The sequence below is a fragment of the Salvelinus alpinus genome, chromosome 27, assembly GCF_045679555.1.
Source record: "Salvelinus alpinus chromosome 27, SLU_Salpinus.1, whole genome shotgun sequence".
Taxonomy (NCBI): Eukaryota; Metazoa; Chordata; class Actinopteri; order Salmoniformes; family Salmonidae; genus Salvelinus; species Salvelinus alpinus.
This window is the reverse complement of record NC_092112.1, coordinates 30363794-30424407: the sequence shown is the minus strand read 5'-3', so window position 1 is coordinate 30424407 and position 60614 is coordinate 30363794. Positions and strand designations below refer to the sequence as shown.

Sequence of the window (60614 nt, the reverse complement as noted above, 5' to 3'; positions counted from 1 at the left end):
TGTGTGTGTGTGTGTGTGTGAGAGTTGGACAGTGGATAGATCATTTGTACATTTCACAACATGACTGTGCAATGCAGATTGGATAATAAGCTTCCCAACTAGCACAGTGGATCTGGGCCGATTCCGGGTGAGTCGGGGCACTCGGCTGAGAGTCAGACCCGGCCGATGTCATGTGGCATTAGGCAGTATTACTTATGGCTAGGATGCGGGGATTGAGCTCGGCCGATTCCGGTGTGAGTTATCTGGCCCAAATGTATTACTTGGGGCTCGGACCGATTCCCGTGAGAGTTATCTGGCCCAAAAGTATTACTTGGATCTCAGGCTGATTGGGGCTACTCTCTGGCAAATGATTACATGGGCTGCTTTATATAGTTAACACTTCGTTATTTCAATTTTTCCATATTTTCTCATTGTCTCTGTGATCAAAAAATACAATAAACATTTAAATTAAATTCTTTAAGAGTCTTGTTTAAGTTGTATTTTAGTATTTTGATACTTTGTGCATTGATAAGCATTAAAAACTTTGTGGATGGAGCCTCCCGAGTGGTGCAGCAGTCTAAGACACTACATGTTGCTACATACAGTATGCTAGTTCGATACTCGTGCCGGCTGCGCCTGGGAGACCCATGAGTCGACGCACAATTGGCCCAGCGCCGTCCAAGTTAGGGGATGGTTTGGCCGGCCGGGATGTCCTTGTCCCATCGCGCTGTAGTGACTCCTGTGGCGGGCCAGGCGCATGCACGCTGACACGGTCACCAGTTGTACGGTGTTTCCTCTGACATAATTTTGTTGTTGTTGGTGGATGGGTATAATTTGTATGCATAATTCTGGGGCCGATTCTGGGCAGTCATTCATTTTGATTCCAGGCCAAGTCCAACGCCCGATTCCGGCCCGATTCAATCAGTTCCGGCCCCCTGGAAGAGGGCCGCTTCTGGGCCGATTCCTCATTGCTTGCTGGGTTGCTTACTAACTATGGCTATTGGCTAGTTCACATCACTCATCTTTGGCAGGTGACCTGAGGGCAAATGTATGTAGTTAGCTAGCATACCTCCATGTGGAAGCAAGGGGCACTGACTGATTTGCATCGCCTGATTGATTCACAATCGATAAATCGAGTAACGTTATCAGTCGTAAAAACTGAAACATTTAGACTTATAGCTAACAAACCTAGCGAACTGGGTTTTTATGGCATAACAAAAATGTTTATACTTACACACTTGCTACAACAGGTTTTTGTAGGTAGTGTCCAGTGTTCTCATTCCCATGTTGACTCGCGCCTATCAGCTAACTCCCGGTTCGATTCCGCACGCTCGTGACAAATATGGTTAAATTACGATGGATTGAATACAGAGCCACAGTCACATAATTTACAAATTATAGTTACCGATTACGCCTTCTTTCAAGTCCCATTTGCTGCCGACAGCAACTTTGATTAGGCCCTTATCTATGGATTTCACATGATTGGGCAGGATATAAACCCACCCACTGCGGAGCCAGGCCCAGCCAATCAGAATTAGATATCCCCATAAAAGGGCTTTATTACAGACAGAAGTGTGAAGATCCTGGGCTGGTGTGGTTACACGTGGTCTGCGGTTGTGAGACCAGTTGGATGTACTGCCAAATTCTCTAAAATGATGTTGGTGGCAGAGAAATTAACATGAAATTATCTGGAAACAGCTCTGTTTGACATTCCTGCAATCAGCATGCCAATTGCACACTGCCTCAAATCTTGAGACATCTGTGGCATTGTGTTGTGTGACAAAACAGCACATTTTAGTGGCCTTTTATTGCCCCCAGCACAAGCTGCACCTGTGTAATGATCATGCAGTTTAACCAGCTTCTTGATATGTCACACCTGTCTGGTGGATGGATTATCTTGGCAAAGGAGAAATGCTCACTAACAGGGATGTAAACAAAATTGTGCACATGGAAAATTTCTAGGATCTTTTATGTCAGCTCATGAAACCAACACCTCACATTTTTGTTCAGTAATATATTGCCTCGCTGCATGGCTGTGACACACATTTCTGCCACAGGTGGCACCCAAAGTACTGAAGTGAATAGAACCAGAGCTTGTTCAGACGGCGCATCACTTATCTTTAATTTAACACCTGCAGTTGTTAGTACAATACGGTTTGTTTACTGTGTAAGACAATGGCAAAATGAGAACGGAAAATTTGTAGAATTATGTAAATATTTTTTATTTCGCCTGTTAATATAGCTAACACTGCTGGTAGTTAAAAATAGCAGCACAATACAGTACTTCTAAAAAAAGGTATAATGCAGTTTTCTAATCTTGAAACAATAGTTTCTCCATTAATACAAATGTACACAAATGGTGAATTGAAGTGTGTTCCCTTTCATTTGACTAACAACAGTTGGTTCATTAAACACAACTCATCTCAAGAAGCAGTGTCTAATGCCAGACAAAACAAATGATGGCACGCTTGTCAACTTTCACAAGGTTGGGTTATGGGAATATGCCTATGATTAGATTGAGCAGTTCATTTCAGTCAATATGAAAGTGCATGCACTATGCCTGTTTCTGTTACAGGAATCACGGACGCAAGCAGAATCTTTGATCTGAAAGACATTGGTTGTCTTTGTAAAATTTTCTAAGCCATCAAATAGGGAAACCCAATTGTTAACAATCAATTTGTTAGGAATCATCAAAAAAATTAAGGGCAGCTTCATTATTCAAAAGTAAAACAGATTAATCTATTCAAAACCTTAAACAGAAGCGCACTGCAAATCTCAACAGGAGAAGAATAAACAAAATACAATCATACAGCAGAGGGGCACAAAGGGAGTAAATAAAACGACAAATGCACCCATTTCCATCTGGACTGTACATCCACAAACAATGCAGCGGTAACACATCACGGACAACTATAACCCGACAACCACCGTATTTCAAATTCATCCTGCGTTAACATATCACAATACATGATATAAAATGCAGACTACATTAACACCACATGCTACGGTTAAATATGCATTGTAAAGAAGAGGTCTGATAACAGTTAAGTTATAATAAGGAGTTGTATGAAATAATAAATCCATACACTAGGCACAATCTGTATCGAGGAACTACCGATAATAGGAGTTTAAAAAAGTCTAAGTAAACATGTCAGAAAACAAAAAAGTTATAAATCTTATTAAAATAATAAGACACATTAAAAGTTGGCTAAGATGATCTCATAGTTACAGTTGAAACACAGACTACACATCCCAGGACCAATGCAGAATGCATTTCTATCTGAACGTTCTGTAACGTTGCACCCTCCTGAACGGACCACTGATCTGAAGTCAGGTGATCAAACCGAACTAGAGGATGCTCCTGGGTCGCTTGGCAGCTTCAGGGTGGGTCTCGATGATACTGGGTCTCTGCAGTGCCCATTGGTCAACGTTGTGTTTCTGGCCCTCAGGCTCCTCTGTCTCTGATCCGCTGCTGGAGCTGCCACTGCTGCTACTGCTGGAATGGTCACTGCCAGTGAAGTCATAGCAGTCCTTCTCCTTCCCTCTCCCCTTCCCCCTCCTCTTCCCCTCTGCTGCCTCAGGGTTGACCTGCAGGGCCGGCTCGGGCACCGCTGGTGGGGGTCCCATCTGCATGTCCTGCCAGGGCTCTAGGATGGGGGTGAAGACATGGAGGGTCTGCTGCTGGAGCTGGTCAGTGGGGTCATTCACAGTGCTGTGCACCTTGGGCTTGGTCTTCAGGACCTTATCAAAGTTCTTGGATTTTGAGGTCACCACAAACCAGTCCTAAGAAAACACAGGACAAAGGAAATTAGTATAGTATGCCACCAAAAAGCACTATAACATGAATTTTTGCAGTACTTTATTCATATGGCAAAACAGTATACATTAATATAATACAGTAGGTCATCATGGTGGTTAAAAGTCTAAAACAAATACATTTCTGACCTGGGAGTGGACAGAGTTGATGTGGTACTTCACCCCACTCTCTGAGTTGAACTCTTTCTTACAGATCAGGCATTTGTATTTCCCTGCTTCAAAGTCCCCCTGCATAATGAGAAAAAAGATTTGGTTGAATTAGATGCTTAATAATGGATTCAATTCCTGTGCATACATCAGATTTTTATGCTGAAGAATTGACTCAGTTTCAGCTGAAATAACTTTCCCTGTCTTCTGGATACGTTGCAGTACTTGGAAGTGAAAGACAGCAGAGCAGTGAGAGTAAATCTATTCCATACCCTTCCACAGAGCCCAAGGTGAGCCTTCAGTCCAGACACACTGGTGTAGACCGAGCCGCAGCCCTGAGGGAAACCAGAAAGTTTCCTAGTCACATTATAACACAAGTATAGTACAGTGAGCAACATCTCAACTATACGCAACATGGGATAAAAGATCATTTTAAAAACGATGGGTCGTACCACGTTTGGGCACTGCACTTTTTTTTGCAGCTTCACTTCGTTTTTCCACTTCCGAAGGACCTCCTGACTGAAGGCAGGCAGCCCTGGGCGGGCATATCTCAGCTGTGGAACCCAACAGAAAAATAATGGTTAATCTGGAGGTCAATGTATACACAGGAATAGATACAGTACATGAGCACAGATGTAGGACCATCTTAGTGTTGAAGTGTCCTCACCTTGTTATCGTCTGGGACAAGGTCTCCGATGACCTTCCTCTTGGGCCACTCCTTGGCCAGCTCGTCGTTAGCAATCTCCTGTAGGTGGAAAAAGGCCACCTGGGCTGACATGCGTTTGACCCGGCCGCTGGGTGTCCTCTCAAGGTTGGGCTCTCTCTGGGCCTTCACCTCCTCCTCCTCTGCATTCTGAGGCACCTGTGGGGGAGAGGGAGACAGCTGTCTATCATCGCCCATTCAAGAGAAGCTCAAATAATTTAGAGGAGGAGAAATTAGCTATAAAAAAGAGACCAAGGAATGGGGTGCTCTGGGAAATTGAGTGGGTGGATATACAGAGAAATATTTGTGACATTGAAGTTGCCAGAATGTAACTGCTACTGATTGTGAGCACAATGGCATGTTGTGCGATGGAATGTCACCCAGTGAATTGTAACCTTGAAAGACTGTCTTATTAGTTAGTGGACAAGTGTATAGTGTAAAACAGGACTCCCCAACGGGTAGCTCCCAGGACGAATTTGGCGCACGGGTGGTTTTATTTGACCCCACCAAGTTCTGGATTGTTGGACATAAAAACACAGTAAAAACACAAGGAAATCAGCTTCAATTGATTATAATTTTGGAAATCTGTTCCCAAGTATTCCCACGCAAAATAGAGAGATGTGATCATATACAAATGTAAGCAAGGTATAAAATGTTTGTTTTCTTCAAATATTATATCTGTTTCTGATTATTGTGGTCAATTTGCGGTCTATAAATTATTTGTCATTTTGTTTCCCCCCCACCCCTGAACCTTGTTGAAGATCCCTGCTGTAAAGGCAGTGCAATATAGCGAACTCACTGGTGCGTGCTCCGACTTGAGGTGGTACTCCAGGCCTGCCTTGGACTTGTAGACCTTGCCACAGTGTTGGCAGTTGAGAAGCAGCTTCTCCAGCTCAGACTCCTCTTTCCCACATTTCTTCATGTGGTACAGGTAACCCATGATGCTGGTGAAACTACCAGTGCAGCCCTGTAATGTAACACAGTCCTTTAGAGTGAAACACATCTATAGTTCCCATGTACCAACGATGTAGACTATGAAATCCCAGACCTACAGCACCAGTCAAAAGTTTGGACACACCTACTCATTCCAGGGTTCTTCTTTATTTTTTACTATTTTCTACTTTGTAGAATAAAAGTGAAGACATCAAAACTATGAAATAACACATATGGAATCATGTGGCAACCAAAAAAGTGTTAAAGAAATGAAAATATATTTTGTATATTAGATTCTTCAAAGTAGCCACACTTTGCTTTGATGACAGCTTTGCACACACTTGGCATTCTCTCAACCAGCTTCATGAGGAAGTCACCTGGAATGCATTTCAATTAAAACAGGTGTGCCTTGTTAAAAAGTTAACTTAATGCGTGTGCGCCAATCAGTTGTGTTGTGACAAGGTAGGGGTTGTATACAGAAGATAACCCTATTTTGGTAAAAGACCAAGTCCATATTATGGCAAGATCAGCTCAAATAAGCAAAGAGAAACGACAATCTATCATTACTTTAAGAAATAAAGGTCAGTCAATGTGGAAAAGTGCAGTCGCAAAAACCATCAAGAACTATGATGAGACTGGCTCTCACGAGGCCCGCCACAGGAAAGGAAGACCCAGAGTTATCTCTGACGCAGAGGATAAGTTCAGTAGAGTTACCAGCCTCAGAAATTGCAGTCCAAATAAATGCTTCACAGAGTTCAAGTAACAGACACATCTCAACGTCAACTGTTCAGAGGATACTGCGTGAATCAGGCCTTCATGGTCGAATTGCTGCGTAGAAACCACCACTAAAGGACACCAATAAGAAGAAGACTTGCTTGGTCCAAGAAACATGAGCAATGGACATTAGACTGGTGGTCTGACGAGTACAAATTTTTGATTTTTGGTTGAAACCGGCGTGTCTTTGTGAGACGCAGAGTAGGTGAACGGATGATCTCAGCATGTGTGGTTCCCACCGTGAAGCATGGCGGAGGAGGTGTGATGGTGCTTTGCTGATGACACTATCTGTGATTTATTTAGAATTCAAGGCACACTTAACCAGCATGGCTACCACAGCCTTCTGCAGCGATAGGCCATCCCATCTGGTTTGCGCTTAGTGGGACTATCATTTGTTTTTCAACAGGGAAATGACCAAACACACCTCCAGGCTGTGTAATGGCTATTTGACCAATAAGGAGAGTGATGGAGTGCTGCATCAGATGACCTGGCCTCCACAATCACCCGACCTCAACCAAATTGAGATGGTTCGGGATGAGTTGGACCGTAGAGTGAAGGAAAAGTAGCCAACAAGTGCTCAGCATATGTGGGAACTCCTTCAAGATTGTTGGAAAAGCATTCCAGGTGAAGCTGGTTGAGAGAATGCCAAGAGAGTGCAAAGCTGTCATCGAGGCAAAGGGTGGCTACTTTGATGAATCTAAAATAGAAAATATATTTGTTTAACATTTTTTTGGTTACAAAATGATTCCATATGTGTTATTACATAGTTTTGATGTCTTCACTATTATTCTACAATGTAGAAAATAGTAAAGACAAAGAAAAAACCTTGAATGAGTAGGTGTGTCCAAACCTTTGACTGGTACTGTATGTCAGAACATTGTTAATGTGAGAGGCTGCTCAGACTGCTTTGGGAGACAACCAACAATGGTTAATGTGACATCTGTACTGGAATTTCAGATACAGACGCCATCAAGGAATCATACCTCTTTCGAGCATTTTAATTTGCCCATCCTTTTCAGCACCTTCCTCAATTTTTCCTTCATGGACTGGTCATCCAGGCCATTTATGTCATCTGGTGAGGGCTGGAAAAACAAGACAGTTAACACCAATGTCAACATGAAACACACCAAAACCAGCATCAGATGGGAGAATGGCCTTACCAGGTTATTGTGGTCTGCCATGATGTGGTACTTCATTCCCGTGGAAGACTTCAGTTGTTTCCCGCATTGCTGACACGTGAAGGGATGCTACAAGGAACACATTAGTATTTTTTGAGATTCAGTTGAACCAAGTGCAACATGGGAGGCTGTTATTGTGAGTACGGCACAGACACACACCAATCGGCAGCTCTCCATATGTTTCTTCAGTCCATCCACAGTCTTCCTGCTCACACTTTTACACTTGGGGCACGTGACTCGCCCTTTGCCCAGGATCATCAGCTGCCACCTCTCTTCTTGACTTCCTGTTCCACACAGGAAGTGGAGTGTTTTTGTTATTGTACAAGTGGAATAAGGAACAATACCTACCATTACAATGCAATTACCAAAGTATTACGTAACATTGTTAATACAACATGGTTACTAAAGTAATTACAGTGTTATTACACAGGTTTAGGATGAACTAATGTAAAGTGTTGCCAGGGATTGAATCTATGGTGATATTTGATTTGCTAATCCTTTGTCCTCTCACCTGGGGGGTAGACTGGGGGTTCCTTCTTGGTTGTGAAGGTGAAGACTTTAGATTTCTCTTCCTCGGTAGGCTCTGCTGGGTGACTGTTCTGGATAGCTACACCTCCAACAGAGTGACTTCTATGAACATGTTCACCTACAACAGAGTAACTGCTCTGGACAAGTTCACCTCCAATAGGGTAACTACTCTGGAGATGTCCACATCCAATAGAATGATTGCACTGGACATGCCCACCTCCAAGCAAGTGACCGCTTTGGACATGGCTATGGGCATGTCCACCTCCTACCAAGTGACTGCTGTCAAAATGGCTATGGGCATGTCCACCTCCTACCAAGTGACCGCTGTCGACATGGCTATGGGCATGTCTACCTCCTACCAAGTGACTGCTGTCGACATGGCTATGGGCATGTCTACCTCCTACCAAGTGACCACTGTCGACATGGCTATGGGCATGTCTACCTCCTACCAAGTGACCACTGTCGACATGGCTATGGGCATGTCTACCTCCTACCAAGTGACCACTGTCGACATGGCTATGGGCATGTCTACCTCCTACCAAGTGACCGCTGTCGACATGGCTATGGGCATGTCCACCTCCAACCAATTGACCGCTGTCGACATGGCTATGGGCATGTCCACCTCCAACCGAGTGACCGCTGTCGACATGGCTATGGGCATGTCCACCTCCAACCGAGTGACTGCTGTAGACATTGCTATGCCCAACTCCCACTGAGTGACCACTATGGACATGGCTATGAACATGCCCACCTCCAACAGGAACTGGAACTGCATCAAAGGAAACATTCAACATGAACTATAACTTGAATACCTGTTTATAAGAGAAAGGGTCAGAGGACAAGAAAGTGATGGTTGCAACATAACTACCTGACTGTCTCACTTCTTGAGGGAAATTTGTAACAGAAGGTGTGCTGTTGTTGTCCATCTCCACTCTCCGCATTTTCTTAATCGCAAAATCGGAGGGCAGGTGTGGTTCTTGACCCCGGCCCTGGGCCCTGCTTGTGTCTGGGGCCTGGTTGGGCCAGCAGTCCTTAGCCACCAGCCTGTGAGGCAGTCTGGCAGAGGGTGGTGGAGGAGGAGGCAGCTCACCGTTGGCTACAGCCAGGCTGGAAGACACCACGGAGCAGCAGGACGTCTCGCTGGTTGAATCCTCCACACCAGAACCCAGAGAGACATTCTGCAGATCCTCATACCTAGACAGTGACACACAGCACCAAACTCACATGACAACAACTACTCTGGTCAGCTTTTGCACAGAGAAAATTGTGCACAAGCACAGACTATTTCCCAGATCAAATGCCTCTATCACCTATACACTTTGAACTTGTGGAGATCTGAGAATATTGGACAGGTAGGAGTCAGTGATGGGAAGGAAAACATACAGCAATGGGCAATTAAAATAAAGGAAACTCACAGTGGGCCCATTGACCTTTTTCTGCCATATGATCTTTTCATCTTTTGGGTTGCCTGGGCATGGGGGTCATCATTCTATAATATTCAAGTACAGAACTGTAAAGAAGAGATCCAGTGTCCTACAGGACCTTAGAAGGTTTATTGTGAACACTGCACTAAGGACCATCATATGTTGATGTAGAAGTGCTTAATGCTAAATCATTTCTAGATCCTCATGATGGTTATTTTAGTTTTCATGTTGAGTACTGGAATAGTGCACCCATACTTGTAAGAACTCTCATAATGGCCAAGTAGAACTGAAAGAAAAGACTGTTACTGTGTATATATTCTTACCTTAGGTGGAACAACAATCATGCTCATCACACTCATATCTGGCATCTTCTGGATAGCTGTTGGATTATGGTCACATTTTCATTAGTTCATCTCTTTCCTTACAAAACACTAATGAAGGAGCATTTCCAAGACATTCTGCATGGAATACAGAAATGGAGACCAAACATGCAATAATAATGATGATGATTCAAGACATTTGCAACTGGCCAGAGATACATGTGGACATAATGTAATTTATCAATACTCTAACGTTTGCTCAGTAAACTGACAAGTTGTCAATCATCTAGTGACAGTTTAGTGACATTTACCTGGTAGTGGAACACCACTTTTTTGTTTAGGCTGTGAAGCCTTCCTCTTCCTTGGCACATATGATGGTGACATGCTTCCTTGTGTGTGATGATGAAGTTGATGATGATCCATGATTGCAGTTGACCTGGCCGATCAGTACTGCAACACATAACACAACACCAGGCCTGAATTCTTCTATGACATAGTCCATCAATAGACATCATCACTATCACATAATTGATAAAAGGGCTTTCATATTATTTCGTCTGGGGAACATGTATTCTGTTAGTAATTTGATGTCCACATTAAGAAGAATCACGTGGCATACCAAACCTTATATGAACACAGGATTAGCCCGCGTGTGAATACAAAGGTAGGCCTAATATGAACTCATTGGTTCTGTTTTGTTCAGTGCAGCAGTGTACCTTACTCGAGCAGTGTTACTAAAGCCACAGCCACCATCATTTTCCACGAATAGCCACACAAAAAAGGGGAACGCTTGCTTTGCAGTGACGTTGCAGCAAATCTACACTCTGGATGCTGATATAATGTAAACTTTCTAACCGTGCACTACACGCGCTCAAACAACTTGGCTATAATTTAATTGTTTGATATATTTAAACGTTACATTGTGAAACGTCTACCCGTACCGCACACTCCTTAGCAAGGTTAGCTGCCATTCCTTCCTGTTTTAGTCCCCCTCTGTCATTTCCCCCCGACAACGATCCGCCTAACCACTCGTTGGATTCGGTTATTTGAATAGAAAGACCATCAAATGGTTATGCTGAAATTTTTAACAGGATATCTAATTAAAAATAATGCTACGACAAACCCTATAGTATCAATTGTCCATATTGCATACCCACTTTGGGATTACTTCATTCCCGAAACGCCCTCTTAGTGGAGACAACAAATGAGATTCCCATCTCATTCACTACGACTGTAAAAGGGGCGGTTACTTACAGCCATCCAGTACGAACAGGTTTTGTTGAGCAGAACGCAAAACAGAATCCAGATCAGTTATGTCTTCATATTACCTTACGATGGCTCCGCCTCCTAGTAGTATTCTACCTGATGCAGACATAGCAGCTGGATGTAGGCAAAAAAAATATGAAAACTAAAATGAGTTTTTTGGTCTTAATTTAAGGTTAGGGTTAGGCATAAGGTTAGCAGTGTGGTCAAGGTTAGGTTTAAAGTTATGGTTAGGTTTAAAATAACATTTTAAGAAGATAAATTATAGAAATAGGCGGGGTTTATGACTTTCTGGCTTTGGTAACTATTGACGACCTTATAGGTGAGACTGGTGCAGACAGACTTCTGGTGCCTACTGTGCTTTATATTGTGTAAAATGGATTGTCTTGTATATATTAGGGATTGTTGTATATATTAGATAGATGGGTGGGAGACTCTGTGTAGCTTATCTCAGAGGGGTCAGTCATAGTCAGAATGAAAGTGAAAAAAGAATTGAAACAGCTACACTGTTGCAACACTGATGTTGTATGAAACAGTAAGATAATATATGTATTTTATTGTCTGTTACATGACTAACACATATTTTTTTCCCTGTTCACTCCCCTTACAGATCCCAAAGGTAATTATTTTAATAGTGCCTAATAATGCCTATCACTGTTTTAAATAATGTTTAAGTAATGTTGAAGGCCATGTTTTAGGTTGGGCTTATAGCTGTCTGGGCATTGATCTAAACCAAAACATTGCTACTTTTAGTTTTAGGGTCTATACTTGACTTTTCTCTTTTTATCCATTATAAAACAGAGGTGCCAAGGTTGATGAAGTACTACACCATCACCACTGGCAAGACTATGGGTTCTCATATCCAGTTTATGAGACAACTTGGAGGAGGCTTCACTGAAGTGATGTCACCAGAGCAGAGTGATGTCATCATGGCTTTCTGACCCATTGTCTCGCATGCTGGTACTGATATTTTGGCATCACTGCAGCAGATTCCAGGTAGCCAACCCTCAAAGTGTCCTATATTACTGTCTCTTCTATCTGTTCTATCTCCATACCAGAGTTGATATAGATAGAACATCAGTGAGCGCGAGAGTGGGGGGACCTGGGGAGTTCTGAGGTACCGAAAGAAAACAACCTTTATAACAAAGCATTGCATGCATGTCATCACATTTGCGTAGTGGCATAGAGCAGTAGAACAGAGGCACTTACAGAAGTTGCACACATAGAGACCATTTTAGTAGCCTTGCATCCGGGAAAAATGTGGCCTTTTATAAATGCATTTCATGCAATTCTACTTCATTTTACATGACTGGAGATTTTGGCAGAATATTTTTTAATACCGCACAAATTATCGAAATGGCAGGCTACTTTGACACTGACAAACTGATAATCTGAGACCAATAAAAATGACCTTGTCTTGAATCCATCAATAGCCTAGGTTTATGTGTGTGGAGACTCATAATATAGGCTACAATATGAGGATGAAATTATAGTCCTAAAAATCCTTACTCACCTAATGATGCACAGCTTACTTGCTGGAGATGGCCGATGCATTCATTCCAAAAGCCTATCTCTCTTTTGTAAAACAATATTTTGAAGTTGATCAAATATTTTGTTCTCCTACAGTAGACGGATAAGTCTTCTCTTTTCAGCAGGAACGATTGCTTTACAACCTGTGTTTTCCCTCAATTGTATTTTAAATATTGCTAAAGGCCTGTTTTGTCTGCATGCTGTTTTTTTCACTGACAGATTTGCCGCGAGTTCCCGACTGTAGGCTATTCCTTGTTATTGGGTTACAATCCACAGCTAGACTATTTAAAAAAAAAAAAAGCTATTGATCCTCCGTGGCTAAATTATAGGTCTTCTCATGGTGTAGTAGGCTATTCTGAATGATTTCATTTATTTCTGATTAGACAGCAGTAATTCTATAACTTTGTCAAATATATTTCAATTCATCAGGGGTGCTGCAGTTCCTTCAGAACCCTTCGCGCGGCTATTGTTCTATAAGGAAAGAAATGACAAAGTGCAACGCTGGAGAGATGAGAGTTGTAGGTTCATGTCTATCAGAGCAGAGAGGGAGATAGATCGTAGAAAGGGAATCTCATTATAGTTATGTGAGAGATACTGGCTCGCTTCGCACACAGCCACAGCCACGCGTTGGTCTCAAACATATAGGTTACAATGTTGCGCAAACCATAAACCCGGGCCGGCTCAACCCAAATCAACTCTTGAAATATTAGGCCCGGGGTAGCAGATCCGCAGCACTGCTGCACATTCCTGGTAATCTAGTCAGGGCATGATCAATCCATCCAAAATTAATGGGAAAATAGGAAAACAAAATAAAATGGTAATGAGGTAAAGTATATTTTGTTTTCCTTTTGACAGCTGGTAAACCTGTCATTCTGGTAGTACTGCATCACACCTTCAACCCAGACTACACTGTACCTGACACCAGCAGACTAGTGACCAGAGGTGATGTAATACTCACAGTGGACTGTCTCTTCCATGAGAGCCAGGGACTATTGAAGTGTCATCGCAATGAAGCAGCAGTCAAAGAGATTCTGAAGAAGCTTAATATACATCCTGAGGTATTAATTCATCACCAACATTTTGAATTTCACTCTGCTAATTATGTACTATGAGAGCTAAAGATAATGTTTGATTTTTTTTTTTACAGACTGAATCTGGATCTGTCTGTATGGGTCTGCTCAGGGTATGGAAAAACATTGCAAATGACAAAATACATCAGCAAAACACTGTATTATACCCTCTCAAGCAACTTTCATGTTGGGATATTTTTTACAAGCAGGGCTTATCTTTATTTTCATGATTTCTTCAGCTTTTGTATTGTTGGTCAAAGTCCTATTCAGAGGTCTACGTGTAGCTAGTAGTTTAGTAAGTATACAGTACAACCTCCATACTATTCTGAAGGTTCTGAAGCCAATGTGTCTTTTTCCGATTGTTTTAATTTCCAGATGGTGTGTTCCAGTATCCTTGATTGCACCAGGGCAGACAGGCGTTGTAAGTCCATCATTAATTTAAACAAAATTCTACAACATTACAATATTTACAGTTGCTTATATACGGTGCATTTAGACAGTTTTCAGACCCCTTGACTTTTTCCAGATTTTGTTACGTTACAGCCTTATTCTAAATTGGATTAAATAATTTTTCACATCAATCTACACACAATACCCCATAATGACAAAGCAACAACAGGTTAAATAAATTTTTTTTACATATCACATTTACATAAGTATTCAGACCCTTTACTCAGTACTTTGTTGAAGCACGTTTGGCAACGATTACAGCCGTGAGTCTTCTTGGGTATGACGCTACAAGTTTGGCACACCTGTATTTGGGGAGTTTCTCCCATTTTTCTCTGCAGATCCTCTCAAGCTCTGTCAGGTTGGATGGGGAGTGTTGCTGCACAGCTGTTTTCAGGTCGCTCCAGAGATATTCGATTGGGTTCAAGTCCGGACTTTGGCTCGGCCACTCAAGGACATTCAGGGACAAAGACATGACACTTAGCATTCAGGCCAAAGAGTTCAATCTTGGTTTCATCAGACCAGAGAATCATGGTCTGAGAGTCTTTAGGTGCCTTTTGGCAAACTCCAAGCGGGCTGAATAAGGCTGTAACGTAACAAAATCTGGAAAAAGTCAAGGGGTCTGAAAACTGTCTAAATGCACCGTATATAAGCAACTGTAAATATTGTAATGTTGTAGAATTTTGTTTAAATTAATGATGGACTTACAACGCCTGTCTGCCCTGGTGCAATCAAGGATACTGGAACACACCATCTGGAAATTAAAACAACAATTACCCTTCCCCAGATCTGTGCATTGACACAATCCTGTCTCTGAGCTCTACGGACAATTTCTTCAACCTCATGGCTTGTTTTTTGCTCTGACATGGGCTGTCAACTATGGGACCTTATAGAGACAGGTGTGTGCCTTTCCAAATCATGTCCAATCAATTCAATTTACCACAGGTGAACTCCAATCAAGTTGAAGAAACATCTCAAGCTCACCTGAGTTTATATTTGGTAGTGAGTGGAAACGCTAAGCGGATGCTTCACATTTATACATCTGGTGAAATATCTGTCTCATTGTTCTATCTCTGGTATTAGTTTAAGATGGCATGATGCTCATGTAATATTCTAGGCCTACTCTGATTGTATATTTTCTATTGTTTCTAGCAAGAAAACAATGAGGATGATTCTGCTTTGACTGCCCTCCTTTTAAATATTAAAGTCATTGAATTTCAGTTGCTGAATGAGTGTGAGTCATTGATGAAGCACAAATAGCCGTCATTACACTTTAAGAACATGAACCTGTGTTGGGGTAGGAGTGATGCTGCGTTGTTAACCAAGTGGGAAGGTGGTATTTACCAGTTGTGAAGTTGTAAATACCAGTTGGATGCACTCGTTGAGAAACGCAGTTAGGCCAATGGCCAACAAGCTGCGTCAACCATACACTAAAACTACAGCTATCCATAGCTGTGGGAAGTAGGCAGTACCCCCTGAAAAATCAGAATAAAAAAGATATATATTTAGGAGAACATTTTTTTTCTTCACAAAGGTAATGCACTGCCCCCAAACTACACCCCCAAACTACTTCCCTTGGCTTTGCAGCTATCATGCTTGTAACCAAATTATAGTGTTAAAAAAACATGTTATTAGATTGTTTTTAATAAATAGTGTTTTGTTGTTGGATTTAAGTGCTGAAAATGCTGTTATCGAGGTAATTTCCTTAGTAGGTGACGTCATAAGTCAGCATGTGGGAGAAGTCGGAGCTCATGGATGACAGACGAGGGGTAAAAACCACCTTCCCCATTTGGTTATGAACTCAGCTTTAGATATTTGGTAAGAGCCAGCAGCAGTAACCCCATGTAGTCCCTACTCCTCACTCAAACTCCGTTTCAGTTATTAGGAACTCTAGTGGTGATATTCCAAACCACTTCACGATGGTTTCTACTCAATATTGTCCATTTGACTGTAATATGAATAAGATTGAAATTTCTGTTAGGCCTTTTAAAACGTTGACTAAGCACCTTTTAGTAAGTGGACTAATTAAGCAACAAGGCACGAGGGGATGTGGTACTGTATATGGCCAATATACCACAGCTAAGGGGTGTTCTTACGCACGACGCAATGTGGAGTTCCTGGACACAGCTCTTAGCCATGGTATATTGGCCATATATCACAAAGCCCAGAGGTGCCTTATAGTTATTATAAACTGGTTACCAACGTAATTAGAGTAGTAAAAATAAATGTTTTGTCATACCAGTTGTATATGGTCTAATATACCACAGATGTCAGCCAATCAGCATTCAGGGCACGAACCACCCAGTTCATAATCTTTGTTAAAATGTGGGCTTTCTGTATCCAAAAGTAATTTTCTTGATTTTATGTTATTGTTTTGGTAATAAAACTATGCATAGCCAACAATGTACCACAATGTTTTCATAAGTTATTACATTTCCACAATAGAACAACAACAGTGCTTATTTCAACACAATAAATATCTTGGCTACATTATTCCAGTTCTCAGTAATTATTTTCCTTGAAGGGCCACATTAGAATATATTTTTGCCATCGTGGGCCAGAATCATATTACAGGATTATACATAATGTGTATGATTGTGTTGACAGATATATCTACTGTAAGTCACCTCCAGATATGCTACTTATTTTACTTTTTAACACAGAAATTAACCACATCCATGTTCTCCTTTTGGTAGGTATTTTCATTATTAAACATGCAATAAACTACACAGAGGGAAAAGTACACTTTGCAATCAGCCCCACAGACAGAACTCTTGTTAACAGGTATGCACAAAAACACAAGAAAGAGAGAGAGCTCAACATTACATTTAAACTACTCAATCAGTGTGAGGAGTGAAGTCTCTGATGGGCATTGACTAGAGCAGTGAAGTCATGTATAGTTTCTGACGTCGCTATGCGCAGTGTAGTCATCAGATGGGGCCACAGTGTCTCCTGACCCCTCCTGTCTCAGCCTCCAGTATTTATGCTGCAGTAGTTTATGTGTCGGAGGGCTAGAGTCAGTTTGTTATATCTGGAGTACTTCTCCTGTCTTATCCGGTGTCCTGTGTGAATTTAAGTATGCTCTCTCTAATTCTCTCTTTCTCTCTTTATTTCTCTCTCTCGGAGGACCTGAGCCCTAGGACCATGCCTCAGGACTACCTGGCATGATGACTCCTTGCTGTCCCCAGTCCACCTGGCCGTGCTGCTGCTCCAGTTTCAACTGTTCTGCCTGTGGCTATGGAACCCTGACCTGTTCACCGGACGTGCTACCTGTCCCAGACCTGCTGTTTTCAACTCTCTAGAGACCGCAGGAGCGGTAGAGATACTCTTAATGATCGGCTATGAAAAGCCAACTGACATTTACTCCTGAGGTGCTGACTTGCTGCACCCTCGACAACTACTGTGATTACTACTATTTGACCATGCTGGTCATTTATGAACATTTGAACATCTTGGCCATGTTCTGTTATAATCTCCACCCGGCACAGCCAGAAGAGGACTGGCCACCCCTCATAGCCTGGTTCCTCTCTAGGTTTCTTCCTAGGTTTTGGCCTTTCCAGGGAGTTTTTCCTAGCCACCGTGCTTCTACACCTGCATTGCTTGCTGTTTGGGGTTTTAGGCTGGGTTTCTGTACAGCACTTTGAGATATCAGCTGATGTAAGAAGGGCTATATATAAATAAAATACATTTGATTTGATTGCTGAGAGGTGAGAGTCAGTAAGAGATGATCTGTGCCTTGACTTGTTATATTCGTCACTGAAAATGTCTGTTCACACACATAGGTTGACCCAAACAGTACAAACATCTTCTGAGCATAACTCCTAATCTTTGGAAAGTTTTGTTCATCGAGAGATGCATAGAACCTCGTCAGTGGCATTGTTTTGAATAGTTCTCCAATAATTGCATCAGACTGAAGATCGGTAAGCTCAAGTTGCAGGTCCTTGGGAGCGTTATCAATATTGAAGGTGAAAGGAGAGGAAACCAACAGCATGTCATTTTCCAACACTTTGAAATCCTCAAAATTATGAGAAAACCCACTGTTCAAAGCACGCAGCAGCGATATATACTTCTCCTGCTGGTCATCTGATAGGGAACAGACTAGTAGTGTCAGAAGGTGGGTGAAATTGTTGGCTTCTACTTGGCAGGTCAGGAGGAGTAATTTTCCCTTGAAGGCTTTAACAAGGCTGTACCTCTAATGTGCAAAAAGGCTCTTCCCTTGTAGTGTGGAATTCAGTTCATTCATGAGGGCCATGATGATGTCCACTGTGAATGCAAAATCAGCCAACCATTCTTTATCTTGCAGTTGAGGGAAATTCACATATTTTCCTTTCATTTGCAAAAAATCAGCAATCTCCGAATTCAGGTCCCACACCCTTATAAGCACCTTCCCCAAACTCAGCCATCTCACGTTTGTGTGGTAGGGAGATCTGCATGACTCGATTCTGTCTCTTCCAACAGCGAGACAAACTACCTGTGGTTTAAAGACTTTGCTCTTATGAAGTTTACCACTTTAGTGACTGTATCCACAACATGGCTTATTTTCAGAACACATTTACAGAGCACTTCCTGATGAATAATGCAATGCAGGAAAATAATTTTCTGATCTGGGTTCAGCTCAGCTACTTGATCTTGTATCCTTTTCAAAAGGCCAATGTTTTTTCCTGTCAAGTTTGGGCACCCATCAGTGGTCACACTGGATAACTTTTCAAAACTCAGTCCCAGCTTTGCCACACACACTTATTAACCTCTTCCAATACATCTTTCCCTGTGGTTGTGCTCTTCATTGATTGCACTGAAGCAAGCTCCTCTGTAATTTCAAAGTCTGGGGTTATGCCTCGTAAGAATATCAACAACTGCGCTGTGTCACGTGCATCACTGCTTTCATCCAGGGCCAAGGAGAAATAGGTGAAATCCTTTACCTTGTCAGAGTCAATTACACATTCTTTAATGAATTCGCCCTCAGCAAATGGCTTACTGTGTTTAGCAATTTTGTGGGACAATACATAGCTAGCTCTCGCAATTTTGTTGTTTGCTGAATGCAGTTTTGTGAAAAGTCCTTGCTGCTTTTGCAACTGAGAAAGCAACTCTTTCGATGCACTTGCCCTCTGCTCAGAAGACATATTCCTATATTTCTCTGCATGCTTTGTCTGGAAGTGTTGGGGCAAGTTGTAGTCTTTCAAGACAGCGATGCTCTCTTTGCACACTAAGCACACAGCTTTCCCTGATACATCAATAAATAAATATTTCAATGTCCACTCTTGCTGGAACACCCTACATTCATTGTCTACTTTCCTTTTCTTTGAAATATTTGGTCAGTAAAGAAAACTTTAAGCTCGTCTCTCAATTAAAAAAACCTGTCAATAATTTGCCCCTTGATAACCAGTGCACTTCTGTATGTTGTAAAAGCGTTACATGGTCGCTGCCCATATCATTGCATAATGCAGAAAATACACAAGAGTTCAGGGGCCTTGCTTTAACAAAGTAAACCATTTTCACTGTAGTGTCCAAAACATAATTGCAAGGTGTCAGGCATTCCCTTGGCAGCAAGAGCCTCTCGGTTGATGCTGCAGTGTACCCAAGTGACCACCAAAGTCCATTTGATGTCACAAAGCTGTCCAGGACTTTAAAAATATCCTCTCATGTTGTCCTGGTTTCCAGTGGTTTGCAGATGAGGATGTCTTCCTTAATTGACCCCCCATAAACGTAACGGACATATACCAGGAGCTGTGCCATGCCCACCACGTCTGTTGACTCATCCAGCTGTAACGCATAGACTTCACTGGCTTGTATGCGAAGTAGTAATTGTTTCAAAACATCTCCTGCCATGTCACTGATGTGTCGTGAAACAGTGTTGTTTGATGAAGGCATTGTCTGTATAGTTTTTTGGGCCTTTTCCCCCAGCGTTGTCCCAGCCATATCTGCGGCAGCAGGAAGAATGAAAACCTCCACAATAGTATGGGGCTTGCCTGTCCTAGCCACTCGGTAGCTCACCATATAAGACGCTTCTAGCCCCTTCTTATTAATGGTATCTGTTGCTTATATAAGTGTCCTACTACTCGAAAGTCATCTTAATTCTCGCTCAAAAAACTTGTGTGGCTTATTTTTCAAATTGTTATGTTTTGTTTCTAAATGTCTGTGCAAGAGTGAAGATTTCCCGCTAGAGAGTAACGGTTAATGTGATTGGATGTTCATTATTTGACTAGGCTACCTGTATTTGACAATGTGTTGTTATTTCGCTGAACAGTAGACGGTTTAATTTTATTTTTGGTAGTGAAACGAGGCTATTCAGGTGAGAAAAGAACCTCACCAAAATGTATAGCCCCGTTGGAAAATCTAAATGGACTGTTTGAAAATGTGCACAAAAAAAAAATATATAATTATTTTATGCGAATCACATTTTTATTTGGCGTACCCCCGATGGCATTGCGCATACCCCAGTTTGGGAATACCTGCTGTAGACTAATGAAACAAACGTCATCTGACTACCACCATAGAGGTACTATAATTAACAGCTACCACTACAAGGTATGTCATGTTTACTTTTTCAAATACATCGCAACTTAAACATAAAACATTACGCTGTTGTGATCAAACCAACTTTGCACCTGTTGTTATTGATTCTGTGTTGAGGGAAATGTCAAAAGTTACACTGTTATTTTCGTTACGGTTAGAAATCCTTTAAACATCCAAAAACTCATCCCTCATTCATTGAATTGTTCCATGAATTCAAAAGGAGTAAAAGAGTAATGTTGGAGTTTGGCGTAGAATTAGAAATACAAAAACAGTCACAGGTTGTTATGTAACAAATACTTCATTTGTATTTGTTTATTTTTCCGACAGAACCACTCTGGAACACACAGGTAATTTTCAATAGTACATAATGTCTTTAAATAAAGTCACTTCCAAAATTATTGGCACCCTTGATAAAGATGCGCAAAAAAGACTGTATGAAATAAATAACACATACTGAGCTATATTGTCTGCTCAAACTTTTTTTGGACAATTATTGTATTTTATACTAATACAATTGCTAAGAGAAAGAGATTTTGTTTTGCAAGTATATTTTGCAATATATTTCTCTCAAAGATAGGTGTCAAAATTGTTGGTACCCCTAAAGATTATAATACACTGAGTGATTAAAACATTAGGAACACCTGCTCTTTCCATGACAGACTGACCAGGTGAATCCAGGTAAAAGGTATGATCCCTTACTGATGTCACCTGTTAAATCTACTTCAATCAGTGTAGATGAAGGGGAGGAGACAAGTTGAAGAAGGATTTTTAAGCCTTGAGACAATTGAGACATGGATTGTGTAAGTGTGCCATTCAGAGGGTGAATGCCTTTGAACGGGGTATGGTAGTAGGTGCCAGGCGCACCGGTTTGAGTGTCAAAAACTGCAATGCTGATGGATTTTCACACTCAACAGTTTCCTATGTGTGTCAAGAATGCTCCACCACCCAAAGGACATCCAGCCAACTTGACACAACTGTGAGAAGCGTTGGAGTTAACATGGGCCAGCCAGGATCCCTGTGGAACGCTTTCGACACATTGTTTAGTCCATGTCCCGATGAATTGAGGCTGTTCTGAGAGCAAAAGGGGGTACAACTCAATATTAGGAAGGTGTTCCTAATATTTGTACACTGTGTAAATAAAATCTAACAAAATTATATCTGCATTAATATTAAACTGTATTGTGGATTTCCATGGCTTCTTTTGCCCTGGGGTGTAGAAATTACCTAACAGGCGTGTAAAATCAATTTGTCATCCATCATCATGGGGAAAGGCAAAGAACTCAAAGATGGAAAGAGATGGTTGTTGACCTTCATAATCAGGCAATGGGCACACAAAACAAGAGTTAAATAAAGAGTAAACTAAGTGTTAATGTAAGTGTTGTCAAGCAGAGACTGTTACCCAATCCTAAAGGGACTCCTATCGCCTATCCAATTTGGACTTGTAGATCTGAGAGGAGTGGACAGGTAATTTTTATTACTGAAATGGGCAATTCAAATAAAATAAACTCACTAGGCCCATTGACCTTTTTCTGCCATATGTTCTTCTCATCTTTTGGGTCGCCTGGGCATGGGGGTCAGCATTCTATAACGTTCAAGTACAGAACTGTACATCAGAGATCCAGTGTCCTACAGGACCTTACAAGGTTTTATTTTGAAAACTGCAATAAGGAACATCATGCATGGACCAATATGCATGGAAAACATAAATGGAGACTCCACAAGCAATAATAATTATGATTCAAGACATTTGCAATTGCAACTGGCCAGAGACAGATTTGGACATGATGTAATTCAGCATTACACTAAAGTTTGCTCAGTAAACTGACAATTTGTCAATAGTGACAGTTTAGTGACAGTTAGTTATCTGGTAGTGGAACACCACTTCTTTGTTTTGGCTGTGAAGCCTTCCTCTTCCTTGGCAGATATGATGGTGACATGCGTGTGGTGATGATGATTCACGAAAGACCTTACCGATCAGTACTGTCTGCAACATAACACAACACCAGGCCTGAATTATTCTAAGACAGATAGTGCATGCAATAGACATCATCACTATCACATAATTGTCAAAAGGGCTTCAATATTATTTAGTCTGGAGATCAACATCTATTCTGGTAGTAGGACACTGTATTTTGATGTCCACATAGAATAAAAATGACGTGGTATACCAACCCTTATGAACACAGGATTGTCCAGTGTGTGAATCCAAAAGTCATATGAACTCCTTGGTTCTGTTTTATTCAGTACAGGAGTGTAGTATTGTAGCAACTCGAGCAGTGTAGCAGTAGCAGTGTTTCTAGAGCCACAACCACCATCATTGTCCACCAATAGCCACATAAAAAAGGGGGAATGCTTGCCATCGGGTCTTGCAGAAACTATACACTCTGGATGGTGATACAATGTAAACTTTCTAACCGTGCACTACACGCGCTCAAACAACTTGGCTACAATGTAGCCACCTACTAATTTAATTGTTTGATACACTTACATTGTGAAATGTCTACCAGTACCGTACACTTCCCTTAGCAAGGTTAGCTGCCATTTCTCCCTGTTTGAATCCCCCTCTGTCATTTCCCCCTGACAACGATCTGCATAACCAGTGTTTGCATTCGGTTATTTGAATAGACAGACCATCAAATGGCTATGCTGATATTTTCAATAGGCTACTTCTGAAAAATATTGCCCAGACAAACACTGCCAGAAGATACCGACCTTACCGTTAAGCTTGTTTACACTGAGCTGCACTGAGGTCAGAACACAATCATGGTTACATTAAGAGACAGTGGAGTCGGCGTAAGACATGGGTAGAAAAACGTAGGGATGGTATGTGCTAGGCGTGTGCCGACATGGTCATAATCGTACTCGTAACGTTTCCGTAAATTGACAGTTGATAGTCATATCGGATCGGATGACAGTCGTGATCTAAATATATACTGTATATATTTTAATATGCCTAAGTAGATGTTGGCAAAATACCTCCCTGCACATTCTCACTGCAAAAAAGCTGCAGATTAGGGGCAGCGTGTGGAGGGATGAGTACGTGTCCTCAATTTGCAGTGGGTTGCCATGTTTGCTGTCTCTTAGTCAGAATACGCATTAGTGTTTCATATCTTTTCCCTACCCTTGCCCCGTTTGTTAGATATTATGCACATTGATAGCTTAATAGCAAACATCCTCGCCATGTGATTTATGATATTAGCAGGCAGCAGCAATCTATATAGTGGAGGCTCCTCAGAGGAGAAAGGGGAGGACCATCCTCCTCAGTGAATTAAATAAAAATAGTGAAACATTAAAAAGTTTATATTTTTAGATAAAATATTCACATCACCGAATAATTTAGTGAAACATTGTTTTGCAATGTACAGTTGAATTCAGAAGTTTACATACACTTAGATTAGAGCAATTAAAACTCGTTTTTCAACCACTCCACAAATTTCTTGTTAACAAACTATAGTTTTGGCAAGTCGGTTAGGACATCTACTTTGTGCATGACACAAGTCATTTTTCCAACAACTGTTCACAGACAGATTATTTCACTTATAATTCACTGTATCACAATTCCAGTAGGCCAGAAGTTTACATACACTATGTTGACTGTGCCTTTAACAGCTTGGAAAATTCCAGAAAATTATGTAATGGCTTTATAAGCTTCTGATAGGCTAATTGACATGATTTGAGTCAATTGGAGGTGTACCTGTGGATGTATTTCAAGGCCTACCTTCAAACTCAGTTCCTCTTTGCTTGAAATCATGGAAAAATCTAAAGAAATCAGCCAAGACCTCAGAAAAAAAGATTGTAGACCTCCACAAGTCTGGTTCATCCTTGGGAGCAATTTCCAAATGTCTGAAGGTACCACGTTCATCTGTATAAACAATGGTACGCCAGTATAAACACCATGGGACCACGCAGCCGTCATACCGCTCAGGAAGGAGACGCGTTCTGTCTCCTAGAGATGTGAAAAGTGCAAATCAATCCCAGAACAACAGCAAAGGACCTTGTGAAGATGCTGGAGGAAACAGGTACAAAAGTATCTATATCCACAGTAAAACGAGTCCTATATCGACATAACCTGAAAGGCCGCTCAGCAAGGAAGAAGCCACTGCTCCAAAACCGCCATAAAAAAGCCAGACTACAGTTTGCAACTGCACATGGGGACAAAGATCATACTTTTTGGAGAAATGTCCTCTGGTCTGATGAAACAAAAATAGAACTGTTTGGCCATAATGACCATTGTTTTGTTTGGAGGAAAAGGGGGAAGGCTTGCAAGCCGAAGAACACCATCCCAAACGTGAAGCACGGAGGTGGCAGCATCATGTTGTGGGGGTTCTTGCTGCAGGAGGGACTGGTGCACTTCACAAAATAGATGACATCATGAGAAAGGAAAATTAGGTGGATATATTGAAGCAACATCTCAAGACATCAGTCAGGAAGTTAAAACTTGGTCGCAAATGGGTCTTCTAAATGGACAATGACCCCAAGCATACTTCCAAAATTGTGGCAAAATGGCTTAAGGACAACAAAGTCAAGGTATTGGAGTGGCCATCACAAAGCCCTGACCTTAATCCTATAGAAAATTTGTGGGCAGAACTGAAAAAGCGTGTGCGAGCAAGGAGGCCTACAAACCTGACTCAGTTACACCAGCTCTGTCAGGAAGAATGGGACAAAATTCACCCCACTTATTGTGGGAAGCTTGTGGAAGGCTACCTGAAACGTTTGACCCAAGTTAAACAATATAAAGGCAATGCTACCAAATACTAATTGAGTGTATGTAAACTTCTGACCCACTGGGAATGTGATGAAAGGAATAAAAGCTAAAATAAATCATTCTATCTGCTATTATTCTGACATTTCACATTCTTAAAATAAAGTGGTGATCCTAAATAACCTAAGACAGGGAATTTCTACGAGGATTAAATGGCAGGAATTGTGAAAAACTGAGTTGAAATGTATTTGTCTAAGGTGTATGTAAACTTCCAACTTCAACTGTATGTCTACAGTAGCCTCAGCAGCATTCTGTAGGGTAGCACCATGGTGTAGCCAGAGGACAGCTAGCTTCGGTCCTCCTCTGGGTGCATTGACTTCAATACAAAACCTAGGAGGCTCATGGTTCTAACCCCCTTCCATAGACCTACACAGTAATTATGATAGCTTCCGGAGGACGTCCTCCAACCTATCAGAGCTCTTGCAGCATGAATTGACATGTTGTCCTCTCAATCAAAAGATCAGAGAATGAATCTAGTAATGAAAGCATAAACTATCGCTAGGTAGCACTGCAGTGCATAAAATATGGTTAGTAGTTGACTCAAAGAGAAAGACAATAGTTGAACAGTTTTGAACAAATTAATTTCCTCCAAAATTTCACTTTCACTTTCACTTAACTAGCGAATGCAGTTAGCTAGATTAGCTTACTCAAACACCCAGCTCAAACAGAGAGGGATGCTATGTTAGCTAGCTGGCAATGGCTATCCAACACTGGAAATCTTCCAAGTCAAGGTAAGTTTTTGGTCCTGGTCCGCGACGGGGCTGGTTTTCTTTTTGTAATCCGTGATTGACTGTAGACCCTGCCACATACCTCTTGTGTCTGAGCCGTTGAATTGCGACTCTACTGACGCTTAGCTTGTTTGATTGCCTTGCGGAGGGAATAGCTACACTGTTTGTATTCGGTCATGTTTCCGGTCACCTTGCCCTGATTAAAAGCAGTGGTTCGCGCTTTCAGTTTCGTGCGAATGCTGCCATTAATCCACGGTTTCTGGTTTGGGAATGTTTTAATGGTTGCTGTGGGTACGACATCGCCGATGCACTTGCTAATAAACTCGCTCACCGAATCAGCGTATTCGTCAATGTTGTTGTTTGACGCAATGCGGAACATATCCCAGTCCACGTGATCGAAGCAATCTTGAAGCATGGAATCAGGTTGGTCGGACCAGCGTTGAACAGACCTGAGCGTGGGAGCTTCCTGTTTTAGTTTCTGTCTATAGGCTGGGAGCAACCAATGTTGTAGCAACCTCATGATGGGTATAGTGAAAATTCGAGTATCATGTCCTAGCCTAAACCTATCGATGTTACATTGAGCTGGGTAAATGGAATATGAATTACAGTCATCCATTACACTGCAATGCTAATTAAAAATGTAATATTCTCCCTCATCTTAAACGGCACCGACCGCCACTAAATCTAAATGATCAGACAGAAAACATGCGGGGGAAACTGATCGGGGGAAATGATGAAGCAGGCGGCTGGAGAAATACAGCTTCACTCTATCCAATCAGAGCAGCAGGATCAATGTACAGCCCGCCTTTCTCTTTACAGACAGCCAGTTGAGTTATTTAGACCACGTAGAACCCCGCACAACCGACTGACATGAGAATGATACGTTTTTAAAATTTTTAATCGTGGATCATTTGAAAAAGTAGTCTGATCATAATCACATCTGGAAAATGTCCCATATTCATTACAATACTAATTTTGTCCGACTATTTGGCACACCCGAAGTATATGCCAATTAAAATATTACCTTTTCCACACTGATATATTGAGACGATTGAAATACTGCTAGTTTTACGGAAAATTTCCCTTTTCGTCCTCATGCTAGCTAGCAGTAGCCACTCAGCCATTTTGGAATGGCAGTGTCAGCCAATCAGCTCCTTTGTTGTTCAACACTACGTGCCATTCCATAATGGCTGCTGTGGCTACTGGTAGCTAGCATGAGGACGAAAAGGGTAGTTTTTCTCCAAAACGAGCAATATTTCAATCTTCTCGATAGAGCAATGTGGATGAAGGTAACATTTGGAGTACAATAGTATATCCCATCCCTGCATTGAGGTACGTTTTCTGATCAATATCTGCCGCCGGCTCCACGGTGTCTTGATGAAACTATGATTGCGTTCCGACCTCAGTGCAGGCAGTGTAAACAAGCTTAGCTGTAGTCGGTATCTTGTGGCAAAGGTAAACACTACAGTATCAATTCTCCATATTGCATACCTTCTTTGAGATTACTTCAATCCCGAAACGCCCTCTTAGTGGAGACAACACATGAGATTCTCATCTCATTCACCACAACTGTAAAAGGGACAGTTTCTTTCGGCCAACCAGCAGGAACAGGTTTTGTGTTGACCAGACACAAAACAGATTCCAGATCAGCTACTTCTACCCTACATGCATTCCCCCACATTGCCCCCAAGCCTTATAGCTGGTCCAAAAACAGTGTCTAATTTTGTATTTGTATTTATTATGGATCCCCATTAGCAAAGGCAGCAGCTACTCTTCCTGGGGTCCAGCAAAATTAAGGCAGTTCATACAATTTTAAAAACACAACAATACATTCACAGATTTCACAACACACTGTGTGCCTTCAGCCCCCTACTACACCACTACTACATATCTACAGCACGAAATCCATGTGTACGTGTGTGTATATTTGGCATGTTATCGTGTGTGTGTGTGTGAATGCATGTATCTGTGCCTATGTTTGTGTTGCTTCACCATAGTCTGTTCTGGACTTGGGGACTGTGAAGAGACCTCTTGTGGCATGTCTTGTGGGGTATGCATGGGTGTCCGAGCCGTGCGCCAGCAGTTCAAACCTCTCATAAATACAAGCAGTGATGAAGTCAATATCTCCTCCACTTCGAGCCGGGAGAGATTGACATGCATATTATTAAAATTAGCTCTCTTTATTTATTCATTTGACATTTAACCTTTATTTAACTAGGCAAGTTAGTTAAGAACAAATCCTTATTTACAATGACGGCCTACCTGGACAACACTGGGTCAATTGTGCGTCGCCCTATGGGACTCCCAATCGTGGCCGGATGTGATACAGCCTGGAATCAATCCAGGGACTGTAGTGACGCCTCTTGCACTGAGATGCAGTGCCTTAAACAGCTGCGCCACTTGGGAGTCCTGTGTACATCCAAAGGCCAGCCGTGCTGCCCTGTTCTGAGCCAATTGCAATTTTCTTAAGTCCTTTTTTGTGGCACCTGACCACACGATTGAACAGTAGTCCAGGTGCGACAAAACCAGGGCCTGCAGGACCTGCCTTGTTGATAGTGCTGTTAAGAAGGTAGAGCAGAGCTTTATTATGGACAGACTTCTCCCCATCTTAGCTACTGTTGTATAAATGTTGTATAAATTTTATTTTGACAATGACAGTTTACAATCCAGGGTTACTCCAAGCAGTTTAGTCACCTCAACTTGCTCAATTTCCACATTATTTACTACAAGATTTTGTTGAGGTTTAGGGTTTAGTAGATTCTTTGACCCAAATACAATGCATTTAGTTTTAGAAATATTTAGGACTAACTTATTCCCTGCCACCCACTCTGAAACTAACTGCAACTCTGTTAGGTGTGGCAGTCATTTCAGTTGCTGTAGTAGCTGACATGTATAGAGTTGAGTCATCCGCATATGTAGAATCTCTGGCTTTACTCAAAGCCAGTGGTGTCATTAGTAAAGATTGAAAAAAGTAATGGGCCTAGACAGCTGCCCTGGGGAAATGCTGATTTTGCCTGGATTATGTTGGAAAGGATTCCATTAAAGAACACCCTCTGTGTTCTGTTAGACAGGTAACTCTTTATCCACAATATAAATGGGGGTGTAAAGCCATACGTTTTTCTAGCAGCAGACTACGAACTCTGTGACACAGCACTAGCCATATCCACCCGCCCACATCTTAGTACTGCCTCTCAGGGACCTTGTTGCATTACTCTCTTTGCATTCTTCACTGTACTACTGGACTCTGACATTGCTTTGCAAAGTCTGATTAAGGACATTTTTCAGTTGTACATTTGCATGTCTACCTCTGTCACGTTCTGACCTTAGTTCCTTTTTTATGTCTTTATTTTAGTTTGGTCAGAGCGTGAGTTGGGGTTGGTATTCTATGTTGTTTTTCTATGTTTTGTTCTGTTGTTCTATTTCTATGTGTTTGGCCTAGTATGGTTCTCAATCAGAGGCAGGTGTCAGTCGTTGTCTCTGATTGGGAGCCATATTTAGGTAGCCTGTTTTCCTTTGTGTTTTGTGGGTGGTTGTTTCCTGTGTCTGTACCATACGGGACTGTTTCGATTTTCGTTTGTTCATTCACTTTGTTATTTAGTATTTTTGTAGTGTTCAGTTTTATATATTAAAATGGACACTTACCACGCTGCACATTGGTCCGATATCTCTTACTCCTCGTTAGAAGAAGAGGAAAGTCGTTATAACCTCGGTAACCTCATTGCTGCTATCCCTGCATTTCAGTTGCATGCCTCCTTGCACTTTCAATTTACCTTCATTGCACATTTAGACTTTCCATTTGTACTTGACATTTGCCTTCATTGAACATTTATACATCCACTTAATAACATACATTGTACTTAGTTGTTTCACTTGTACATTCTTTGCACTCTTTTATTTGCACTTCTGGTCAGATGCAAACTGCATTTCATTGTACTGTACTTGTTCCCTGACAAGAAAGTTGAATCTAATCTAATGATCAATAATGTCAAAAACCGCACTGAAGTCGAACAAATCAAATTAACAATACTGGATGCGATTTCTGTATGAATAATACTCTTAGCGTTGGTGACAAGTTATATCCCCTTTTCTTTTCTTTTCACTTTTACAATGAATGTTATAGATGCTTTTTGGAGAGTAATGGTTAACTAGGGCATGCCAATCGTTAACCAAATGCCAGTTGAAAAAACAGGTGATGCTGCAGTTTTAAAAGCCTACTATAGTGTCTCTTGAATATGAAAGTGAATCTGTTTCTGATAAAACCATCTCTTTTCCCTCAAGCTGTGTACTTTTTCACTTTCCTCTGGGCATCAAAGAAGGTAGTCAGATTGTCTTTCAATAGTCATCATCCAAAGGATTTCACACACAATGATGGTTCGGTAAGTCAATTTTCGTGCCTACATTTAGCACTAATACAGTTAAAGGCAGATCTGATCTGTGTATCGTTTGTTCAATTGATATCTGGACTTAAACAACGAAGACGGATCTTTTTTTCACTAATTGGTCTTTTGAACAATAAGATTAGCTATTTTTTGAATAATTGGTCAAAACTTCAGAATTGGTCTGCCTGTTAAATGAAGTCATTATGTATCAGATGAGTTGTTCTTAGGAGTGCACCTGTCTGAACTCAATGAAGGATGAACAATGAGCAATGCATGAGTTATCGTAAAACCACTATGATTTATGAATAAGTCAAATGTATGTGGTGTGTATAGGCTACTGGTGCATATTGGAAAATATAATGGGGGTTATGATGCTAATTCTATGGGTGTAAAATAGATGTGAACAATTCACTTTCACTTTCTTGTTTCCTGTAGATCACATGGTCAAATAAAGGCAAGAGGGGAGGTGGGTGGGAGATTGCATAGCTTATCTCAGAGGGATATGTCATAGTCAGAATGAAAGTGAAAGATGACTTGAAATATTTACACTGTCTGCACACTGGCTGTTATATTATACAGTAATATATGTATTTTCTTGTTGTTACATGATTCATATTTTTTCCCTGTTCACTCCACTTACATATCCAGAATGGAAGGCAGAGGTAAGGACAGATCACAGGTCAGGCTTATAGCTGTCTGGGCAGTGATCTAAACCAAAACATTGCTACTTTTAGTTTTAGGGTTTAAACTTGACTTTTCTCTTTTTTATCCATTACAAAACAGAGGTGCCAAGGTTGAGGTACTACACCATCACCACTGGCAAGACTATGGGTTCTCATATCCAGTTCATGAGACAACTTGGAGGAGGCTTCACTGAAGTGATGTCACCAGAGCAGAGTGATGTCATCATGGCTTTCTGTCCCATCGTCTCTCGTGCTGGTACTGATATTGAGGCAGCACTGCAGCAGATTCCAGGTAGCCAACCCCCAAAGTATCCTCCAAAACTATATTACTGTCTCTTCTATCTATTCTATCACCATATCAGAGTTGATCTAGATAGGACATGTATCAAGTGGCTAATGACATGAATAAATGCTTTGTTTGTCCCTCATTCTTTTGATAGATGGTAAAGATGTCATTCTGGTAGTCCTGCATCACTTTTTTAACCCAGAGTGCACTGTAGCTGACAGCAGCAGACTAGTGACCAGAAGTGATGTAATACTCACAGTGGACTGTCTCTTCCATGAGAGTAAGGGAGGACTACTGAACTGTCCTCGCAACAAAGCAGCAGTTAGTAACATTCTGAACCGGCTGAACATGAAGCCAAAGGTAGTTCACCCATGTTCATTCAACTCTTAATGATCGACTATGAAAAGCCAACTGACATTTATTCCTGATTATTATTTGACCATGCTTGTCACTTATGAACATTTTGAACATCTTGGCCATGTTCTGTTATAATCTCCACCCGGCACAGCCAGAAGAGGACTGGCCACCCCTCATAGCCTGGTTCCTCTCTAGGTTTCTTCCTAGGTTTTGGCCTTTCTAGGGAGTTTTTCCTAGCCACCGTGCTTCTACACCTGCATTGCTTGCTGTTTGGGGTTTTAGGCTGGGTTTCTGTACAGCACTTCGAGATATTAGCTGATGTACGAAGGGCTATATAAAATAAACTTGATTGATTGATTGATGTTCTATGTGAATATTCGTCATTCATTCATGATCATTCATGAATTGGACACACAAACCAGACTCAGCTGGTTAGCAAAAACAATACATGCAAAAGCAGACATTTTAACTGAAGCACTTTATTAGACAGGGTCCAAGAGTGTAAATAATGTGTTTTCATTTAAATATGAGTATTTGTTATTTTTATCAACGTTTACTGATCTTCTTTATTCAATATATTTAAATATTGTATTCATAGGTGATAGATGCCATCGTGGACATCCCTGATCACAGAAACAGGCCGGTATGTATATTTTCATTTTAGGAGTTGCTACTTAACTCAACAGTTTTATACCACTATATGATTTCATCTTTTAGTCTGATACATCACTTTTATTTTATTTTCCGTAGTTTATAGAGATCCATTTTTTTTTTGTAATTCGTAACCTCTCTGTCGCAACACACATTTAATGGAGGCAAGTACTATCTATAAATCATACATTAATATGATATATACATTATGTGTAGTATTTACATTCCCTTGTAATTTAAGAAAACTGCTATTGGGGGATCAGTGTTGATGCCTGTAAGAAAAACAGACTGTAAACAGATGGAAGCAGTGTTTGACCACATCCACCACTTTGTCATTTCAAGTGCCTTTACAAGCAGGGTCTATCTTTATTTTCATGATTTCTTTTGTATTGTTGGTCAAAGTCCTATTCAGAGGTCTACGTGTAGCTAGTAGTTTAGTAAATATACAGTACAACCTCCATACTATTCTGAAGGTTCTGAAGCCAATGTGTCTTTTTCCGATTGTTTTAATTTCCAGATGGTGTGTTCCAGTATCCTTGATTGCACCAGGGCAGACAGGCGTTGTAAGTCCATCATTAATTAAAACTAAATTCTACAACATTACACTATTTACAGTTGCTTATATACACGTTTTATTCATAACTAATAACTATATAATCCATATATGTAGTTGTTGGTAATTATGACATGTTTTTATAGAGGTTATATTGTTTGCATTTCAGAAACATAAACTGTATTGTGATAATTGTACTTTACTGTAGCTAACTAACATACAGCTTTTATGTTTACTACTATCTTACAGGTTGCCAGAGATCACCATTTGCATTTGTTGGGCTCATTATTTTTATTTTTATTTTGTGTTTGGTGGTATTTTTGATTGTTTCTAGAAAGAAACAATGAGGTTTATCAAAATAACCTAATAGAAACAGAGCAAGTAGGTTCAAACAGAAATAGAGGAATAAACTGTAGAAATTACACAGACAACACAGATAAACTGACTTAATTATACATAAAAAATAATGAATAAAGCCTAATAAAGCACCTACTCTACCTACCTCTATCAATCAGGATAGTGTATTAGTTTAAGATGGCACGATGCTCATGTAATATTGTCGGCCTACTCTTATTGTATATTCTGTGTTGTCACTTTATTCTGCTTTGACTACCCTTCTTTATGTATTAAAGTCATTGCATTTCAGTTGCTTTATGAGTGTGAGTCATTGATGAAGCACAAATAGTCATCATTACGCTTTGACATTAATGTAACGACCGGGGTGTAGTGGAGGAAGAAGTCAGGCGCAGCGAGGTCAGGGTAGCAATACTTTATTTACACCACACCGGTGCAAAATAAGCCAACTCAAACAAATGCCCCAAACAGGGGGAACTAAACAGTTCAGCAAAAAACACCATACACAAACAACCGTGACGTACAAACGTATACTGAAAATAATCCCGCACAACCAGCAGGCGGGCCAGCTGGTAAATAAAGCCCAACCAATTAACCTAAACAAAACACAGGTGCAACTAATAAACAGACGAGGGGGAAAAAAGGACGCCGACCGCCGAGCGCCACCCGAAGAGGAAGGGGAGCCACCTTCGGTAGGAGTTGTGACAATTAAGTACATGACACCTCTATTGGGGTAGGAGTGATGCTGCATTGTTAACCAAGTGGGAAGGTGGTATTTACCAGTTGTGTAGTCATAAAAATACCAGTTTACCACTCATTGAGAAACGCTGATTGGCTAATGGCCAACAAGCTGTGTCAACCATGAACTAAAACTACAGCTTTGCATAGCCGCAGGAAGTAGGGGTGCTGGGGGTGCTACCCCTGAAAAATCAGAATGAAAATCTATATATATATATGAGGGGGTGTGGTATATGGCCAATATACCACGACTAAGGGCTGTTCTTACACACGACGCAACACGGAGTGCCTGGACACAGCCTGGACAAAGCCCAGAGGTGCCTTATAGTTATTATAAACTGGTTACCAATGTAATTAGAGCAGTAAAAATAAATGTTTTGTCATACCAGTGGTATATGGTCTGATACACCACGGCTGTCTGACAATCAGCATTCAGGGCTCGAACCACCCCGTTTATAACTTTGTTTAAATGTGGGCTTCCTGTATACAAAAGTAATTTTCTTGATTTGATGTTACTGTTTAGGTAATGAAATGATGCATAGCCAACAATGTGCCACAATTTTTTAATAAGCTATTACATTTCCACAAAAGAACAACAACAGTGCTTATTTGCAGTGCTGTGCAAATAAATGTCTTGGATACACTAATCCAGTTCTCTGCAAGTATGTGTAGCTGCAGCCTAAAATGGCGACCGGAAAAGTGGGTGAATGGACAGAAAATAAGCAAATTAGGCATATTTGTTGCTACTGATTGCGTGGCTGATTGGGCTGCACAACGAATAGATAAGCCTGCTGTTTCCACTAGATAGACAGCCATAAATTTAAACCTACTTGGTATCAGGGTCGTGTAGCTAACATGGCCATTTTTTTCTCGCCAATGATTTTATTACAAGTAGGATAGCAGCCTACACAAGAAATAACTGTTATTAAAAACCAATGTACGGTAGTTGCAAGGTAAGAAACGGACGGAAAAAAACACAACTTAATGAAAACCATCTAACCTCTACAGCAGAGCGCTTTCAACACACCTACTCCTTTCCACACGTCCACTACTTTCTTTTCAACACACCCATTCCTTTCCACACGCCCAGTACTTTCTTTTCCACACACCCACTCCTTTCCACACGCCCAGTATGTCACGATCGTCTTTAGGTGAATGAGTGGACCAAGGCGCAGTGTGATATGAATACATCTTCTTTAATTAAAACGAAGACGAAAACTGAAGAACACTGACAAACTAATACAAAACAACAAACGATCGTGAAGCTATACAAACTAAGTGCACACATGCAACATAGATATAGACAAAAACACATACATCCCCCATGTCACACCCTGACCTAACTAAAATAATAAAGAAAACAAAGATAACTAAGGCCAGGGCGTGACAGTACCGGGGGGGGTACTGTCACAAAGGTGCGGACTCCGGCCGCAAAACCTGACACAGAAAGGGAGGGCTTACGCATGGTGGTGGGCCTTCTTACGGCGGCGGCTCGGGTGCGGGACGTGGACCCCACTCCACCATAGTCAAAACCCGCTTTGGTGGCGCCTCTGGAACGGCAACCCTTGCAGCGAGTCCCGGACTGAAGACCATCCCAGAGGGCGCCACTGGACGGAGGGGCAGCTCCGGACTGAGGGGCGGCTCCGGACTGAGGGGCGGCTCCGGACTGAGGGGCGGCTCCGGACTGAGGGGCGGCTCCGGACTGAGGGGCGGCCCGGACTGAGGGGCGGCTCATGACTGGCGGGCGGCTCATGACTGGTGGGCGGCTCATGACTGGCGGGCGGCTCTGGCTGCTCCTGACTGGCGGGCGGCTCTGGCTGCTCCTGACTGGCGGGCGGCTCTGGCTGCTCCTGACTGGCGGGCGGCTCTGGCTGCTCCTGACTGGCGGGCGGCTCTGGCTGCTCCTGACTGGCGGGCGGCTCTGGCTGCTCCTGACTGGCGGGCGGCTCTGGCTGCTCCTGACTGGCGGGCGGCTCTGGCTGCTCCTGACTGACGGACGGCTCTAGCGGCTCCTGACTGACGGACGGCTCTAGCGGCTCCTGACTGACGGACGGCTCTGAAGGCTCAGGACAGACGGGCGGCTTTGAAGGCTCAGGACAGACGAACGGCTTTGAAGGCTCAGGACAGACGGGCAGCTCAGACGGTGCTGGGCAGACGGGCAGCGCAGGCGGCGCTGGGCAGACGGACAGCTCAGACGGCGTTAGGCAGACGGGCAGTGCAGGCGACGCTGGGCAGACGGACAGCGCAGACGGTTCTGGGCAGGCAGGCAGCTCAGATGGCTCTGGGCAGGCAGGCAGCTCAGATGGCTCTGGGCAGACGGCAGACTCTGGCCGGCTGAGGCGCACAGTAGGCCTGGTGCGTGGTGCCGGAACAGGACGTACCGGGCTAAGGACACGCACCTCAAGGCTAGTGCGGGGAGCAGCAACAGGGCGCACAGGACTCTGGAGACGCACAGGAGGCTTGGTGCGTGGTGCCGGAACTGGTGGTACTGGGCTGGAGACACGCACCACAGGGCGAGTGCGTGGAGGAGGAACAGGGCTCTGGAGACACACTGGAAGCCTGGTGCGTGGTGTTGGCACTGGTGGTACTGGGCTGGGGCGGGGAGGTGGCGCCGGATATACCGGACCGTGCAGGCATACTGGCTCCCTTGAGCACTGAGCCTGCCCAACCTTACCTGGTTGAATGCTCCCCGTAGCCCGACCAGTGCGGGGAGGTGGAATAACCCGCACTGGGCTGTGTTGGCGAACCGGGGACACCATGCGTAAGGCTGGTGCCATGTATGCCGGCCCGAGGAGATGCACTGGAGACCAGACGCGTTGAGCCGGCTTCATGGCACCTGGCTCAATGCACAATCTAGCCTGGCCAATACGAGGAGCTGGAATGTAACGCACCGGGCTATGCACACGTACAGGAGACACCGTGCGCTCTACCGCATAACACGGTGTCTGCCCGTACTCTCGCTCTCCACGTTAAGCACGGGGAGTTGGCGCAGGTCTCCTACCTGACTTCGCCACACTCTGTTGTAGCCCCCCCCCCCCAATACATTTTTGGGTTTGACTCTCGGGCTTCCAGCCTCGCTTCCGTGCTGCCTCCTCATATCGCCTCCTCTCGGCTTTAGCTGCCTCCAGCTCTTCACGAGGGAGGCGATATTCTCCCGGTTGTGCCCAAGGTCCCTTACCGTCCAGTATTTCCTCCCAAGACCATGAATCCTGTGTATGTTGCTCCTGCTGCTGCTTAACACGCTGCTTGGTCCTGGTATGGTGGGTAATTCTGTCACGATCGTCTTTAGGTGAATGAGTGGACCAAGGCGCAGCGTGAAATGAATACATCTTCTTTAATTAAAACGAAGACGAAAACTGAAGAACACTGACAAACTAATACAAAACAACAAACGATCGTGAAGCTATACAAACTAAGTGCACACATGCAACATAGACATAGACAAAAACACATACATCCCCCATGTCACACCCTGACCTAACTAAAATAATAAAGAAAACAAAGATAACTAAGGCCAGGGCGTGACACATTACTTTCTTTTCCACACACCCACTCCTTTCTTTTCCACACGCCCAGTACTTTCTTTTCCACACACCCACTCCTTTCCACACGCCCAGTACTTTCCTTTCGACACACCCACTCCTTTTCACACGCCCAGTACTTTCCTTTCGACACACCCACTCCTTTTCACACGCCCAGTACTTTCCTTTCGACACACCCACTCCTTTTCACACGCCCAGTACTTTCCTTTCGACACACCCACTCCTTTCCACACGCCCAGTACTTTCCTTTCGACACACCCACTCCTTTTCACACGCCCAGTACTTTCCTTTCGACACACCCACTCCTTTCCACACGCCCAGTACTTTCCTTTCGACACACCCACTCCTTTTCACATGCCCAGTACTTTTTTTTCGACACACCCACTCCTTTTCACATGCCCAGTACTTTCCTTTCAACACACCCACTCCTTTTCACATGCCCAGTACTTTCCTTTCAACACACCCACTCCTTTCCACACGCCCAGTACTTTCCTTTCGACACACCCATTCCTTTCCACACGCCCAGCACTTTCCTTTCGACACACCTACTCAAAGTTTGTTACAATTTAAGATAGATAACAATCGTTAACGTAATTAACGGTTATTAGAACACCTGTAAAGCGGAGTAATACATGTATAGTTAAAAGTCCCAGTGCTGTTATACTCTACTCCAATCAAATTACTGGTCTGTTATAAATACTTGTGAACATAGTTTTCAGTTATTTCCGCCCTTTTCATCGAAAGCAGAGGGAACGTTTTACTTGCGTTTGCTTTTAGTAACGTTCAAGATGCTTTGGCGGTGTGTTATCTGCTGCGTTTGTATTACTTTTTCCTTGAAACTGTAATTGAGCCATATCAATAGATTGCACAGTCGCAGCCCTGATTTCTGGTTGCTCTGTGGTATTGACGGATGCACTGAGGAATATAGAGTGTACAATTCCTTCTATCATCATGTAAAGAGAAGCCACCTTCAACACCTACTTGAAGGCACCCGACCAGATGAACAGCCATCGGAGGAAAGCCAAGTATCACCGGAACAAATAAGTAGCTAGCTAGCATTTTTTTTTCTGGATTTAAAAAAATAATTTAATGAACGGACGATACACGGACCAAAGTCATCCTGTCCATAAGCTATTCGATAATTTTAGCTATAATGACTCTTATGGCTAAAGCTGGGTTAATGTGAAAATAATCAATGATAAATAGGAACAAAACACTTAAATAGCTATATTGGTAAAACTAAATACAACTTCAAATAATAATCTGTTTCTTTGATGTGTGGTACACATGGCAACATTCAACCCGATTAGCTTCTAGCTAAGTCCAGCATCACTGACCATGTGGCGGATGAATCAGAATTAGTTGGGTAACATAGATAATTAAGATGTTTTATTTGCATAATATGCTTATGTGAGATACTTGTCATTAGAATGTATCCTTTTCGACTATAGTGTTGGCAGTTGCACTTTTCCCTCAGCTAGGGCTCAGTCACTTGGGGCCCAGAGAGGGGAGAGGTCAGGCTTGTCTTTCACATGTCCCTGGTGCTATGCAGAATATCAGAAAGGGAAGAGGACAGAATGGAACATTGTCTTCATATGTGAATGTGTCTTTACCTATTCTTAAACCATGTGAAGGGATGGCGTGATTAATGGGGAACCAATTACTTGTCTCCACAATGTCTGTGCGCTTATCCTGGGATAGTGTATGACCTAGAGGCTCACTCCCCTCAGTGAGCTTGTCCAGGAGTGGGGTCAAAAGGGGGTTTACTTGAGATGGGAGTATCTAGAGTTGACAATTGAGTTATGCCTTGGATGAGGTAATGTTTTTGTACTATGAAGTACCAGGAACGAGATTAGAACCTCGTTTTAGAGACCAAACTGAGCGATAATTTATAGCGAATGCTATCTGGCTAAGGGATACTCCTTTCTCAAGTAAAAGTCCCTTTGTGAAGAGTCCCTAAGATCTGTGGTTCGTCATGTAAGTTGAGAGAGGTGTATCTTGGCTATAAAAGATCTTTGTATATTTCTGTAGTCACTCTCAATAGGTCATTATAGATAGTGAATTGTTAAAAGTCAAATGCTATTGCAAAGATTAATTATTATTAAAGATGTCGTTTAAGTATAACTCTGACTGGTGTGTGAAGTTTGTCTCTCTCTCCTCATTTGGTAATACAGAAAAATGCCACCACAATCAGCAACTCCATACATCTGACTCAGATGAAGGGCAAAGGGGCATTGACCAACATGGAGCTGTCACAGTGCAACAAATAAGTTACTCGGTTGGTGGCAATCTACTGAAATTGACCATATTTTTTAACTTCTCTAGGATAGGGGGCAGCATTTTCACTTTTGGATAAATAGCGTGCCCAATTTCAACTTCCTTCTACTCATCCCCAGAATATAAGATATGCATATTATTAGTAGATGTTGGATAGAAAACACTCTGAAGTTTCTAAAACTGTTTGAATCATGTCTGTAAGTATAACAGAACTTATGTAGCAGGCAAAACCCCGAGGACTAACCATTCAGATTTTCTTTATTTTTATGTCACTGTCTGTTCAATGTGTTTTCATTGGGAAGCCAGATTTCTAATCACCCTGTTCTCAGTTCCTACTGCTTCCACTGGATGTCACCAGTCTTAGGAAATAGGTTGAGGTTATTCATTTGTGCAATGAAGAAGAAGGCCACAGGAAGCAGTGTAATGTCATGTGTACTGTTCGAGAGTTGCGCAAGACTAAAAAAAGTAGCGTTAGTTTGTTGCTCTCCTGAATTGAAAACAGATAGACCCGTCTTCAATTTGATCGATTATTAACGTTTACAAATACCTTAAGTTGTATTACAAAAGTAGTTTGAAATGTTTTGGCAAAGTTTAGAGGTAATTTTTTAGATATTTTGTAGTGACTTTGTTCAAAAATTTAGCTGTTTTTTTTCTGGATCAAATGCTCCAAATAAATGGACAATTTGGACATATATGGACGGAATTAATCGAACAAAAGGACCATTTGTGATGTTTATGGGACATATTGGAGTGCCAACAAAAGAATCTCGTCAAAGGTAATGCATGTTTTATATTTTATATCTGCGTTTTGAGTAGCGCCGGCAGGGTTGAAATATGCTACTCTCTCTTTGTTGACATTGTGCTATCATCAGATAATAGCATCTTATGCTTTCGCCGAAAAGCCTTTTTGAAATCTGACATGTTGGCTGGATTCACAACAAGTGTAGCTTTAATTTGGTATCTTACATGTGTGATTTAATGAAAGTTTGATTTTATATCATTTTTATTTTATTTGGCGCTCTACATTTTCCCTGGCTATTATGACAACATCCGGAGGACGTCCTCCAACCTATCAGAGCTCTTGCAGCATGAACTGACATGTTGTCCACCAAATCAAAATTTCAGATAATTAATCTAGTACTGAAAGCCTAAGCTATAGCTAGCTAGCACTGCAGTGCATAACATGTGATGAGTAGTTGTCTCAACGAGAGAAAATGACAATAGTTGAACAGTTTTGAACAAATTAATTTCTTCCAAAATTAAGGAGAATAGGGAGCGAGATACATTTTTTTACATTTATTTTTTTACTTTCATTTTCACTTAGCTAGCGAATGGAGCTAGCTAGGTTAGCCTAGGGCTATTGTGGTGACCATATTACCGCCACACCAGCAGTCATTTTATCACCACACCAGCAGTCATGAGTCATGACCACAGTAAAATTCCACATGACCATTGAGTCATGGTAATCTCCTTTAATGCACTCTGGACATGTCTTTGTAGGACCCAACTGGCTAACGACCATCAGGTCGCTAATGGTACTCGGGGCTATATTGTCCCTCAACCACTCTGACAGCAATGCAAATGCCTTGAAAATCACATAGAAAACTTATCATCAAAACAGTAGGCCTATCGTACTTTTAAAACTCACCTCACTATGATGATCAATTTGAAGAAAGAACTTCAACAGTAGGTTGAAACAGTGTAAAACATGGTTTTTGTGGATGTTGTTTCAAAGCCTAATAAATGGACAGTACTTTCTAAGGTGATGATTCATTCAAAACGCTTATGAGCCCAAGCCCCCCTTCCCCAAAAAATTTAATTCAAATTATGATTGTGCTATTATACAATACATAGTCTACCACATATTGTACATGGCAGAAAAACACAAAACAAAATTGATTTAAGATGTCTTTGGTACATAATTGATCTAGCCTATACTCAAAAATTAAAAAAATGGAGTAATCACCATTGAGTGTGGGCTGTATTGTTATGAATACTGGATGGGCTGGTTACCTTATGATACACTCCAAAATGTATATCCATGAGTTAGGGAGAGAAAGTTTAGGCCTAGGCAATGCTGTTGGTTCATTGATTGTGCATGGCGGCTTACAGTTATCCTACAATTAGTGAATTTGTATTTGACTTTGAATATCCTAGTAATTAATAATTAATTGATGACACATTAGCTATACAGAATATTTCCCCACCATGCATTTCCTCCTCTCTCTCCTTTATTCCTTTCTTGAGCGTGCAGACGGGCTGTCAACAGTTTAGTGAAATATGTTTTGCTGCGAAAACATGCTGCTATTGATGATCCCGAACATATTTCACTTGAATTCCCAAATTAAGCACTGGGCTGGAGGAACAGGGTTGGAGCCCATGGCATACAGAGTTTGAGCAGAACATCACCTGTCACGCAGTGAGAGCATGCTCCTAAAACAGTGATTGATGCGTGGAGTGAAATAAGTCTTCTTTTATTTATTTCTCAGCTGCTTATATTAAGCACATGATCTGTTATAAAACCGAAGTAGCCTACAAAACGGACCTGCGGGAAAGCACGCAGCCTCCATTCACTGGGCTATTTGAGTGTATACAGATGAGGTCTTTTTCCCTCTGTCCCTTTGATAATAGTCTGATGGGTGAAAATATGTTCACTTGATGAGAGAACAGCTGTGCAGCCTGAGGCAAGGAACAGAGCGCAAGCTTTTTTTGCTACTTTCTCAAATCATCGATAGCCTATAGTCACATCATGCAGCGCATATATGTTTGATTTCTAAGACATTCTAATGTTTGTATCATTCAAAACTAAAGTTGCCAAATAACTCTAAATCTAGCATATAGGACCTGTTTCAAATTACAATTTTTCGCTCAACTTCGCCACTTCATATGCGCACCTGCTCTGTAATGGGTTAACAAAAGCGCATTTGCGAAAATAGCACAATCGTTGCACGACTGTACCTAACCATAAACATCAATGCATTTCTTATAATCAATACACAGAACTGTATATTTTTAAACCTGCATATTTAGCTAAAGGAAATCCAGGTTAGCAGGCAATATTAACCAGGTGAAATTGTGTCACTTCTCTTGCGTTCATTGCACGTCAGTGTATATGCAACAGTTTGGGTCGCCTAATTATGACATACATTGAAGGTTGTGCAATGTAACAGGAATATTTAGACTTAGTGATGCCACCCGTTTGATCAAATACGGAATGGTTCCGTATTTCACTGAAAGAATAAACGTCTTGTTTTCGAGATGATAGTTTCCGGATTTGACCATATTAATGACCTAAGGCTCGTATTTCTGTGTGTTATTATGTTATAATTATGTCTATGATTTGATAGAGCAGTCTGACTGAGCGGTGGTAGGCACCAGCAGGCTCGTAAGCATTCATTCAAACAGCACTTTCGTGCGTTTTGTCAGCAGCTCTTCGCTGTGCTTCAAGCCTATCAACTCCCGAGATTAGGCTGGTGTAACCGATGTGAAATGGCTAGCTAGTTAGCGGGGTGCGCGCTAATAGTGTTTCAAACGTCACTCGCTCTGAGACTTGGAGTGGTTGTTCCCCTTGCTCTGCATGGGTAACGCTGCTTCGAGGGTGGCTGTTGTCGATGTGTTCCTGGTTCGAGCCCAGGTAGGGGCGAGGAGAGGGATGGAAGCTATACTGTTACACTATAAGAACATCCAATAGTCAAAGGTATATGAAATACAAATCGTATAGAGAGAAATAGTCCTATAACAACTACAACCTAAAACTTCTTACCTGGGAATATTGAAGACTCATGTTAAAAGGAACCACCAGCTTTCATATGTTATCATGTTCTGAGCAAGGAACTTAAACGTTAGCTTTCTTACATGGCACATGTTGCACTTTTACTTTCTTCTCCAACACTTTGTTTTTGCATTATTTAAACCAAATTGAACATGTTTCATTATTTATTTCAGGCTAAATTGATTTTATTGATGTATTATATTGTTAAAATAAGTGTTCATTCAGTATTGTTGTAATTGTCATTATTACAAATAAATAAATACAAATCGGACGATTAATCAGTATCAGATTTTTTTGGGTCCTCCAATAATCGGTATCGGTATCGGCGTTGAAAAATCATAATGGTCGACCTCTAGTCCAAACACACTAAGACAGTCGTGAAGAGGGCACAATAAAACCTATTCTCCCTCAGGAGACTGAAAGATTCGGCATGGGTCCTCAGATCCTCAAAAGGTTCTACAGCTGCACCATCGAGAGCATCCTGACTGGTTCCATCACTGCCTAGTATGGCAACTGCTCGGCCTCCGACCGCAAAGCACTACAGAAGGTAGTGCGTACGGCCCAGTACATCACTGGGACCAAGCTTCCTGCCATCCAGGACCCCTATGCCAGGCGGTGTCAGAGGAAGGCCCTAAAAATTGTCAAAGACTCCAGCCACCCTAGTCATAGACTGTTCTCTCTGCAAGCGGTACCAGAGTGCCAAGTCTAGGTCCAAAAGGCTTCTTAAAAGCTTCTACCCACAAGCCATAAGACTCCTAATCAGCTAACCAAAGGGCTACCCAGACCCCTTTTTTTTCAATAGGCTATCTACTTATGAAAAATATTGCTCAGACAAACGTTTCCAGAAGATACCAACCGTACAGTTAAGCTTGTTTACATTGAGCTGCACTGAGGTCCGAACGCAATCATGGTTACATTAAGAGACAGTGGAGTCGGCGTGAGACACGTAAGGATGGTATGTGCGCAGGGGTGTGCCAACATGGCCATACTCGTATTCGTAATCGTATCCGTAAGTTGACAGTTGTAACGCTCATCTTCCTCCTCTTCTGAGGAGGAGTAGTAGGAAGGATCGGAGGACCAAGATGCAGCGTGGTGAGTATTCATTTTAATAAGAATACTTAAACAACGAACAAAACAATAAACCGACAAACGAACGAAAACGTAACAGTCCCGTATGGTGAACAGGAACACAGGAACAGGAACAATCACCCACCACCCACAATGACAAAACAGGCTACCTAAATATGGCTCCCAATCAGAGACAATGACTGACACCTGCCTCTGATTGAGAACCATATCAGGCCAAACACATAGAAATAGACAAACTAGACATATAACATAGAATGCCCACTCACATCACACCCTGACCAAACAAAACATAGAAACATACAAAGCAAACTATGGTCAGGGCGTGACAACAGTTGATAGTGATATCGGATAGGATGACTCTTTTAATATGCCTAAATAGATGTTGGCAAAATACGTCCCTGCACATTCTCACTGCAAAAAAGCTGCAGATTAGGAGCCGTGTGTGGAGGGGTGCGTGTGTGTGTCTTCAATTTGCAGCGGACTGCCAAGTTTTCTGTCACTTAGTCAGAATGCGCATCAGCATTTCATATCTTTTCCCTACCCTTAATAGCTTGATAGAAAACATCCTCGCCATGAGATTTATCAAAGTAGCAGGCAGCAGCAATCTAAACAGTGGAGGCTCCTCAGAGGAGGAAGGAGAGGACCATCCTCCTCAATGAATTAAATAAGAATAGTGAAAAATTAAAAGTTAATCTTTTTAGATAAAACTATACAAAATATTTTCACGTCACCAAATAATTTATTAAAACAAACTGTTCTGCATTGAAGGTCTACAGTATTCTCAGCAGCACTCTGTCGGGTAGCACCATTGTGTAGCAGGAGGACAGCTAGCTTCTGTCCTCCTCTGGGTACATTGACTTCAATATAAAACCTAAGAGACTCATGGTTTTCACCCTCTTCCATAGACCTATACAGTAATTATGACAACTTCCGGACGTCATCCTCCAACCTACAGTAGCAGAGCTCTTGCAGCATGAACTGACATGTTGTCTACTCAATCAAAGGATCAGAGAATGAATCCAGTACTGAAAGCATAAACTATAGCTAGCTATTACTGCAGTGCATTAACGTAGTGAGTAATTGAGTCAAAGAGAGAGAAAGATAATAGTTGAATAGTTTTGAACAAATTAATTTCTTGCAAAATGAAGAGAGAGATAAAGATATTTGGTTAAACTTGTTTTACTTTCACTTATCTATTGAATGCATTTAGCTAGTTTAGCCTACTCAAACACCCAGCTCAAACAGAGAGGGATGCTATGTTAGCAAGCTAGCTATGGCTTTCCAACACTGGAACTCTTCCAATTCAAGGTAAGCTTTTGGTTTTATAAATGTATTGCCATCGAGGCCCGCCGGTGTAACTGCAAAATTGCATTGTACTGCATGATTGTAGCGGGTTTACTAACGCATTAATTCTAGTAGTTCTCGTTGACTATGACTTGACAACGATGCAGGCTGTGTGTAGCGGTCATGAAATGAAGGTTTGGCTTGGAAACGTTTTTCGCCTGGTCACAGACAGCTGATGATTTGTGCACAAGTCCACAAGTAAATGGTAAAGGTGAGAGGAGGAGAGTGCGTAGATAGTTGCGGGAAGGAATTATATATACAACGAGCAAAGGGATCATGCTGTTTTTAATGTGGCTGTTATGAAAGTGAACTGTGTTTGCGTGTGATCAGGGCTGCACCTACGTTATTGTAACATTTTATTCATAGGCTAGGTTGGAGAAACCTCATGATGGGTACAGTGAAAATTTGAGTATCAACTTGTAGCCTAAACCTATCGAAGTTACATTGAGCTGGGTGAATGGAATATGAATGACAGTCATCCAATATGCTGCCATGCTTATAAAAAAAGAGTAATCCTCCCTCATCTTAAATGGCACCAATTAAATCTAAATGATCAGACCGAAAAAAAACACGTGAGGACAACTGATAGGGTGAAATTATGAAGCAAGTGGCTGGAGACATACAGCTTCACTCTTTCCAATCAGAGCAGCAGGATCAAGTACAGCCCCCCCCCCCCCCCCCCCCCCCTTCTCTTTAAAGACAGCCAGTTTAGTTATTTTGTCACGAACTTCAAAATGAGCGGACCAAGGCGCAGCGTGCATTGAGTTCCACATCTTTTTAATACAAAGTGAAACTAGAAACAAAACAACAAAACTTACAAAGAACGTGAAGACGTAGTGCCCAAACACACTAACACAAACAATATCCCACAAACACAGGTGGGAAAATGGATACTTAAATATGATCCCCAATTAGAGGCAACGATTCCCAGCTGCCACTAATTGGGAACCTTACAAAACACCAACATAGAACATTTTAACTAGAACACCCCCTAGTCATGCCCTGACCTACTACACCATAGAGAAACAAGGGCTCTCTATGGTCAGGGCGTGACAGTATCCCCCCCAAAGGTGCGGACTCCGGCCGCAAAACCTGAAACCAAATGGGGGGTTGGGGGGGTGACTAGTGTCGGTGGCGGCTCCAGTGCAGGTTGTAGCCCCTCCCCAGACCCCGGATCCGGCCTTGGAGCTGGGCTGGACACCATGCCTGGACTGTGCATCGGTGCAGAGGAAGGCTCCTGCCCTGGAGCAGGACTGGATGCCTTGCCTGGAAGCTCTGGACCGTCGCCAGAGGTTCCGGACCGGGAACCGTCGCCGGAGGTTCCGGACCGGGAACCGTCGCCGGAAGCTCTGGCCTGGGAACCGTCGCCGGAAGCTCTGGACTGTGAATGCGCACTGGAGGCCTAGTGCGTGAAGCCGGCACAGGTACTTCCGGACTGGTGACACGCACTTCAGGGCGAGTGCGGGGAGCTGGCACAGGACGTACCGGACTGGGGAGGCGCACTGGAGACCTGGTGCGTGGAGCCGGCACAGGTTGTACCAGAATGCTAACCGGATCCTTTGGTCGAATATTGAGCAGAACACACTTGCACAACATCTCTCTCATCTCTCTCTCCTAACTTCTCCATCGCCTCCCTGACGGTCTCTGGCTCTTCAGGGCGAATGCAGGGAACCGGCACATGACATACCAGGCTGGGGAGGCGCACTGGAGATCTGATGTGTGGAGCCGGCACAGGTTTCACCAGACTGCTAACCGGATCTTCTGGTCGAATGTTGAGCAGAACACACTTGCACAACATCTCTCTCATCTCTCTCTCTCCCAACTTCTCCATTGCCTTCCTGACGGTCTCTGGCTCTTGCCTCGGCTCGACCGGCCACCCCTTGTGCCTCCCCCCCAAAAAATCTTGGGGTTGTCCTTGGGCTTTGTGTGGCCGCGAACCCTGACGTCGTCGCTGTCCTCCATTATTACCTTCCGTCTGCGGCCAAGGAAGGGTTTCGCATCCACCCATCACTTCTTCCCATGTCCAAAACTCCTTTCCCTTTTGGACACGCTGCTTGGTCCTGGTTTAGTGGGATATTCTGTCACGAACTTCAAAATGAGCGGACCAAGGCGCAGCGTGATTTGAGTTCCACATCTTTTTAATACGAAGTGAAACTAGAAACAAAACAACAAAACTTACAAAGAATGTGAAGACGTAGTGCCTAAACACAAACAATATCCCACAAACACAGGTGGGAAAAATGGCTACTTAAATATGATCCCCAATTAGAGGCAACGATTACCAGCTGCCTCTAATTGGGAACCATACAAAACACCAACATAGAAAATTTTAACTAGAACACCCCCTAGTCACGCACTGACCTACTACACCATAGAGAAACAAGGGGTCTCTATGGTCAGGGCGTGACATCTTCTGGCAAAGACAAACACTACAGTATCAATTCTCCATATTGCATACCTTCTTTGAGATTACTTCATTCCTGAAACCCCCTCTTTGTGGATACAACAAACAAGATTCTCATCGCATTCACCACAACTGTAAACGGGGCATTTTCTTGCAGCCAACCAGTAGGAACAGGATGTGTTGAGCAGATGCAAAACAGATTCCAGATCAGCTACTTCTACCCTACATGCATTTCCCCACATGGCCCCCAAGCCACAAGCTGGTCCAGAGACAGTGTCTAATTAATCATAAACCTTGAGGTTGACTTGTGCTTATGGAGATCTTTGAAGTCAGTTTTGAAAGAGATTTTGTGGACCAATCGAAAGGTGGACTAATCAAAAGGTGGAAACATTTGTTTGTAGCGAAACATTGTTGGCATTTTGTGGAAACATCATGTTGCGAAATGCAGCATGGTATTTATGCCACGCTGGTACTTCAATCAAGAGATAGTTGAGAAGCCGCTCTAACCCCACCCCCAGTCATGATGTGTCATACGCTCCCCATGCGCTTACAATATGAAATTGTCCATACATGCGCTCCTCCTTAGCACAGAACAATGCAATAGTTTTTCAACATTCAGAGCTTTTGTGTATTTATTCTGGCTAGTAGGCTAGCTGCATGGGAAATTGTTTCTAATGATGTATTTGTCAGAAGTCATTGTATTTGTCCATTTTTTCCCACAAGGCTGAAATATGTGCCCTCGCTTTGAAATGTTAGCAAGGTTTGTTTGTATTTCATCCAACTATCTGTGCTAAAAAGTGATGGCTACAGTATATGTAATTTCTTCCCCTTTTTGAGTGACCCAAAGTTCAAGCTGCTTATCTAATTGGTGAAAATGCAATGTCTGTTTATCAGACTCACTTTGACTCTATATGGTGTACCAAGAGTTGTCCCTTCGCTTACGGCCATACCAGCCTGAACGCACCATTCCTGATTGGAGAAGTGACGACAGGTGCGAGCTTTGAGCTGTGAGCGAGTGTTTGGTTGAGAGTGTTTGCTCGAGAGCTTTGTTAGTTTATTTTTGGATATCGCAATATAATATATTGGTTGTTTTCAGTTGAATAGATTGAAGTTTGGTTAGTCTTCCCCCCTTGCAGTTTTGCTGCTTGGGGGAGAGGTTTTTTTGGATTCATTTTTGTACTATGACGGACAACATGGAAAAGACAGACGGAATGGACAAGGACAACGAAAATGCGCAACGGAAGAAAAATGAAGATAAAGGAGGAATGAAATATAGCAAAGAATACACGGTGGCAATTGAGTTGGTAGGAGAAGAAAAGGTGACGACAATGGAACTACTACGAGCAATTAAGGAGGAGTGTGGAGAGGTGGTGGGATGCTGAATGAAAGGGGATAAGAAGTATGAAATTACGATGAGAAACGAAAAAGGAAAAGAACGTCTAATGGATGGATTACGGATAAAGGACACCAGGATTCTGGCGAGAGATATGAATGTGAAAGAATTGGTGGTATCTTTCATGAATCTCCCAGTATACATAGAGGATAGTGCGATACTGGGCAAGCTGAGTAGCTGGGGAGTGACGGCCGCCTCGGAGATAAGGAGGAGAGTTTGGCCAGGAACGGAGGTGGTTGACGGGACACGATTTTGCAAGGTCAAATTCACAGAAAAAGTTACATCATTGCCATATTCTACAAAAATTGAGACGCTGGAGGGAGCAGAATACTTCAGGGTAATTCATGACAGACAGGTCAGGGTTTGTCGATTGTGCATTCAACCCGGGCACATAGTTAAAGACTGCCCGGAATTTAAGTGTTTCAAGTGTGGCAATCAAGGCCACTATGCGAGAGAATGTGTCGGAGAGAAGGAAAGGAATTTTTGTGGTGGATGCAGAAAGAGAATGGCGGAGTGCAACTGTGGAGAGGTTATGGCTGAAGAGGGGAGTCAAGCACTATTCGAGGAAGAAGGTGTATTGACGCAAGAAGGAGAAGAAGATGGAGGAGAGGACGTGGTGGAAGGTGGAGAGACGGAGGAAGGAAGAAGGGAGAAGAAGGACCAGAAGATGAATGAAATTGGGAGCAGTATGGACTCAGAAATAAGAAGAGGGAGTTTTCAAGAGGAGGGGGGGAGAGGACTGGGGGGAAGCACGGGAGACTTACAGGTTTTGGGGGAAAGCACAGCACTAACAAGTACCTCGGGGGTGAAGAAATGGAGAGGGTTTTTGATTTGAGGACAATAACGGAGGCGGAGATGAGCACGGGGAGCACAACGGCGACTGTACATGAGACGGAGACGAGCACGGGGAGCACAGCGATGACGGTGCCAGAGACGGCGATGAACGCGGGGAGCACAACGACTATACCAGAAACGGAGATGAATACAGGGAGCACAACGGAGGTGGATGCCAAGAGAGTGAGTTGGCTGGATAACATGGACTTGGAGGAGATATCGGACACGGATGATGGGGAAAAGATTGAAAGAACGAGGGAAGGATACAGGAAGAGGAAAGCGGTGGGGAGAGGGGGAGAGAAAGGGTGGAAGAGGAAAGAAACTGGATAACAGGTAGAGGATAATGAAATTATATCTAATAATTTTATTATTTATTAGAATGGTCAATATAATGTCAATAAATGCAAATGGTTTGAGAACAATGGGAAAATTTAATAGAATAGTACAAATGAAGAATTCAGATATTTTATGTGTTCAAGAGACGCACTGGGATAATGTATGTGTTTTAGAAGTAAAAAAAATATGGAGGGATTTTATTTATGTAAACAATGGGAGAGGAAATTCAAGTGGGGTTGCAATTTTATTAAGGAAGGATGCAGTAGAAAATGTGAAGAAGATATATAATGATAATAATGGGAGGATTTTAATATTAGATTTTGAATACATGGGAAGAGGAAAGCGGTGGGGAGAGGGGGAGAGAAAGGGTGGAGAGGAAAGAAACTGGATAACAGGTAGAGGATAGTGAAATTATATCTAATAATTTTATTATTTATTAGAATGGTCAATATAATGTCAATAAATGCAAATGGTTTGAGAACAATGGGAAAATTTAATAGAATAGTACAAATGAAGAATTCAGATATTTTATGTATTCAAGAGACGCACTGGGATAATGTATGTGTTTTAGAAGTAAAAAAAATATGGAGGGATTTTATTTATGTAAACAATGGGAGAGGAAATTCAAGTGGGGTTGCAATTTTATTAAGGAAGGATGCAGTAGAAAATGTGAAGAAGATATATAATGATAATAATGGGAGGATTTTAATATTAGATTTTGAATACATGAAGAAGGTTTTTAGGATTATAAATATTTATGCGCCGAATAATGAGATAGAGCGAAGGAATTTATTTTTAGAATTAGAGAAATGGTGCAAGGGTAACTGTATTTTAGTAGGAGATTTTAATGTTAAAATGAATAGACTAGATATGACAAGGGGAGCTATCTTTAGAAGTGACGTATCTAGGGGGGTTTTAAGGAAGATTATGTGTGAAAACAATTTGATTGATATATGGAGGGAGGAAAATCCTGAAAAAAGGGAATGTTCTAGAAGGCAGGTGGTTTTGGGGGTTTTGAAACAAACGAGGATAGATCTGGTTTTGGTGAAAGAGGGTTTAAGGGATTTTGTAAAAGATATTAGGTATGTTTTTACAACTTTTAGTGATCATGCTGCGTTGGTATTTTCTTGTGTAGAAAAGACACCTACTAAATCTGGTGGGATGTGGTGTTTAAATAATAGCCTGCTAGAGGAGGAAAAATATATTGAAATGATATCAGAATGTATTGGGAGGGCCAAAAGACAGCAGTTAATGGAGGAGAATATGGGGTTGTGGTGGGAGGAGCTGAAAATCAAATGTAAGGAATTGACTATAAAATATGCTGTTAAGAGGAATTATTTTTTGAAAAAGAAGGAGAGGGAACTACGTCAGAAGGTTCAATATGAGCTTGAGTGTATAGAAAAGGATGAAGATCATGGGGTGGAGGATTATTTACTGGCTAAGGATGTACTTGATGAATATGAGAAGAAGAAATGTTATGCGGCGATTGTAAGGAGTAGAGTGCAATATGCGATAGAGGGGGAAAGGTGTACTTCTTTTTTCTTGAATTTAGAAAAAAGAAGGCAAGAGAAGACTTATATTACGGAGTTAATTAATGATAAGGGGGAAAAGGTTAATGATTTGGTGGGGATTCTGGATACGGTCGAGAGGTATTATGAATGCTTATTTAAAAAAGAAGAGGTTAATGATTCCTGTATGGATAAGGTGCTTGATCATGTGGATACTAAGTTAACAGAAGGGGATAAAAACATGTGTGATGAAGATATGAGTCTAACTGACATTAAGGAGGCCATATTAGCTGCTAATTGCAATAGGAGCCCGGGGTCTGATGGCCTAACTGCAGAGTTTTATAAATCTTTTGCAGATTTGTTGGCTCCAATTTTAAGAAAGCTGTATGAATATATTGAAAAGACTCAAGTGGTGCCAGATTCGCTGGCCACAGGAGTTTTAACCATATTGTATAAAAATAAAGGGAGTCGTGTAAATTTGGATAATTATCGACCGTTGACACTTTTAAATTGTGATTATAAGATCTTAGCCAAGGTCTTAGCTAATAGAGTTAAAAAAGTTATGGGAGGAGTAATAGCAGAGACACAAGTATATAGTGTACCAGGGAGGGATATTTCTGACACAGTGGGAACAATAAGGGATGTGATAAAGCATATGGGGAAGGAAGGGGGGTTTGTGATGAGTTTGGATCTAAATAAGGCTTTTGATAGAGTTGATCATTCCTTTCTACTGCGTACACTTGGGAAATTTGGTTTTGGTGAAAGAATGATAGGTTGGATTAGATTACTGAATGGATCTGCAAGGAGCAGAGCAAAATGTAATGGGATTTTAACAGATTCTTTTCCTCTGGAGAGATCTGTTAGGCAGGGATGTCCGTTATCAGCTGCTCTTTATAGTTTATCGGTAGAGCCGCTTGCAGCAATGATTAAAGCAAACAAATTAATTTGAGGTATACGGATACCGGATGGGGGGGAGAGAGTTATACAGCAATATGCGGATGATACTACATGTACTGTGCTAGATGTGGAAAGTGTGAAGAATGTAATGGAGTGCTTTGAGGTATATGGCAAGGCATCAGGGGCAAAACTTAATGTTGAAAAATCTGAAATAATGTATGTGGGGATAGATGAAAAGGTGGACTGTGGATTCCCTTTCAAAAAAGCTGAAGGTAATATAAGGACTTTAGGAGTGATTTTGGGGGTGGATGAAAAAGGGACGAGAGATGTGACATGGACTGGGGTTTTGAATAAAATAAAACATACTCTATCCTATTGGAAGGCAAGAAAACTGTTTTTGAGGGGGAAAGTGGTGGTGATTAATGCATTGGTGGCATCCAAATGTATCTATGTTTTAAGTTCGTTGGATATGCCACAATGGGTGTTAAAAGAATTCAATGGTATGGTTACAGATTTCCTATGGGAGGGGAAGGGGACTAGGATTGCAAGGGCAACTCTTATCTCGGATTTAAAGGATGGAGGGTTGAAATTGGTGGATTTGGATGTGAAGAGAAAAGCAATGAGAATAAAAACTGTGCAAAAATACTTATATGGGGAGATAGATTATGGATGGAAAAGTTTTTTTAAATATTTTTTGTACAGAAGTGGGGGTTGTGAAGAAAGTGGATTATTGATGTCATGGAAGAAGGATATGTTGGAGGATTTGCCTGAGTTCTATAAGGAGGTGTTCTTGGCATGGGGGGAATTTCTTCCTCAGATTGAGTACACATGTACACATAAGGACAACATATTTAATCAGCCTGTGTTTCTAAATCCGAAAATAGAGAGTGATGGGAAAGTGCTGTACAACAAATTGTTTATGAAGGCTGGGTTAATATTGGTAAAAGATTTTCTTTACGAGGTTATACCTGGGTTTCTAAGGGGGCAGGCAATTCTGGATACTGTGTGGGAGTTTGATGATACAGTGGAGAGTAAATTAGTATTAAAGATATATGAAAGAATAAAATTATGCATTCCGGGTGAGTGGATAAAAGTGATAAATGGGGAGGGGGTATATGAGGACTTGTATGTGCTGCCAAGTCTATATGTGGGTAAAGGATCGGGGAAACAATTATTATCAAAAGTAACACAAAAAAGATTGTACAAGTGTATGTTGAAGCCTGTGTGTGTGAGGCCTGCGGCTGAGAGGATGTGGAGAAAAATGTTTATTGATTTGGATGTTTCTTTGCTGTGGGAGAATTTGGTTTTGTTTGGGAATAAACGGAATTGTGAGAACATGGATTTTATGTTACGGCATAATCGTATATACACAAATATTGTTTTACATCAGATAAACAGGGATGTACGGCGGGAATGTGATGTGTGTATGATGAAGCCAGAGTCTTTGTTGCATTTATTTGTTGAATGTCCATGTCTGACAGATTTTTTCAATGAAGTAAAACTTTTGTTGTGGAGGCACTGGAAAAGAGAGTTTTTAGAAAGCTTTGCATGGGATAGGTTAATATTATTTGGAGCGGTGGGGAAATGTTTGGGTGTGAATGTGTACCTGTTGAATATTGTTTTGAGTTTTGTGAGGTATGCAATTTACTGTAGAAGGAATATGAAACATTTTGAAGGGAAAAAGTTGAATGTCTGGGTAATCTTTAAAGCAGGTTTAAGAAAGCAGATGGAAGTAATGTATAATGCAAAACTAGATACATTTGAAAGTATGTTTATAAAGGGGAGTACTTTAGTGTCTATGGAGGAGGGAGGAGGGGGATTTAGGGTTAACTTCTGAAATGGTGTGATGGTGTAATTATGTTTAATTTGTTGTTTTGTTTTGTTGATTTAGTTTTTTTGTTATTTGAGTTGTTGGTGTTTTTTGTTCAAATGATCAGAGGAATTAATGCTGGTGAGGAGAGGAACTGGACTGATGTCTGATGGCCCTGTGTTTTCCATGGTGGAATTACAACCCTTCTTTTACGGAGTAAATCAAAAGCACAAGAGAATGTGAGATGTTATCGATAATAAATCAATTGGTTTCATGCATTTGTCTGTGTGTGTGTCTGAATGTGATTGTATTTCGTCATATCGCATACATTTGTGATATCAGACAGGTTAATTAAGATATTAAAAAGTCATTGGTGATTTTTTCTACAGTGTTGCATGATGGGAATGTAGTGGTTCACTGATATAATCTAGTAAACAAAATAAACAACTTTTTCACCACTCTGTCTGCAAGTGCATTCCTAAACGGCATTTCACGCAGGTCGAAGTGATGTGATATTATCAGAACACAAAGTGGTTACCGTTAGACGAAAATGTTGGCACTGGAGAGTTGCCCTCCATCGATGTGTATCAGTTATACTTACCTGGCAAGGAAGCTACCGTGATCAAGAAAGCGGTTCACCCAGGGCGAGGCTCAGCCATTGCACTCTGGCTGTGCTGACCCCTGCGAATTTCCCAAATGTGGAAATCTCGATTGCATAAATTATGGTAGTGGGGGACTGCGTTCGCGCTCTCCCCTTGTCTTGTTTGATGATAAAGCTTGAGGTTGACTTGTGCTTATGGAGATCTTTGAAGTCAGTTTAGAAAGAGATATTGTGGACCAATCGAAAGGTGGACTAATCAAAAGGTGGAAACATTTGTTTGTAGCGAAACATTGTTGGCATTTTGTGGAAACATCATGTTGCGAAATGCAGCATGGTATTTATGCCACGCTGGTACTTCAATCAAGAGATAGTTGAGAAGCCGCTCTAACCCCACCCCCAGTCATGATGTGTCATACGCGCCCCATGCGCTTACAATATGAAATTGTCCATACATGCGCTCCTCCTTAGCACAGAACAATGCAATAGTTTTTCAACATTCAGAGCTTTTGTGTATTTATTCTGGCTAGTAGGCTAGCTGCATGGGAAATTGTTGCTAATGATGTATTTGTCAGAAGTCATTGTATTTGTCCATTTTTTCCCACAAGGCTGAAATATGTGCCCTCGCTTTGAAATGTTAGCAAGGTTTGTTTGTATTTCATCCAACTATCTGTGCTAAAAAGTGATGGCTACAGTATATGTAATTTCTTCCCCTTTTTGAGTGACCCAAAGTTCAAGCTGCTTATCTAATTGGTGAAAATGCAATGTCTGTTTATCAGACTCACTTTGACTTTATATGGTGTACCAAGACACGTTCCTTCGCTTACGGCCATACCAGCCTGAATACGCCATTCCTGATTGGAGAAGTGACGACAGGTGCGAGCTTTGAGCTGTGAGCGAGTGTTTGGTTGAGAGTGTTTGCTCGAGAGCTTTGTTAGTTTATTTTTTGGATATCGCAATATAATATATTGGTTGTTTTCAGTTGAATAGATTGAAGTCTGGTTAGTCTTCCCCCCTTGCAGTTTTGCTGCTTGGGGGAGAGGTTTTTTTGGATTCATTTTTGTACTATGACGGACAACATGGAAAAGACAGACGGAATGGACAAGGACAACGAAAATGCGCAACGGAAGAAAAATGAAGATAAAGGAGGAATGAAATATAGCAAAGAATACACGGTGGCAATTGAGTTGGTAGGAGAAGAAAAGGTGACGACAATGGGAGTACTACGAGCAATTAAGGAGGAGTGTGGAGAGGTGGTGGGATGCCGAATGAAAGGGGAAAAGAAGTATGAAATTACGATGAGAGACGAAAAAGGAAAAGAACGTCTAATGGATGGATTACGGATAAAGGACACCAGGATTCTGGCGAGAGATATGAATGTGAAAGAAGTGGTGGTATCTTTCATGTATCTCCCAGTATACATAGAGGATAGTGCGATACTGGGCAAGCTGAGTAGCTGGGGAGTGACGGCCGCCTCGGAGATAAGGAGGAGAGTTTGGCCAGGAACGGAGGTGGTTGACGGGACACGATTTTGCAAGGTCAAATTCACAGAAAAATTTACATCATTGCCATATTCTACAAAAATTGAGACGCTGGAGGGAGCAGAATACTTCAGGGTAATTCATGACAGACAGGTCAGAGTTTGTCGATTGTGCATTCAACCCGGGCACATAGTTAAAGACTGCCCGGAATTTAAGTGTTTCAAGTGTGGCAATAAAGGCCACTATGCGAGAGAATGTGTCGGAGAGAAGGAAAGGAATTTTTGTGGTGGATGCAGAAAGAGAATGGCGGAGTGCAACTGTGGAGAGGTTATGGCTGAAGAGGGGAGTCAAGCACTATTCGAGGAAGAAGGTGTATTGACGGAAGAAGGAGAAGAAGATGGAGGAGAGGACGTGGTGGAGAGACGGAAGAAGGGAGAAGAAGGACCAGAAGATGAATGAAATTGGGAGCAGTATGGACTCAGAGGTGGGAAGAGGGAGTTTTCGGGAGGGGAGGGGGGGGGGGGGCACGGGAGACTTACGGGTTTTGGGGGGGAGCACAGCGCTGGCGAGTGCCTCGGGGGGTGAAGAAATGGAGAGGGTTTTTGATTTGAGGACAGTGGAGGAGGCGGAGATGAGCACGGGGAGCACAACGATGACGGTGCCAGAGACGGCGATGAACACGGGGAGCACAACGACTATACCAGAAACGGAGATGAATACGGGGAGCACAACGGAGGTGGATGCCAAGAGTGTGAGTTGGCTGGATAACATGGACTTGGAGGAGATATCGGACACGGATGATGGGGAAAAGATTGAAAGAACGAGGGAAGGATACAGGAAGAGGAAAGAGGGGGAGAGAAAGGGTGGAAGAGGAAAGAAACTGGATAACAGGTAGAGGCTAATGAAAGTATATTTAATAATAACATTTTGAAGGGAAAAAGTTGAATGTCTGGGTAATCTTTAAAGCAGGTTTAAGAAAGCAGATGGGAAGTAATGTATAATGCAAAACTAGAGAAATTTGAAAGTATGTTTATAAAGGGGAGTACTTTAGTGTCTATGGAGGAGGGAGGAGGGGGATTTAGGGTTAACTTCTGAAATGGTGTGATGGTGTAATTATGTTTAATTTGTTGTTTTGTTGATTTTGTTTTTTTGTTATTTGGGTTGTTGGTGTTTTGGAAAATGTTTTTTTTGCTGATGTAAAAGGAATGAAATTAATTGAAGGATTGTTAGTATTAATGTGATTTGGTTGTAAATTACTTTGACATTTTTATAATAAAAATAAAAATAAACTAAGAATACACCCGATCTCGTCTGATCTCGGAAGCTAAGCAGGGTCGGGCCTGGTTAGTACTTGGATGGGAGACTGCCTGGGAATAACAGGTGCTGTAAGCATTTTGTCCACTAGGGTGTGCTCTTGCATTATTTAAAAATACTGAATGTGATTTCTGCATTAATATTACTCATAGCATTGGTGACAAGTTATGTTAGTTTTCCTTTTTTACTTTTACAATGAATGTTATAGAGACTTTTTAGGTTGTTTTAGAGGCTAATGATTAACTACGGCCAGTTGAATGCCAGATGAGAAAACAGGTGATGCTGCAGTTTTAAAAGCCTGCTATAGTGTCTCTTGAATATGAAAGTGAAACTGTTTCTGATAAAACCATCTCTCCTCCTCTTTTCCATCAAGCTGTGTACTGTTTCACTTTCCTCTGGGCATCAAAGAAGGTAGTCAGATTGTCTTTCAATAGTCATCTTCCAAAGGAATTCACACACCATTATGGTTCAGTAAGTCAAATTTCCTCTTTACATTCAGCACTAACTGACACATGATACAGATAAAGGAGGATCTGATCTGTGTATTGTTTGTTCAATTGATATCCAGACTTAAACAACAGAAAACTGATAATAATTTCAAAATTGATAGGCACAAGCGACACAATACTAATCTTTATCCACTAACAGGTATTTTGAACAATCAGATCAGTTCTTATTTCAATAATTGGTCAAAACTTCAGATTTGGTCTGCCTTTGTAAATGCAGCCATTATGTTGCAGATACATTTTTCTTAGGAGATCACCTGTCTGAAAACTCATGCATTGCTAATTTTTCACCCTTCATTGAGTTATCTTATTTAACACCACTATGCTTTCTGAATAAGTAAAATTGATGTGGTGTGTATAGGCTACTGGTGCAGACATGAAAATATAATGGAGTTATGACGCTAATTATATGGGTGTAAAATAGATGTGAGCAATTCACTTTCACGTTTCCTGTAGATCACATGGTCAAATAAAGGCAAGAGGGGAGGTGGGCGGGAGACTGCATAGCTTATCTAAGAAGGATATGTCATTGTCAGAATGAAAGTGAAAGATGACTTGAAATATTTACACTGTCTGCCCACTGGTTGTTATATTATACAGTAATATATGTATTTTATTGTCTGTTACATTATTAATACATATTTATTTCCCTGTTCACTCCCCTTACATATCCACAATGGAACGCAGAGGTAATTATTTTAACAGGACACTGACCTACAACTTATTTAAATAATGTTTAAGGCCAAATCTTAGGTTGGGCTAATAGATGTCTGGGCAGTGATCTAAACCAAAACATTGCTACTTTTATTTTTAGGGTCTATACTTGACTTTTCTCTTTTTATCCATTATAAAACAGAGGTGCCAAGGTTGATGAAGTACTACACCATCACCACTGGCAAGACTATGGATTCTCATATCCAGTTTATGAGACAACTTGGAGGAGGCTTCACTGAAGCGATGTCACCAGAGCAGAGTGATGTCATCATGGCTTTTTGTCCCATCGTCTCTCGTGCTGGTACTGATATTGAGGCAGCACTGCAGCAGATTCCAGGTAGCCAACCCCCAAAGTATCCTCAAACTATCCTACTGTCAATTCTATCTCTTCTATCTCCATATCAGTTGATCTAGATAGGACATGTATCAAGTGGCTAATGACATGAATAAATGCTTTGTTTGTCCCTCATTCTTTTGATAGATGGTAAAGATGTCATTCTGGTAGTCCTGCATCACTTTTTTAACCCAGAGTGCACTGTCCCTGACAGCAGCAGACTAGTGACCAGAAGTGATGTAATACTCACAGTGGACTGTCTGTTCCATGAGAGTCAGGGAGGACTACTGAACTGTCCTCACAATGAAGAAGCAGTTAAAGAGATTAGGAAGAAGCTTGACATAC

At 41.8% G+C, this 60614-nt stretch overlaps 1 protein-coding gene and 1 non-coding gene across 6 annotated transcripts; one reads left to right on the top strand and one right to left on the bottom strand.

Moving 5' to 3' along the window:
• Positions 1-2176: 2176 nt before the first annotated feature.
• On the bottom strand, positions 2177-11080 carry LOC139556345 (uncharacterized). Of its 5 annotated transcripts, none has more exons than XM_071370207.1 (15): positions 10960-11080; positions 10114-10252; positions 9806-9861; positions 9474-9547; positions 8927-9252; positions 8042-8827; positions 7690-7814; positions 7513-7599; positions 7336-7434; positions 5445-5612; positions 4610-4804; positions 4395-4496; positions 4215-4277; positions 3925-4023; positions 2177-3762 (listed from the first exon to the last, which is right to left on the bottom strand). In XM_071370207.1, the coding sequence occupies exons 2-15, from the start codon at positions 10223-10225 to the stop codon at positions 3328-3330; spliced, it is 2727 nt and encodes a 908-aa protein (XP_071226308.1). In that variant the 5' UTR covers positions 10226-10252; positions 10960-11080; the 3' UTR covers positions 2177-3327. The 5 variants fall into 5 exon arrangements, with proteins under 5 accessions (XP_071226308.1, XP_071226309.1, XP_071226306.1 ...); XM_071370208.1 differs by having other exon boundaries at positions 10956-11038; XM_071370205.1 differs by lacking the exon at positions 10960-11080 and adding an exon at positions 10519-10949.
• A 44835-nt stretch (positions 11081-55915) lies between these two features.
• LOC139556787 (U1 spliceosomal RNA) lies at positions 55916-56079 on the top strand. The gene has a single exon (XR_011671262.1). It is a non-coding gene; the product is annotated as a U1 spliceosomal RNA (small nuclear RNA).
• Positions 56080-60614: the final 4535 nt, after the last annotated feature.

Bases quoted from the DNA above. Each gene is read 5' to 3' on its own strand.
- LOC139556345 (XM_071370207.1), bottom strand. From the start codon at position 10,225: ATGGATCATCATCAACTTCATCATCACACACAAGGAAGCATGTCACCA. The intron at 7,435-7,512 runs GTAAGGCCATTC...TTGTTTTTCCAG, and splicing joins TGGCAGACCACAATAACCTG to CCCTCACCAGATGACATAAA. The intron at 4,805-5,444 runs GTGAGTTCGCTA...TCTCCCCCACAG, and splicing joins TCAAGTCGGAGCACGCACCA to GTGCCTCAGAATGCAGAGGA.